Source organism: Rhinopithecus roxellana, chromosome 2 (genome assembly GCF_007565055.1).
Source record: "Rhinopithecus roxellana isolate Shanxi Qingling chromosome 2, ASM756505v1, whole genome shotgun sequence".
Taxonomy (NCBI): Eukaryota; Metazoa; Chordata; class Mammalia; order Primates; family Cercopithecidae; genus Rhinopithecus; species Rhinopithecus roxellana.
Window position 1 is genome coordinate 184,788,486 of NC_044550.1, and position 72,089 is coordinate 184,860,574.

Here is a 72,089-nt window from a genome sequence, read left to right on the forward strand (position 1 = left end):
GACGTTGATGTATGATTCAGTGGATTGAGAGAGGAAGACCCATCCTCAATGTGGGTGGTCAATATCCAAACAGTTGGGAGCCCAACTGGGACAAAGCAGGTGGAAGAAGGATACTCAGCTCGCCTTTGCTTCATCTCTTTCTTCTTCCCTGGGAAGCCTTCTTCTCCTCCCGCAGACTCCAGGGTCTTCGGCTTTTGGACTCTGAGACTTGCACCAGTGGCATCCTGAGTGCTGTAAGGCCTTCAGTCTCAGACTGGGAGTTGCAATGATGGCTTTCCTCAGCTGAAGCATTTGGACTTGGACTGAGCTACATTACTGCCTTCTCTGGTTCTCCAGCTTGCAGACAGTCTGTCGTGGGACTTCACCTTTGTGATTGCATGAGCCAATTTTTCTCCCATAAATTCCCTTTCATATACATATTCTATTGATTCTGGTCCTCTAGAGGACCCTAATATATATACATATGTGTATATATTTATTTATACAGCAATTATACTATATATAGTATTATATATAGTTTTTTTAAATAAGCAAATATACATACACTTGTTCATTTTGTCCACACTCATATACAAAATGTAGTGTACTTTATATATTATTCTGCATCTTGCTTTTTTTTAAAAAAAATTTATTATATATCTTGATCTCTCCATGTGAGAACACAGGCTTTCCTTATTCATTTTCATAGCTTGTATCACATTTTGCCATGTAGAATTACCATGTTTTATTCAACCAGATCCTTATATCTGGACACATAGATTTTTCTCATTCTTTTGCCATTATTAAATGCCACAATGGATATGTTTATATATATGTATCTTTTTGTACTTGTGCAGGTATATCTGTAGGATAGATTTCTAGAAATAGTATTATTCAGTAATAAATATAACTGAGATCTTAAAAGATATTATCAGATTTTGCTCTCTAGGTTCCATTTTTAATTTCCACAGGTGAAGTATAAGAGGGCCTGTTTCCCACAGCCTCACCCACAAAAGATGTCTTTTGTTAAATTTATGCCCATATATTACTTGAGAAACAGCATCTTAGTGTAGGTTTATTTATTCTATTATTGTAAATTAAGTTTAGCAGCTTTTCATATACTTGGGACTGTATTATTATTATTATTATTTGTTTCTGTGAGTAGTCTGCTCACATCATTGTCATTTTTTACACTGGCCTGTTTTTCTTCTCCATTCACAGGACCTTTTTGTGTTTTATTGAGAAATTAACATTTTGTCTGTGATATAAACAAAAAAGTGCTTTTTTCCTAGTTTGTTATTTGCTCTTTATTTCACTAACATTTTTATCCATATGAAAGATAGAATTTGGTACAAAGTAATCAATGTTTCCTTCTTGGACTTTAGGCTTTAGGGTTACATTTACAAAGGACTTCCTTATTCTAGGGATATAAAGAAATTCATTTGTGTTTCTTCCTAGTACTTAAGTTTGGAAAATTTATAGTTTTAATCAATTTGGTGTTTATCTTTCCCCAAAAGGCTCTCAATTTTTGTCCAAGAAAATTTATTAAAATGCCCCATATTACCTCTCATCTTATTATTGTATTAGGGTTCTCTAGAGGGACAGAACTAATAGGATAGGTGTATATGTGAAGGGGAGTTTATTAAGGAGTATTGACTCATACGATCAAAAGGTGAAGTCCCACAACAGGCTATATGCAAGCTGAGGAGCAAGGAAGCCACTTCAAGTCCCCAAACCTCAAAACTAGGGTAGCTCATAATGCAGCCTTCAGTCTGTGACTGAAGGCCTGAGAGCCCCTGACAAATCACTGGTTTAAGTCCAAGAGCTCAAAAACTGAAGAACTTGGAGTGTGATGTTCGAGTGCAGGAAGCATCCAGCATGGCAGAAAGATGAAGGCTAGAAAACGCAGCAAGTTACCACTCAGTAAATAACCACCACAAGTATGTACTGAAATTCTGTATACATCTGGATTTATTTATGCACTTTTATGGGTTCCATCCTGTTATTTTTTGGTAGTTGTTGTAATACATGGGAATATTTTACTTTAATAGTCACATATTAATATCTTTACATGGTACGCTGACTTTCCTCTTCCTTAAGGCTGTTTTATTGGTTTCCTACCATGAGAAATGAAATTAACCTGTTGCATCTTCTTCATTTTACTATCTCTTTCTCCACCATCCAGTGTTAGTCCACAATGTCATATTTCTTAATGTTTATTTTGTTTGCTTACATATACTTAAGTTTTTACTACTTGATTTGTCAGCTTTAAGTGGTGTCTTGTCTCTCAGCTTTTATCAATAAGGCAGTCAGTGAATTTATTCTACTTTCTATTATTTTTCCCGTTCTCTTTGGAAATTAAGCAGTTTACTGGGGAGTAATGCATATGAAAATAGGGGGATGAGGGAGAAGCAGCAGGGAAAGCTTTCATATTATGATGCAGATCAGGTTACTCCTGAGAGGAAAGAGAGGAAGAAAGCAAGATTAGGAGGGAAAGCCTCTGGTTCACGATGTAGATATGATAAAGCCTTGGCGCAAAGGGAAGATCTAAAGCAAAGACTGCCTGTTGCAGGAGTTCTATTTTGGACAGAAATGGCCAGATTCCAGTACTCCTGCAGTGATCAGTCATGGGCTGGTCTATACAGAGCTATCAAAATGAGCCTAGATGGACAGAGTAAAGTGAGGGAGATGGGGTCTTTAATTGTCAGACAAGAAGCATAGGGCAAACACATAATTTGGATTGGAAACACATATTAAGAAGTAAGATTGAGTTAATTTAAGTAAATTAATCACTTTGTTTGAAAAAGAAAATTAATGTTTAGAGATAGAGTGTCCTCTCCAAGTCACTTGGCTGATTAGTGGCAGAGTTAACAAAAATGTAAATCTTCATTTATGTCTCTTTTCACCAGTCTCAGAGTCTAAGAAAGGCAAGAAACTTCCAGATACACACAATGAATATAAATTGCCATTTGAAATCTTTATTAGTTAGCAAAAAAATCTAACATAATCATCAGAGTTTTAAGTAGCAGTGACAAGATAAAAATGCTTCCACATCCCAAATGAACATCTCCGTATACCAAGTAGCTAATTTTTATTCTTTTACAACTAAAGTCAGGGTTTTTATTTTCAGAGACAATTCTGCAAACTTGACATTAAAGTAATAGTTTGGCATGGTTTAAAATACATTCAAATGTACACTAAATGTTTTAGAAAATATTCCATTGTTGAATACATTTCACATGGAATTTATGTGAATTAATTGAATTGATAGTGAAATATTATGAGCACCATGTGAACATACAAAAATGTATTCTTGTTGTTCACAGAGGCTAGAATCAAGTACATTGGATCGAAATTAACTTAGACACAATGCAATAAATGTCAACTTTGCAGTTTAAACAATTACATACACTAAGAAAAACAGTGCCAGTCTTGGTTCATGCTTGGCTGCCAGACTTTATTGTCATTCACTTCTAATCCTCACTTCAAATCAAATTTCCCCTTTCTTGGCTCACACTTTGTGAAAATTTTATTTAAAATTAAAGATAATTATCTAAAGGGTTTTGTCATTAATCAACAATATGACGATAGGTCTATCGATAGATTTAGATTAAAGTTTCCGTCTACAGATATTTAGATGTTTTTGTTCATCTGGAGAGATCCAATTTTACCCCCTTATGTTTATAGGATTAGATGGTTCAGGTGGGATTTTGATGGGGGTACAAGGTAGTGATTTTGTAGTTTCCAACATTTAGGAAAAAGTAAATGATTGATGGCCCATATAATATTCTCTCTTTATCTAAAGACTTTCTCTGCCCTCAGCGGGCTATCTCTGTAGGTTCCAAAAAGTGATTTTTGAACCTTGGACCTGCACCTGGCTTGTGGGATAGAGGCATTTTGTCTTGTTAATAGGTCTTGTGGTGGTGAATAATTAGATTGAAAGATTAGTCATAGTGCTTTAAATCTGAATAATATAATTTCATGTTGGGATTGGTGCTAAAAGTAAAGATGGTAGTTCTGCACTCATAAATCACATCTTATAAATGACAGAACACTTTACAACATATACTATTGCTCCACCATGTCTTCAATAACTCTGTTTAGTAGATTCTTTATATATAAAAGAAATCGAGAAATTTTATTTTGAGTGGGAGCTGAAGTTGGTTGTTTAGTAGTAGTAGTTTGAGTAGTGACTGAAATAGTGGTTTGGTGTGTGGGTCCAGCTGAAGTTTCAGAAGTGGCAGGTGCAAGAGTAGCTGGGGAAGAATTAGGTGTGGTGATTGGGGCAGCTGTGGTCTCCGGTGGAGCTGGTGTAGTTGCAGAAGGTGTGGGTAGGGCAGCTGTGGTCCCCAGTGGAGCTGAGGAAGGTGGTGGAGCTGGTGCAGTTGCAGAAGGTGTGGGTAGGGCAGCTGTGGTCCCCGGTGGAGGTGAGGAAGGTGGTGGAGCTGCTGCAGTTGCAGAAGGTGTGGGTAGGGCAGCTGTGGTCTCCGGTGGAGGTGAGGAAGGTGGTGGAGCTGCTGCAGTTGCAGAAGGTGTGGGTAGGGCAGCTGTGGTCCCCGGTGGAGGTGAGGAAGGTGGTGGAGCTGCTGCAGTTGCAGAAGGTGTGGGTAGGGCAGCTGTGGTCTCCGGTGGAGGTGAGGAAGGTGGTGGAGCTGCTGCAGTTGCAGAAGGTATGGGTAGGGCAGCTGTGGTCCCCGGTGGAGGTGAGGAAGGTGGTGGAGCTGCTGCAGTTGCAGAAGGTGTGGGTAGGGCAGCTGTGGTCCCCGGTGGAGCTGAGGAAGGTGGTGGAGCTGGTGTAGCTGCAGAAGGTGTGGGTAGGGCAGCTGTGGTCCCCAGTGGAGCTGAGGAAGGTGGTGGAGCTGGTGTAGTTGCAGAAGGTGTGGGTAGGGCAGCTGTGGTCTCCAGTGGAGCTGAGGAAGGTGGTAGAGCTGCTGTAGTTGCAGAAGGTGTGGGTGGGGCAGCTGTGGTCAGTGGAGCTGAGGAAGGTGGTGGAGCTGCTGTAGTTGCAGAAGGTGTGGGTGGGGGAGCTGTGGTGTTTTGTTGAGCTGGGGAATTCGGTGGTGTTAATGTAGCTACAGAAGAGCTTGTGTTAACATTTTCTCTTGAAGATGTGGTGGTGGCATTCTGAGGAAGAGAAGTCACATTTGGAAGGGTAGTGATTTTGGTGGAAGCAGATGGGGAAGTCACAGATGGAATTTGGGTTGTAGCCACTAAGGTAGGGTTGACCACACTGCTAGTATCTGGATGTTTAGATGGCTGGGGAGGATTTGGGAATTTGTGGGGGTTATGAACTGAAGGTGGAGGCCTAGGCCTACAGCGTTTGTATAGACATTTATGGGGCTTTATAATGTGTGGCTTCTGGTGAGTTGGCAGTCCAGGATGATGTGGTAATTCAAAGTGAGGTTTGGGTAAATGGTGATGATGCCTTCTGTGACGTAGTTCGTGAGCCCTTTCTCGACCTTCACTGAACTGCAGAAAAGAAAGAAAATGTAAGAAATGAAAAAAGTATCCATTTATTTATCAATCAGGTGATCACTGCTGACCATGAGATGAGCAGTATTTGTGGAGTGCTGGGATTAGAAACCAGAGTACATTATTGAGTCAAGTGATTATCTTCCTAATTTCACCTAATTTTCACTAAGTTTCAAGAAAGAATTGCTACTAGAGAGTTTTCTTTTGTCAAATGTCTACCCTCTAGATAGCTGGGATGAATATATTCCTGTGGGCTCTAGCTTGAATGCTTAGCTGGATACGAACTTTTGTGCTTCCAGTTTCTCTCTTCTTCCTCTGGTGGAAAATGGTCAAGTTACTGCCTGAGGTCCCAGCACAAAGGCTTCCTGCTTACTCAGCATGTTCACAAAACTTGAGTCAAAGACATTCAACTGAGATCCAAGAGCCCTTTCTGGATTACACCCCTTATATCTACCATCATCAAAACACGAAACAGTCAAACAACAACAAAGCCCCAACAAACAAAATATCCCACCCCAGCCTCATGTTCTCCATATTTCAGGAAACAGTTTTTAGCCTTTATAAATTGGAGAAACAACTTTGGTCATTATCTTTTAACTTTATTGTTTCAAAAATTAGAATTACAGAATTCATGATTCAGGGGGTTCATGAATCATCTGATTTTTAGAGAAAATGTGCAAGTTTATGTATTTTGTCTGGATAGAGCACCAATGATTTTCATGATTTCTGAAAGATGCTTACATCTGAAAAGAACACTGATCTAGTCCAACTGTACATCTGATACTTGATCTTTTATCAATACACCTGCTGAAAGGCTTTCCAGTCTATGCATCTAACCTTTTCTGATTAAGAACTCACTACAGTAATTCCTAAGGCAGCCTGATAGAGAGTTCTTGATACTGAATGTAGGTATGTTTTTTGGGATTTTTATTGTTAACTGAGTAGAATTTTCTTCATGAAGATTTCCATTCTTTGGTCCTAATTTTATGTTTTGGCAGATTTCCCGAAAATCCAGGAGTCCTTCAAAATTTGAAAATAACTTCTATGCCATGTGGGTCATCATTTTGCAAGATGAATATTTTTATTTCCTTTAGCCATTGCTGACATTATTTGAGTTAGAGTACCATCACTGTTTCAGTTTATTATCTGTAAACATACTTCATGCCTTTTATATCCCTCTTCCCTGTATTCAATCTCATACGACATTTTTTAGTGATCGGTTGTATTAAATTGGAGAAAAGAAATATTAATAGGATAAATGAGACCATCCCAAACAAGGATAGGTTACATTTTCTTCCTAATGATTTTCACAGAAGCCCTTTTTAGATCACCAAATGGGTATATCATTCCAGTCCCAAGTTATAAAGCTTTCTTTGGACACAAAGTTTAGTGCAGATGACGTGATAACTTCTGAGAGACTAGCCGAGTTGTTTAAGATAAGATAACTTCCTCAGACTAATACATCCAGCCTCAAAAGTAGCTTCTAGGTATTGGGCTTTCAGAGATGAGATGTTTCACGAGAAACAGGGGCCCTGGTGAGGCTCATGTGATTAAGGGAAGGAACCACATAACTATTTCAAAACAAAGAGGTCATAGAATTAGATTTTGGATCTGGAATTTAATCTAAATCATTTCATAAATGAATAAACTGAGATCCAGGCATATTAAGTAACTTGCCCAACGTCACTCGGTTATTCAATGGCAGACACAGGACAGATTCAAACCTCCACTGCTGGTCTGTTGCAGTGTGTTTCAAACATGTTCCTCTAAGATCTGGACATTCTCCACAACATCCATCAATACAAGAAAGGATTATTTGTTTAGAAAATTAAATTATCCAGGAAATTTTAATTCATAACTGGGAACAGCCATTAGTTAACATAATGGCGTCTGATACTCATAACTTTGATATTTTTCCATAGGTCTCTCTTAAAAGGGCATAGGTTTTCAGAATCGGTAACACTGACTCCAGGAATCTCTGAGGAGATCCTTTCCATTACAGGGGTACTTGTTTTCTCATAAAATAAACAGGTCATATTGTTCAAACAGATCTTTCCCTGGAGATTGAATATGCAATCCACATAATTAAGGACTTGTTCTGATTGAAGCAGGATTGAGAGCCTCACATTCCATGATCTCAGTCTTTCCCTTTCCAGATGGTCTCTGAGGATGTTGCAAAGAATGTCCAGATCTTACAGGAACATGTATGAAACACGCTGCAACAGACCAGCAGTGGAGGTTTGGCTCTGTCCTGTGTCTGCCACTGAGTAGCTGAGTGACTTTGGGCAAGTCACTTAATGTGCTTATTCATTTATAAAATGATTTGGATTAAATTAAATTCCAGATCCAAAGTCTAATTCTATTTGCTTTGAAATAGTTATGTGGTTCATTCCCTTAATCACCTGAGCCTCACGAAGGCCCCTGTTTCATTCACCTCTGTAAGTCCAATACCTAAAACTAGGCCTGGCCTATGGCAGGTACTCATTAGCTATTAATTGAATGAGTAAATGCATAAAAATGAAAACAATAGCTAATTTCTTATTGAATAAAATATTAACATTTAAAAGTGTTTATTCATATGTAAAATAGTTTCAGCTATTTTACTTTAGGTGACCAAAAATAGTACCTACAACATTTTTATATGAAGGCAAATTAATTAAAATCCTATTAATTTTAATGTTAGCATGGCCTGGAACATGTATCAAATGACCAGTTTGTTTGCTTTACTTAGTATGTTGATTAGTTATTATGATTGGCAGTTACAGGTGGTTATAACAGAACTCGTCGACTAGAGTTGGATTTAGAGAAGTCTGAGAAAGGAAGGAGTTGAAAATGTATGCCTCTAAAGTTTTGAGTTTAGATGATTGAAGTATGGAGGTCCTTATAATACATACAGATATGCCAGGGAGAGTGTATTAAAGATAGCAACCTTGCTTGCCTGTTCACATTCGCTATTTATTTTTATTAAAAAAGTCTTTATATAACACTTACTTTATATGAGGCCCTATTCTGAGTGGTTTACAAATACAAATTTATTTAATTTCTTAGCAATATCGTAAGGTGGGTATGGTTGTTGTCTTCATTATATGGATGGGAAACCTGAGTCTTAGACTAAGTAACTTTTAGGAGAATGTTTCTCCATTTGCAAACTGCACTTTTGAGAGGAGAGAAGAGGGAGAAGGCATGAGGAACAAGGAGAGAGTAGGCTGGAATCAAAGGAAGGAGAAGGAGAGACACATGACACTTGGAGCAAGAAAGGAGGGTATAAGAAAGCAGAAGACTCCTAAAATAACTAGAGGAATGCCAAATTTTCTGAGGAAGGAAGGGGAGGAGAAAATTAGTCAGAAAGGAAGAGAGCTAGGAGAGAGCAAGATCAAGATTACATTTTTTATTTTTTTATTTTGAGATGGAGTCTTCCTCCATCACCCAGTTGGAGTGCAGTGGCGTGATCTCAGCTCACTGCAACCTCAGTCTCCTGAGTTCAAGGAATTCTCCTGCCTCAGCCTCCCTAGAAGTTGTAATTACAGGTGTGCACTCCACGCCTGGCTAATTTTTGTATTTTCAGTAGAGATGGGGGTTTCACCATGTTGGCCAGGCTGGTCTCGAACTCCTGACCTCAGGTGATCTTCCCGCCTCGGCCTCCGAAACTGCTGGATTACACATGTGAGCCACAGCACCTGGCCCAAGATTACATTTAATTGAAATTAGAAAGCACATTACATTTCTGCATTTGCTACCAGCTTATTTTTATGACCATTTGAAAACCTGTGATCCTTTTTTAAAGAGAATGAAAGCATTATGTTAAATAATGCTATAGTTGACAGAGCTCTTCATCTGACTCCAGAATACATCCCTTCAAATCTTCCTTTGGGATATCTGGAAGACAGAAATCAGACTCTCCACTCCTTGAAATCACCCCACAAAAGCAGGTTGTTGCTAGAGCTCCAGGACTGACCTTTTCTGGCTCTGAGTTGATGCTGCTCTCTGGTATATTCCTGTATTTTCTTTTCTTTTCTTTTTTTGAAATGGAGTCTTACTCTGTTGCCGAGGCTGAAGTGCAGTGGCACAATCTTGGCTCACTGCAACCTCTGCCTCCCAGGTTCAAGTGATTCTCCTGTCTCAGCCTCCCGAATAGCTAGGATTATAGATGTGTGCCACCACGCCCAGCTAATTTTTGTAGTTTTAGTAGAGATGAGGTTTCACCATGTTGGCCAGGCTGGTCTCGAACTCCTGACCTCACATTCCTGTATTTTCTAAGAATCAGGTCAAGGTATTACTGTGCTACCTTCTCATATTCAAGTTCTTTGGAAACTGTTTCTCTCAGCAGGCACTTTTTTGAGATTTGGGTAGTTTGAAGAGTTTTCTTTATTCTAAGCACTTGGAAGAAAGGATTCTTTAGGTGTCTGGATTTGTGGGAGTTATGATGAAAGGCCACCTCAAAAGAACAACCTAGATTCATCATTTCACAATAACATAATTATTTGTGTTGAATGGAAAGTTATTTCTTTCAATATAGAGTTGTTGGTAGCCAGGGATTCCCTGTTAAAATTTTACTTATTAAAAAGTTAACATCGCCGTGCATATTCAGAACTTAAAGCCTTATCAACTAGTATGTAAATTGAGATTACAATAATCTTGTTATAATTTTTACATCTACACTATATTTTATAATTTATAAATTCTCATTTACCCTTCAGCAGCCCTGTGAAGCATATAGTGTTATTTTATACATAGGGAAATTAGGGTCCTATAAATAGATTCTAAATTGCTCAAGATTCATCTGGATGGTAAACATCAGAGATGAGTTTAAGTCCACATCTTCTGAGCCCAACTTAAGCACTCTTCTACAGTCACACAAATCAGCATTAGGGTCCAGGGAAAAAGCCTGATTGTTTTCTGAGGGATTTTATATGGTAAGTGAGAAATATGAGAATATCCAAGAGTAAATTCCATCCACTTCACCGGTTCTTCTGCCCTCTCTCTCTGCTCTACTTGCATAATATTCTGAGGCTATCCATCCTCATTCAATAAAAGTACATTCTATTTCTTGATTGTTGTTTGAAGTTTTGTCAAAATAAAATTGAATAAATACAGGTACATAGCATTAGAGAAAAATATGGTTATTATTACAGCATGTATCACCTAGTAATCACATTATATCATTATTAATTCTAATCTTCCTTTGCCAGTACAACTTAAATTTCTTAAAGATAGAAGGTCCACTTTGTAATCTTCTCTTGGTTTTGGAAGCCATCTTTTCCTATCCCCTCTTGTGGGTCCTCCGTCTTTTTTATCCATATCCAAACTACCTACATTTTCTCCCTAGGTGATCTTGTAAGGTCTCATGGCTTCAAGTATGTTTTAAATATAGACTTTACCCCGAGATTTCTTAACTCCAGACAACATATATCCACTGTTTTCTTGATATCTTGATGTAGAAGTCTATTAGCCATTTCAAATGGAACATGTCCCAAACTCGAACATTTTTGTCCATTTCTTTCCTTCTTTTTTTTTTTTTCTTTTGAGACAGAGTCTTGCTCTGTCACCCAGGCTGGAGTGCAGTGATGCAATCTCAGCTCACTGCAAACTCCACCTCCCAGGTTCGAGCAATTCTCCTGCCTCAGTCTCCCAAGTAGCTGGGATTACAGGTGCCCGCCACCATGCCCAGCTAATTTTTGTATTTTTAATAGAGATGGGGTTTTGCCATGTTGGCCAGGGTGGTCTTGAACTCCTGACTTTAGGTGATCCGCCTGCCTTGGACTCCCAAAGTGCTGGGACTACAGGCATGAGCCACCGCCCCTGGCCTGTTCATTTCTTTCTTTTACCACATATACAATCCAGTAGAAGGTATAGTAGACTCAATCACTAAAATATATCCTAAACCCACTCTCACCTTTTAATTGCTGACATTTAGTGCAAATCACCATCATCTTTTATCTGGACCACTGCCATAGCTTCCTGACTAGTCTCCTTATCTCAGTTTTTATTACCTGCTACCTGTCTTCTCCTGAGAATCCTGTCATGTAACTCCCCTGGGAGTGCTTTGATCATGCTGAGACTTCCTGACAGATTTGAATCCATATTCCACACCAAGACCTAAAGGCCTTACAAATCTGGGTTTTCATCTCTGTCAGTTCTCATCACACTCACTATAAAGTTTGTGCTCTGTAGATATTGGATAAATGAAACAAATTATTTCCTTATGCTCTGTCTGTCTACCTACCTACCTACCTACCTACCTCCCTACCTAGCTACCTAGTCTATCTACCTATCTATCTAGTCTATCTACCTATCTGTATATATTTTTCAGACAGGGTCTCATTTTGTTGCCCAGGCTATGACATAGTGGTGTGATTATGGCTTGCTGCAGCCTTGACCTCCCAGGTTTAAGATCCCACCTCAGCCTCTGAGTAGCTGGGATTACAAGTACGTACCACCATACCTGGCTAATTAATTATTATTATTATTTTTTGTTATTGTGGAAACACTGTCTCATTGTGTTACCCAGGCTAGTCTTCTGAGCTCAAGTGATCCTCCCTCCTAGTCTTCCCATAGTGCTAGGATTAGAGGTGTGAGCCACTGTACCGGTCAATTATCCATATTTATATGTTTCCCAGAAATAAAAGATGTCAAGCTTCTTGGAAATAGGGATTGCTTATTATGCTTTAAAAGTCTCAGGTAGGTACACTAAATGTTTGTTATTGATAGTTAAGGAAAAAACTTATTTGGGTGAATACTTACTGAGAAGCAAGCACTCAGTGCACAGATGCACACAAACAGCGGCAGAGTTTTCATTCTTTCTGATGTCTCCTGGGAAAAGCAGAAACGTGACTTACCATTAGTTATGATATTATGGGAGAGGAATGCATTTTGGTAAATGACTTATTTTTATTAGAAAGCACAGGCTAAAAGAGACCACTGGTTTCTGAAAATTATGTATACATTTTCATTCCATAGGGGTGACACAAAATTACTTCAGGCCTAAAATACATTCTTTTAGAGAGGAAGCAATGGAAGAGACTCAAGAATTATTCTAACTAGTTTGCAACATGAACATTTTCTATTGATATTAAAGACTGGCTAGGAAAGGCAGGATCTTAGGAAGTTTAGCAATAAGAGAAGGAAATAATTTTATTCTTATTTCTTTTCTAATTCAAGAAGCTTCCCTCTCTGGGGAACCATCATATAAATGACCTGATACTGCACAGTTTTGTAAAGATTCCTGATGTTAGAATGAAGATGCTCTTTGTCTCTGTGCTACGAGGCTGGCACTTGGAACAAACAACCAGGTCAAATGGACTCTTCCTCCAATTTCATTCTGCTGAAGATTTTGCCATTTGATAATCCTTTTCTTGTAACTTTTTTGTTTTTTTGAGACAGGGTCTCACTCTGTTGTCCAGGCTGGAGTGAAGTGGCGCGCTCATGGCTCACTGCAGCCTGCACCCCCCAGGCTCAAGTGATCCTCTCACTTTGGCCACCCTAGTAGCTGGGACTACAGTCATGCGCCACCACTCCTGGCTATTGTCATTATTATTATTTTTATTTTTTGTAGAGACAGGGTTTCACTGTGTTGCCCAGGCTGGTCTTGAACTCCTGGGCTCAAGCAATCCATCCTCACTGGCCTCCCAAAATTCTGGGATTGCAGGTGTGAGCCATCGTGTCTGGTCGATACCCTTTTTCTAAGTCCCAAAATGACAGGAATTATGCTTTATTCATTGTTATGTCATCATGCCTAGTACATAGTGCAGACTTAATACATATATTTTTTTGAATAACTACTTGCAAAAGAGAATTGTATTTTGGCTATAGGTTGTAGAAGGAAAGAATGAGAGAAGAGAAGAATGAGAGAGGAGAAGAATGTGGTCTTTTATTTTTCTCATTTTGGTTATATATGTGATGTATACATGTCAGCTTATTAACTTTAGAAAACAAAATAAAGGTTAAATCATATAGACAGATTACGTATTAGGGCAGGTAATTAGGGTGCATGTCAATGTGGCGGGCTGCGAGATTAGACACACTTTACAATACAATCCCGTGGTTTATAAAATGGATGTTAGAGTCAGTCAGAGACTTGATTTAAGCTCTGCCCACTTATTGCGTGACTCTGCCACTCACTGCATGACTTTGAGTGAGTTGCAATCTTACATCACAAGAATTTCCTGAGGATTGACTGGAATAATAAATATATATATATATATATATAAAACAAATAGTACTAAGAATAATGTCTTATCCTTAATAAAGTCTGAGTGGTATTATTATAGTACTAGCATACTAAGAAGAAAACAATCTGATCCAGCTGAAAAAAGAAATGGTTACTTATTATTCTTCAGGTTCCTAATATATTGTCCTGTTTTTTTTTTTTTTTTTTTTTTTTAAATTTCAAGACCAAAAACATTCCTACCGGTCATTTTGTGTTCTAATAACATATGAATTGAGTGTTATCACACAGTTTGGCAGTTCATAAGAAGAGAGGAGAATAACTGTATTAGAACAACTATTGCTATTACTTCATATATGTATATTACTTGAAAACTGTTTAGTTTATATTAGAATCTATCTAAAGTATCCACATACCTGGTGCAGTGTGAATATTTCTTCTTAGGGTGTTCAAGCCAGTTGCTTGCTTTTAGCCAATCCTTTGAGGATGGTAACTAGAAGCAAAAGAGGAGAAAGCACAAGAGAATTTTCAGGTTTTATAACTCTCCAGTTGAGCTTTTTGGAAATAGGAAATCTGTTAGATTTAAGATAAGGTCACTTGTGTCAAGGAATTTGCTTTTAAAGAAAAGAATAGTTGTGGTTTGCTGAGGTTGACAGTAGTTCTTTGTGCATCAATTTCTTCCTGATGAGCACAGTGACGATCAGAGGTTCTCAATGAGTAACTTATGTGCTTGATGAGTAGTGGAACAGTGATTGATGGCACTTATGGAGAAACGAACAACCATGGCCCGGGTCTTCCCAACAGGAAGAGATCGTCCACTTTTTCCTGTTGGGCTCTCAAAGTAAGCAGAGTAATTGCCTTCTGACAGTTAATGTGATGGGACACCATATTTCCTTGTCAATAAGACAAGTTAATAAAGGACAGAGGATTTAAAAAAAAATAATGTGGTGCCAAGTACTGGTGCAAGACAGTATTTAAAGCCAAAAAATAAACACTGAATTTTTTAGTACAAGCAATTAAAAACCATTTTTTGACATTTTGTCTTGAAAAATATTCAAACATGTAGAAAAGTGAGGAGGGTAGTACAACTATATAGTCATTCGCTGGTTTTCATAATTCTTAACATTTTGCTATATATCTTAGTTGTTTTGCTGAAGTATTTTAAGGTAAACTACAGAAATTGTAACAGCTACTCTCTATTTCAGCATTTCTCTCTAAAAAGCCTTTCTTTTATAACACAACACCATCAACCTATAACAATATTAATAATTCAAACACATAATCTAAAATTGAATTTATACTCAAATTTTCCCAGTTTTGGCAAAAATATTTTTAGTCATTTTGTTCCTAACAGGACTCAACTAAGGGCCGTGTGTTGCAGTTACTTCTTATGTCTCTAGTTTCTTTTAGCCCAGAAAATTTTCTCCCTTTTCCCCCGTAGTAGTGATATTTTGATATCCATACTAGTCATTTTATAAATATTTATTTTTAAAAAGAAACTTAAGAACTTAAGAAGGAACTGAAGAATCATTTTAATAGAGATTTTCAAAATTAGATATTTCTACTATGTAAAATCATTAATCTGGAATACAGTTTTGAAGGTGTGATTCCTCTTCTGGCTAGTCAGTTTGTTCTTTTGCACATATAGTCTCTGAGGGCTTACATTCTTTGGGTTTGATTCCTTGCTTCTCCACTTAGTATCCATGTAATTTTTGACAAGTTAGCTAACTTCTTTGAGTCTCAGTTTTTCTATCTGCTAATTAGGTGTGAAATCTACCTTACAAAGTTGTCAGACTGAAATTAGGTAAGTTAAAGGTTCTGACATGGAACTTTTGAATGGAAAGCCCTCAGCTATTATACTGCCATTAGTGGAAAGTTAGGGACAGTTTTTGAGATAGCAATGAGTTAGTAAATATGGGCTATAATATTAATTTCTTTTCGTCTTTCTTTGCTAGCAACTGGTGATATGCATTTACAATATACTTGTTATAGTTAAAATTGGCTGTAGAGTAGAATTTTTATTGATCTGAAACAAGATTTTCTGAGTACATGGCTTCAGTAGAAAAATTTTCGTATCACCTTGTTATTGCCCAATTAGTGGTAAGTTGGATTGACCTCAAAAATTGATAGAATTTCAAAAAATGAATTTAATTTCTTTAAATATTGAAAAATATAAGAATATCTGGACATATTATGACTGAATCCAGTGCACTTCTGGTTTTATTTTTCAATAAATGAGTAACATTTATGCATTTATTACTTTAATTTTTTAAAAAAATTATACTATAAGTTCTGGGGTACTTGTGCAGAATGTATAGGTTTGTTACATAGGTATACATGTGCCATGGTGGTTTGCTGCACCCATCAACCTGTCACCTGCATTAGGTATTTCTCCTAATGCTATCTCTCTCCTAGCCCCCACCCCCCAACAGGCTTGTGTGTGATGTTTCCCTCCCTGTGTCCATGTGTTCTCAGTGTTTAACTCCCATTTGTGAATGACAACATGCAGTGTTTGGTTTTCCATTCCTGTGTTAGTTTGCTGAGGATGATGGTTTCCAGCTTCATCCATGACCTTGCAAAGTACATGAACTCATCTTTTTTTTATGGCTCCATAGTATTCCATGGCATATATGTGCCACATTTTCTTTATCCAGTCTATCATTGATGGGGATTTGGGTTGGTTCCAAGTCTTTGCTATTGTGAATAGTACTGCAAGAAATATACATATGCAGTTTTTCTTTATAGTAGAATGATTTATAATCCTTTGTGTATATACCAAGTAATGGGATTGCTGGGTCATATGATATTTCTGGTTCTAGATCCTTAAGGAATCGCTACACTGTCTTCCACAATGGTTGAACTAATATACACTCTCAGCAACAGTGTAAAAGCATTTATATTTCTCCACATCCTCTCCAGCATCTGTTGTTTCCTGACTTTTCAATGATTGCCATTCTAAATGGCGTGAGATGGTATCTCATTGTGGTTTTGATTTGCATTTCTCTAATGACCAATGATGATGAACTTTTTTCATATGTTTGTTGGCTGCATAAAAGTCTTCTTTTGAGAAGTGTCTGTTCATATCCTTTGCCCACTTTTTGATGAAGTTGTTTGCTTTTTTCTTGTAAATGTGTTTAAGTTCCTTGTAGATTCTGGGTATTAGCCCTTTGTCAGATGGATAGATTGCAAAATTTTCTCCCATTCTGTAGGTTGCCTGTTCACTCTGATGGTCGTTTCTTTTGCTGTGGAGAAGCTCTTCAGTTTAATTAGATCCCATTTGTCAATTTTGGCTTTTGTTGCCATTGCCTTTGGTATTTTAGTCATGAAATCTTTGCCCATGCCTATTTCCTGAATGGTGTTGCCTAAGTTTTCTTCTAGGGTTTTTATGGTTTTAGGTCTTACATTTAAGTCTTTAATCCATCTTGAGTAAATTTTTGTATAAAGTGTAAGGAAGGGGTCCAGTTTCAGTTTTCTGCATATGGCTAGCCAGTTTTCCCAGGACCATTGATTAAATAGGGGATCCTTTCTCCATTTCTTGTTTTTTCAGGTTTGTCAAAGATCAGATGGTTGTAGATGTGTGGTGTTATTTCTGAGGCCTCTGTTCTGTTCCATTGGTCTAGATATCTGTTTTGGCACCAGTGCCATGCTGTTTTGGTTACTGTAGCCTTGTAGTATAGTTTGAAGTCAGATAGCATGATGCTCCAGTTTCATTCTCTTTGGTTAGGATTTTCTTGGCTATGCAGGCTCTTTTTTGGCTCCATATGACACATGAGTAGTTTTTTATAATTCTGTGAAGAAAGTCAATGGTAGCTTGGGTGGGGATAGCATTGAATCTATAAATTACTTTAGGCAGTATGACCATTTTCATGATATTGATTCTTCCTATCCGTGAGTATGGAGTGTTTTTCCATTTTTTTGTGTCCTCTCTTATTTCCTTGAGCAGTGGTTTGTAGTTCTCCTTGAAGAGGTCCTTCACATCCCTTTTAGGTTGTATTCTTAGGTATTTTATTCTCTTTGTAGTTATTGTGAATGGAAGTTCACTCATGATTTGTCTATTATTAGTGGATAGGAATGCTTGTGATTTTTGCACATTGATTTTGTATCTGAGAATTTGCTGAAGTTGCTTATCAGCTTAAGGAGATTTCAGGTTGAGACAATGGGGCTTTCTAAATATACAATCATATCATCTGCAAACAGAGACAGTTTGACTTCCTCTCTTCCTATTTGAATACCCTTTATTTCTTTCTCTTGCCTGATTGCCCTGGCCAGACCTTCCAATACTATGTTGAATAGGAGTGGTGAGAGAGGCCATCCTTGTCTTGTGCCAGTTTTCACAGAGAATGCTTCCAGCTTTTGCCCATTCAGTATGATATTGGCTGTGGGTTTGTCATTAGTAGCTCTTATTATTTGGAGATACATTCCCTCAATGCCTACTTTACTGAGAGTTTTTAGCATGAAGCGGTGTTGAATTTTATGGAAGGCCTTTTCTGTATCTATTGAGATAATCATGTGGTTTTTGTCACTGGTTCTGTTTATGTGATGGATTACGTTATTGATTTGCCTATGTTGAACCAGCCTTGCATCCCAGGGATGAAGCTGGCTTGATCTTGATGGATAAGCTTTTTGATGTGCTGTTGGATTTGGTTTGCCAGTATTTTATCGAGGATTTTTGCATCGATGTTCATTAGGGATATTGGTCTGAAATGTTCTTTTCTTGTTGTGTCTCTACCAGGTTTTGGTATCAGGATGATGCTGGCCTCATAAAATGAGTTAGGGAGGATTCCTTCTTTTTCCATTGTTTAGAATAGTTTCAGAAGGAATGGTACCAGCTCCTCTTTGTACCTCTGGTAGAATTCAGCTGTGACTCTGTCTGGTCCTGGCCTTTTTTGGTTGGTAGGCTATTAATTACTGCCTCAATTTCAGAACTTGTTATTGGTCTATTCAGGGATTCTATTTCTTTCTGGTTTAGTCTTGGGAGGGTGTATCTGTCCAATAATTTATCAATTTCTTCTAGATTTTCTAGTTTATTTGTGTAGAGGTGTTTATAGTATTCTCTGAGGGTAGTTTGTATTTCTGTGGGATCAATGGTAATATCCCCTTTACCATTTTTTATTGTATCTATTTGATTCTTCTCTCTTTTCTTCATTATTAGTCTGGCTAGTGGTCTATATATTTTGTTAATCTTTTCACAAAACTGGCTCCTGGATTCATTGATTTTTTGAAGGATTTTTCATGTCTCTATCTCCTTCAGTTCTGCTCTGATCTTAGTTATTTCTTGTCTTCTGCTAGTTTTTGAATTTGTTTGCTTTTGTTTCTTTAGTTCTTTTAATTGTGATGTTAGAATGTCAAGTTTAGATCTTTCCTGCTTTCTCTTGTGGGCATTTAGTGCTATAAATTTCCCTCTACACACTGCTTTAGCTGTGTCCCAGAGATTCTGGTACATTTTGTCTTTGTTCTCACTGGTTTCAAAGAACATTTTATTTCTGCCTTAATTTCATCATTTACCCAGTAGTCATTCAGGAGCAGGTTGTTCAGTTTCCATGTAGTTGTGCGGTTTTGAGTGAGTTTCTTAATCCTGAGTTGTAATTTGATTGCACTGTGGTCTGAGAGACTGTTATGATTTCTGTTCTTTTTCATTTGCTGTGGAGTGTTTTACTTCCAATTTTGTGGTCAGTTTTAGAATAAGTGTGATACGATGCAGAGAAGAATGTAAATTCTGTTGATTTGTGGTGGAGAGTTCTGTAGATGTCTATTAGGTCCACTTGGTCTAGAGCTTAATTCAAGTCCTGGATATTTTTGTTAATTTTCTGTGTTGTTGATCTAATATTGACAGTGTGGTGTTAAAGTCTCCCACTATTATTGTGTGGGAGTCTAAGTCTCTTTTTAGGTCTCTAAGAGCTTGTTTTATGAATCTGGATGCCCCTGTATTGGGTGCATATATATTTAGGATAGTTAACTCATCTTATTGCATTGATCCCCTTACCATTATGCAGTGCCCTTCTTTGTCTTTTTTGATGTTTATTCACTTACAGACTATTTTATGAGAGACTAGGATTGCAACCCCTGCTTTTTTTTTTTTTTCTTTCTATTTGCTTGGTAAATATTCCTCCATCTCTTTATTTTGAGCCTATGTGTGTCTTTGCACGTGAGATGGGTCTCCTGAATACAGCACACTGATGGGTCTTGACTCTTTATCCACTTTGTCAGTCTGTGTCTTTTAATTGCGATGTTTAGCCCATTTACATTTAAGGTTAATATTGTTATGTGTTAATATGATCTTGTCATTATGATGCTAGCTGGCTATTTTGCCCATTAGTTGATACAGTTTCTTCATAGTGTCAACGGTCTTTACAATTGGGTATGTTTTTGTAGTGGCTGGTACTGATTTTTCCTTTCCATATTTAGTGCTTACTTCGGGAGCTCTTGTAAGGCAGGCCTGGTGGTGACAAAATCTCTCAGCATTTGCTTGTCTGTAAAGAATTTTATTTCTCCTTCACTTATGAAGCTTAGTTTGACTGGATATGAAATTCTTTTCTTTACGAATGTTGAATATGGACCCCCTGCTATCTTCTGGCTTGCAGGGTTTCTGTAGAGAAGTCCTCTGTTAGTCTGATGTTAGTTTGGTAGGCTTCCCTTTGTGAGTAACCTGACCATTCTCTCTGGCTGCCCTTAACACTTTTTCCTTCACTTCAACCTTAGTGAAGCTGATGATTATTTGTCTTGGGGTTGCTCTTCTCAAGGAGTATCTTTGTGGTGTTTTCTGTGCTTCCTGAATTTGAATGTTGATCTGTCTTGCTAGATTGGGGACATGCTCCTGGATAATATCTTGCAGAGTCTTTTTCAACTTGGTTCCATTCTCCCCATCACTTTCGTGTACACCAGTCAAACATAGGTTTGGTCTTTTCACATAGTCCCATATTTCTTGGAGGCTTTGTTTGTTCCTTTTTATTCTTTTTTCTCTGATCATGTCTTCTTGCTTTATTTCATTGAGTTGATCTTCAATCTCTGATATCCTTTCTTTTGCTTGATCAGTTCGGCTACTGATACCTGTGTATGCTTCATGAAGTTCTTGTGCTGTGTTTTTCAGCTCCATCAGGTCATTTGTGGTCTTCTCTAACTAATTATTCTAGTTAGCAATTCTGCTAACCTTTTTTCAAGGTTCTTACCTTCCTTGCATTGGGTTAGAACATGCTCCTTTAGCTCAGAATTTATTGCCCACCTTCTGAAGCCTACTTCTGTCAATATGTGAAACTCATTCTCTGTCCAGTTTTGTTCTGTTGCTGGCAAGGAATTGTGATCCTTTGGAGGGGAAGAACTGTTCTGGGTTTTGGAATTTTCAGCCTTTTTTGCACTGGTTTTTCCTCATCTTTGCTGATTTATCTACCTTTGGTCTTTGATGTTGGTGCCCTTCAGATGGGGTTTTTGTGCGGACATCCTTTTTGTTGATGTTGATGCCTTTTCTTTCTGTTTGTTAGTTTTCCTTCTAACAGGCTCCTCTGCTGCAGGTCTGCTGGTGTTGGCTGGAGGTCCACTCCAGACCTTGTTTGCCTTAGTATTACCAGTGGAGGCTGCAGAACAGCAAAGATTTCTGCCTGTTGCTTCATCTGGAAGCTTTGTCCCAGAGGGCCAATTGCCAAATTCCAGCCAGAGCTCTCCTGTATGAGGTGTCTGCTGACCCCTGCTGGGAGCTCTCTCCTAGTCAGGAGGCATGGGGGTCAGGGACCCACTTGAGGCAGTCTGTCCCTTAGCAGAGCTCGAACACTGTGCTGGGAGATCCATTGCTCTCTTCAGAGCCATTAGACTCTGAAGAGTCTGATGACATCCCCTTTACCATTTTTTATTGTGTCTATTTGATTCATCAGACAGGAACGTTTAAGTCGGCTGAAACTGTGCTCACTGCCACCCCTTTCCCCAGGTGCTTTGTCCCAGGGAGATGGGAGCTAAATCTATAAGCCCCGATTGGGGCTTCTGCCTTTCTTTCAGAGACGCCATGCCTAGAGAGGAGGAATCTAGAGAGGCAGTCTGGCTACAGTGGCTTTGCTGAACTGTGGTGGGCTCAGTGCAGTTTGAAATTCTCAGAGGCTTTGTTTACACTGTGAGGGAAAAACAACCTACTCAAGCCTCAGTAATGGCATATGCCCCTCCCCCCACCAAGCTTGAGAGTCCCAGGTTAACTTCAGGCTGCTGTGCTGGCAGCGAGAATTTCGAGCCAGTGTATCTTAGTTTGCTGGGCTCTGTAGGGATGGGGTCCACTGAGCTAGACCATTTGGCTCCCTGACTTCAGCCCCCTTTTCAGGGGAGTGAATGGTTTTGTCTCACTGGCTTTCCAGGCACCACTGAGGTATGAAAAAAAACTTCTGCAGCTAGCTTGGTGTCTGCCCAAATGGTCTCCAGTTTTGTGCTTGAAACCTAGGCCCCTGGTGGTGTAGGCACCTGAGGGAATCTTCTTGTCTGCAGGTTGTGAAGATGGTGGGTAAACACGTGGGCCAGAATGCACCATTCCTCATGGCACAGTCCCTCATGGCTTCCCTTGAATAGGTGAGGGAGTTCCTGACCTCTTGCACTTCCCAGTGAGGTGACGCCCCACCCTACTTCGGCTTGCCCACTATGGTCTGCACCCACTATCTAACCAGTCCCAATGAGATGAGCCAGGTATCTCAGTTGGAAATGCAGAAATCACCCACCTTCTGCATTGATCTCACTGGGAGATGCAGAGTGGAGCTGCTCCTATTCGGCCGTTTTCGGATGACTATCTCATTCCATTATTTTTAACTTTATGAATGTAAAATGCTGCCTTTACTTGCATAGAACAGTCATCTCAGTTATGGAGTTTGAGAAGTCCAAGATCAAGATCTGGCCGACTTGGTGTCTGGTGAGGACACAGTCTAATTCACATAATGGTACCTTCTTGTGGTGTCCTTGCATAGTGGGAGGGCTATTTTAATGTTCTTATAGTGTTAAAGCCACTTGGAGTTTTAGAAACTGATGATGGTATATGTCAATTACACAAAAATTTAAAATTAACATGTTGAAATGACTGACATATGGACTACAAATCACCATTATGACATATTTTAAATTAACACTGAATATTGTGATATGGGATACAGCATCGTAAACTCATGATGTACTGTCTATTCAGTTCTGCTCCTCTGGAGCTGAAAAGCTACAAATGTTTTTCTGTTCCTCACTATACTTTCACTTCTACACCAAAATGCATTATATGTGCAAAAAAAGTGAAAACATAATAGAAGCTTCTTATTTGCTATAGCCACAACTAGAGCATGGTTAATTAATTGAAAAGTAGATTTAAAAAGAATTCATAGTAGAAGGTTTTTGCCTAACTGCTTTTTATCCTGACCTCCAGCCCCACTGGATTTTCCAGATTGTCTTATGCTTTCTAATTTCTCTGTAAGACATAATTAGAATATGGAAAACATCAGTTATTTTAACCAGTTAATCAAGATAGCTTCTGTTGTGTCAATATTATTTTAGGATTTTTTTTTTTTTTTTTTTTTTTTTTGGTTTGAAGTGCATCTTCTGGTATTCCTCAAGTTGTGAGTTGGCTTTCATTAGAGTTTTTAGAAGGTCTTTGCAGAGAGAGGGTCTATGGAATCTACTTCCTAATCTGGAGTTAAGAGCAAAAGAATTTGACCATAGGACCAACAGAATATTGACCTGCAAAAGTGATAGACAGCAGTGCTTCAGTTTTATTCATTCATTCATTCATTCATTCATTCATTCATTCATTCATTCATTTTTAGAGACAAAGTCTTGCTCTGTTGCCCGGGCTGGAGTGCAGTGGTGTGATCATAGCTCAGTGCAGTCTCAAACTCTTGGTCTGAAGCCATCCTCCTGCCTCAGTTCCTGCTGGGACTACAGGCATGTGTCACCATGCCTAGCTAATTTATTTATTTTTTTAGAGATAGGGTCTTGCTATATTGCCCAGGCTGGTCTTGAACTACTAACCTCAAGCAATTCTCCTGCCTCAGCTTCCCAACTATCTGGGATTATAGGCATGAGCCATTGCACCAGGCAAAGTGCTTCAGCTTTAACTAGTCTTGGCAGGGACTATATAATCTGATTTATGTCTATATATGCAAAAAAGATAATTATATGCATCTTCTTTCCTTCTTCATTTGCTACTATGAACTGTTTTATCTACATGATCAGTTCTAATATCTTAAATGTACCTAAGTCCTTTTCCTTTTTAAAGTACTTTCATACACTTCATAATTATAAATGATCTGGAACAATTACTAGAAGAAAATATAGTGTTTTGGCAATTTGTGGGAGCACTCATTTTGTCTAACATAACAGAATCATTGAACTAATAATGGATAAGGTGACATTGGAATTTTCTTAATAATGCTTTTAAAAAGTATGTTGATTAGGGGAAATTAGATAAACGATTTGTGCTTTACAGTAAAATAATTCATATATTATTTTTGATTTTTGCTACTTAAGTTAGCTTGTTAATCTTTCTCTCTCGCTCGCTCTCTCTTTTTTTCTTTTTTTGACAGGGTTTCACTGTGTCATCCAGGCTGGAGTGCACTGGCACAATCATGGTTCACTGCAGTGTTGATCTTTGGGCTCAAGTGGTCCTCCCGCCTCAGCTTCCTGAGTAGCTGGGACTACAGGTGTTTGCCACCATGACTGGCTAATTAAAAAAATTTTTTTGTACAGACGGGGTCCCCTTATGTTGCCCAGGCTGGTCTTGAGCTCCTGGGTCCAAGCGATAATCCTGCCATGGCCTCTCAAAGTGCTGGTGTTAGAGGCATGGGCCATCATGGTTGGCCCAGCTCGTCAACCTTTCTTTTTCATGCCTATATCTTTTTGTATTAGCTGTGTCCCTCTTGTTTTGGTTTTCTAAAGCTGGCCCTTTTTAGCTTGGACATTTTTTCTTTCTCCTTTTTTTTTTTTTTTTTTTGATTTTAAGATTTCACCTTTATTATATCCTTTTGGCTTGTGTTGAGCAAAACCTAATCCAATCTATAAATCTTAAAAGATAAGCAGAGAGCTCTGTGTCTTTCCCTTCAGTAAGGCTCTTCCTCATTGAGAGAAGTGATAATTATTTTTGTAATTACCATGTCTGCCTCTGAAGTTTTAGATCTACTTTAAAGATAGCATTTTGTATTGGAATAGGAGACAAAGACAGTATAAGAAGGCATTAGACTTAAAGGGCAGGGAAATAAACATGTTCTGCAAGAGATAGAAGGATCAATGGATACTCATAGCAAGAATAGGGAGGCAGATTATATCCGAAAGTTATTATTCCTTGATTCTACTGGAAAATCAGTAAAACACACAGGCTTTTGTAACAGTGAGTCCATGATATCATCTGCATACAGAAAGTGTGGCCTTTGTCATCGAAGAGCTCAGTCCCATCTTCACTGGGACCATTGCTTATTCATCCAGGATAAACTGATGAATTAAATTTGATTGTGATCTGACACAGGTTCAAGATGGCTGACGAGAGACACTGCACATTTGCACTCTCCAGAAAGAACAAAAATTACCAACAGAGTATCACACCTCAAATAGAACATCTAGGAGAGGCTACTAGAGTCCAACAGAGAAGCCAAGAGTAACATGTAAGGTTCAAATGGAGAAAGAAGCAAGTGGCCAGCTTGGCCAAGATAAGGTGGGAGCCCCAACGGGTTCAGTATTGAGGGCAAAGGTTAAGTTAGAGACCATCGGTAGTCCACATCCTCACTACACGGAAACAATGTGACCATGGGAGAGATCCTCTATCCACATGATAACCGAAACTAGCATGTGCAGTGATGTGGAGAGCCCAGGAGGGCATTGCACCAGATAGGGAATTTGCACTGGGTCCCTCACACCCTTAACACCTATGTGGCTGCAGCAGAGTGCCATTGTGAGAGAACAAAATCACAAGACTACATCCAGCCATGGGAACCACAGCCCCCATATCTCAATATCCCAGAAGCCTCCACTGACATACCCCAGTGTCTACCCTGAGGGCCATAGCAGCACAGTGCTGGCTGGACCGAGAGGCGCCGAAAGGTGCTCAGTACTCTATCCTACAGGGAGTACTACTCCCTGGTGACAAGATGGTGCAGCACATCAAAAAGGTAGCCCCTGGGACAAAGGAAACCAAAGTGTGTGCTTTTCAGAGCCTGAAAGCTCCCTTTCTGGGGCTGTGAGAAGTGACCTGACCTGTAAAAGTGGTACAAACTGCACTTGGGCTTACAAATGGAGAGTGAGATTCCGTCCACCACTCCATCTCAAAAAAAAAAAAAAAAGATGTTTTCATAACTTTCATGTATATTATTCACCTCACTCCTGAGGCCCCATCACCTTTCTTTTTGCTTTTGCTTCTAACTTAATGTTTGGCTACTTATCTAGCAAAACAAGGCTTCTCAAATTCTATTAGTTTATGGAACCATCCTTGATGATATTACCAGCACTGTAGATTTTTCTCTTTCACCATTCTGAGCTTTGGTAATTGGTTGGTACCTCACAATTTAGTCTTCTATCCTACTTTGTTATGTATCTGTCTTCCCCTTCTCTTTTCCTTTTTTCTCCCCTTACATCTAGACGTCTATAGTGTAATCTAAGTGTTGTAATATTGTCTTCTAAAGCCGTGAAGGATCTAGTGTGATATTTTCTGTTTTCATGACAGAGTCATAGTTACCAAAAATGGGCCCATAAATTTAATTTAGGAAGTCTTTGTGTTCTCTAGTCTATAAACTTTGGTGTCGTGATTATGGAAACTTGTTAGTTTATATTACAGATTTGTCTTGTTTTAGTAATGTTGACATTTATTAATCTAAGATTATTAGTCAATTAGCTAAAATACAAATAAAGAAAAGACAAGTCCTTCAATCTAATTGCTTGTTATAAGAAGTGATAAATTCTTTTATGTCAAGGTAACTGTGGGGCATTCATCTTTGATAACATCCAGGCTCCCTGGAGATTAGAGATGAACAAAGATGGAATTTTTGAATTCATTATACCTGTTAGTATGTACATTATAAGAAGGTTAAACAATTCCTACTTTGTGGTAAATGTCTCATTTGGAGTTTTCAGTCTTTCCAATCGGTTCTCTTTCTGTTATACTGTCTGCATATAAAGCATCCATAAATATTTGTAAAAAATGTGAACTTTTTTGTTTGAGGTAACTGTTAGTATTAAATGTAAATATGATGCTACTCAAATTCTCTATATCCTTATTTTTTGTCATCCGATTTGCTGAGAAAATGCATGTTAAATTTTCTCACCTGGATTTGGAATTATCAATTTCTTCTTGTGTTTATAATACTTCTGTTTTATATTACAAGGTTTATAAAGTTAAGTACGTACAGTTTTATGACTTTCATATTTTCTAGATAGACTATGACTTTTATCAGTCTAACTTTCCCTGCTTATTCTATTTAAATATTTTCCTTTGAATTCTGTTCTTTAATATCATCACACTACTTTTCTTTATGTGATATTTTTCTGAACAATTTTTCTCTTTTCTGTTAATAACTTTGTCTGTTTTTGTTATAACCATGTTGCTAGCAAATAGCATGCAGTTGTATTTTTAAAATAATCTGAGAATTTTTGTTTTAAAATGTGGAATCCAACCTATTTGCATTTTCTCTGTTTGCTGTTATGTTGCAATTTATTCTCTTTGACTTGTTTTCCATTTCATTTTCCAAGCTGTTTTGTTCCTCTTTCTTCTCATTGTCTTAGTTTAGGATGCTTACATTTTTTGTTACTTTTTTTCTTTGTGGGCTTGGAAATTTTATAACTTATTGGTATTCTTTTGTTACGAGTAGAAATTATCATTGCTATTAATTCTAATGTTAGAGATCAGAAATTATTCAATGCACATGTAATTAAAATTATGTAACATTTGATATGTACAAAAGAATATACAAAGCATAATAAGTGAACACCCGTGAACTTATCATACAATTTAAGAACTGCTAGAACATTACCAGTATCCTACCAATACCCTTGTATCTTCTGTGCACTACTCCTAGTCCATCATTTATCAGGCTAATGAGGTCTCCTGTTCCTAGTTGCTAAGAGGGTTTTTGTTTTTAATTATGAATGAGTAGAGATTTTATTAATGGTTTTTTTGTTTTTAGATCAATCGAGATGATCATGTGTATTTTTTTCCAGTCAATTAGTGTGGCCATGCATTTAAGGTTTTTAAATGTAAAACCATCTTTGCATTCCCAGAATAAACTTAATTTAGTGTGTGAATTTTAATATATTGTTGGATTTGTTTTATAAATATTTCTCTTAGAATTGTTTCATCTATATTCATCAGAGAGATTAATCGCTCCTTTTTTTTTCCTCATGCTAACTTTGGTTTTAGTATCAAAGCATAACAGCATTATAGATTGAACTGGAGACTATTTCATTAAAAATTTTAATTTTTGAAAGAGTTTTCAGAAGATTAGAATGATTTAACTTGGAAAAGATGATACAATTTTCATATAAACCATGTAGGGAAGATTTTTTCTTTGCGAGAGGATTTTAATGATTCATTTAATATTCACCATTCTAAATGGTTATAGAGTTATTAAAGCTTTCTATTTTTTTGAGTCAGATTTGGTATCTCTCTCTTACACACATGATTTCCTTCTTCCTCTTTAAATTTGTCTATTTCATTTGTCTTAAAAATTATTTTCAGAACCATAGTCGTCACATTATTTTATTTTTACCTTCTGCTATATATAATTATGTAATAGTTTTTATTGCTAATGTTTTTCATTTGTGTTCCTCTTCTCTTTTCACAGGTTTGTAAAGAAACAATATTTGAGTTCTTTTTTTCTTGACTTTATTTTGGTTTATATTTTATTAATTTTCTACTTTTGGCTCCTCTCTCCCTTTTCTTAGTTTTAATCTTTGTCATAATCATAAGTGTACATGATTGATTGATTGAGACAAGGTCTTGCTTTGTCACTCAGGCTGGAGTGCAGTGGCATAATCAGCTCACTGCAACCTTAACCTCCTGGCCTCAAGTGATTCTCCCACCTGTCTTTTGAGTAGCCGGAACTACAGTCATGCACCACCACACCTGGCTAATTTTAAAAAATTGTATGTAGCGATGGGTGTCTCACTATGTTGTACGGGCTTGTCTCAAACTTCTGGCCTCAAGCAGTCCTCCCTCCTTGGCTTCCCAAAGCATTGGGATGACAGGTATGAATCACCACATCTGGCCAAGTGTCCATAATTTAAAGTCAAATGGCTACATTGTTCTGTTATGAAGAACATGTGTCCCCTGCCCCACCCCCATTCCCTTATTTACCACTTTCCAGGGCAACCACGTTTACAGTCCCCTGTCTTCCATCTTATTATTTGGTGTTTACATTTATTTCTCCAAGTAGCATGATTGTGTGCTATTTCTTGATTCTTTTTCAATTTTGGGCATGGTCTATTGATTTTTCAATATGGAGGAGAAGACTTTGAAGATCTTTTTCTCCTTCATCTTCCATTGTTCACTTTTACCTTTTGTAACCCCAACTGCATAATATAGTAAAATTTAAGTGTTAGTTAATGCCAATAATCAATTCATGTTTACACTGCTTTGAGTGTGCAAACATTATTGACATATTTCACAACTTTTTGTCTTCCCTTGCTATGGTTTGGCTCTGTGTCCCCACCCAAATCTCATCTTGAATTGTAATCCCCATGTGTCAAAGGAGGTAGCTGGTAGAAGGTCTTTGGATCAAAGGAGTGGTTTCTCCCATGCTGTTCTCATGACAGAGAGTGAGTTCTCATGACAGTGAGTGAGTTCTCACAAGATCTGATGGTTTAAAAGTGTGTGACAGTCCCCACTTTGCTCTCTCTCTGTCTTCTGCCATCATATAAGATGTGCCTTGCTTCCCCTTTGCCTTCCGCCATGATTGTAAATTTCTTGAGTCCTGCTCCCAGTCATGCAGAACTGTGAGTCAATTAAGTCTATTTATAAATTACCCAGTCTCAGGTAGTTCTTTATAGCAGTGTGAAAATGGACTAATAAATCCCTGGAATTAATGCTTGTGTCCATTTTCAATTTCCTTCATTTTTGACATACTTATTATCAGTTCAATTACTCATTGACTATTTAAATATCTGAAGACACTTAGGTATTATATTAAATTAATCTTTCTGAATAAATGTTTTCAGAGTCTTCTGACTGGCTCCAGAAAATTGATACCAAGGAGCGGGGCATTGCTATAAAGATATTTGAAAATGTGGAAGTGATTTTGGAACTGGGTAACAGGCAGAGATTGGAAAATTCTGGAGGGCTGAGAAAAAAGACAAGAAGATGAGGAAAACTTTAGAACTTCCTAAAAACTTGTTAGAATAGTTGTGACCAAAATGTTGATAGTGATATGGACTGCAAAGTCCAGCCTGAGGAGATCTCACACGGAAATTAGAAACTTATTGAGAACTCTGCCTCCTTGAATACTGAATCATAAATTCCTTGGGGCAAGAGTACTATAGGGAGGTACAAGAAGAGGGTGGTGAAGCGTGACCGGGGTCTTCCGATTTCCCATGGTATGTAAAAAACATGGGCTTAGACTGGAAATATAAGGCACTGCTCCTTTGTTGTTAAAAGTATAAGGAGTTGGGAGGGGCATGGTGTGTGACATCTTTTTGTAAAGGTCGAGTTCCACATATACCTTTTGATTCCATATTCAAGATATTCATCCTGATTTTTCACAGTCATATTTCAGAGAGCCTGAGAATAAATAGTAGATACAAGTTTTATTGTAAGTACTATCTTTCTCCCAATTTAATCTTGTTACACCTTTCAATACTAGGTGCTGTAAAATGATGAGATTGATGTGCATAAGGCACTCAAATGCATATAAACTCACAAACCAGAGAGAATTGCAAACAGGGTGATAATATTGAAACATTTAAAGGATAGAGTGATTAGGAAATTAAGCGTAAATATTAAGTAAAAAAATAGAGTATTGATTTGAATACATTGTAGCTTGATATTTGGCATATAAGAACAGTTTTATATGAGATCAGAAACAATTTTTGACTTACAATACGATATAAACACATAGAAAGATTGAGCCTAATGAAGCTTTTTAAGAAATGGGTCAGGCCGGGCGCGGTGGTTCAAGCCTGTAATCCCAGCACTTTGGGAGGCCGAGTGGGGCGGATCACGAGGTCAGGAGATCGAGACCATCCTGGCTAACACGGTGAAACCCCGTCTCTACTAAAAAAATACAAAAAACTAGCTGGGCGAGGTGGCAGGTGCCTGTAGTCCCAGCTACTCAGGGGGCTGGGGCAGGAGAATGGCATAAACCTGGGAGGCGGAGCTTGCAGTGAGCTGAGATCTGGCCACCGCACTCCAGCCTGGGCGACAGAGCGAGACTCTGTCTCAAAAAAAAAAAAAAAAAAAAAAGAAATGGGTCACCAGCTCTGACAGACCCAGGGGCCGGCATGCTGCCTTTGTACTTTCTGCTGTTCTTTGAAAGCAGATGCAAAGGGAGGGGGCTCACTCTTAATAGTCATGGAAGACACTATATGCTTCACCAAGAATTAGTGTTTTCATAGAATAATTTAGAAAAGAAATTAGTATAAAGCATGATCACTGGAATTCTGGTAGAAGAAAAGTATCTCAAAAAGCATAAAAAACCTTGGAATGCTAAAAAAAAGTATAAAATATAAATGGAAATCAATACCACTGAAATTATCTGTCTCATTTTCCTTATCTATAAAAGGGTTTAATATTAGTACATAACCAAAAGTGGACCTAGTTTTGTGGCTAAGCATTATACAATTTAGGGGCCTCATAAGAAAAGAATATAAAATTATTTTTGCAAAATTTCAAATATATACGACCACATGAGTGCATTGTTAGAGTCTCTAACGAAATGTCATTAGTTGTCTTGAAACCTGCTTCTGTATTCACCCCACTGGGTTTCTGGGAAGAGTAAATCAGAAACTGAGGGGTGGACCAAGATGGCTGAATGAAAGCCTCTGCTGAGTGTCCCCCACAACAGGAACACCAAATTCGGCCACTATCTACATAGAAAAGCACCTTCCTAAGAACCAAAAATTAGGTAAGCAATCACAGTACCTGGTTTTAACTTCTTATCACTGAAAGAGGCACTGAAGACCGCAGGAAAGACAGTCTTGAACCTCTGACATGACCCCTCGCTTATCCGTCGCAGTGGTCATATGGCAGGAAGAGACAGTCTCAGTGCTTGCAGGAGGGAGGAGGGAGTGTGCAGTGCCTGTGGGACTGTTCACTGGACTCAGTGCTGCCCTGGGTCACAGCAGAAAACAAAACTGAGCTTAAGTCAACTGATACCTGCCCACAGAGGGAGCATGAGACCAGCTCTAGTTAGTGGGGAATCTCCCATTCCAGCAGTTGAAAATTGAGTTTTGGCAAGCCTTGCCATGGCAGGCTAAAGTACTCTGTGGTTCTAAATAAACTTGAAAGGCAGCCTACGCCACAGGGGCTGCAATTTCTAGGCAAGTCCTAGTGCTGTATTGAGCTGAGACCCAGTGGACATGGGGGGCATATAACTTATTGAGACACCAGCCAGGGTGGCTAAGGGAGAGCTTGTGCCACCCTTCCCCTAGCCACAGGCAGCACAGCTGGAAGCAATGAGAGAGTCCTTTATTCTGCTTGAGAAGAGGACAGGGAAGAGTAAAGAGGATTTTGTCTTGTATTTTGAATACCAGCTCAGCCACAGTAGGAAAGGGCATCAGGCAAAGTAGTGAGGCCCCCATTCTAGGATCTACCTCCTGGACAACATTTCTAGACACAAGCTGGGTCAGAAGAGAACCTGCTCTCTTGAATGAAAGGAAGAAGTCCTGGCAGGATTCATCACCTGTTAACTAAAGAGTCCTTGGGCCCTGAATAACCAGCAACAATACCAAGATAGTATGCCATATTGCTGCTGGTTATTTCTGCTGTGGGCTTTGGGTGAGACTCTGAGATGTACTGGCTTCAAATGAGACCCAGCTCATTCCCAGCTATGGCGGCTATGGTGAGAGACTCCTTCTACTTGAGAAAAGCAGAGAGAAAACTAAAGGGAACTTTGTCTTGCACCTTACATACCAACTTGGTCATAGTGAGGTAGAGTACTAAGTGGGCTCTTGGGGTCCCCAGTTCCAGGCCTTAGAATTTGGACAGCATTTTGAGATATCCCCTGGGCCAGAAGGGAGCCCACTGTCCTGAAGGGTGAGTCCCAGGCCTGGCAGCGTTCAGCACAAGCTGACTGAAGAGCCCTTAAGGGAACATCAGCAGCAGTCAGGGAGTACTCTTCATGGGCCTGTGGTGGCAGTGGCCATAGGATAAAACTCCTCTACCTTTGAAAAGAGCAGAAAAGACTGTAAAGGACTGCATTTTGTGGTCTGAGTGTCATCTTAGCTGTACTACAATAGAACAGCAGGTATACTTCTAAGGATTTTGACTCTAGTCCCTGGCTTCTGGACTACAGCTCTGGACCCACCTGGGACCTGAGGGAACTGGCTGCCCTGAAAGGAAGAATACAGACCTGACTGGCTTTGCTACCTGCTGATATAAGAGCCCCAGGTTATTGAGCGAACATAGGAACAAAGAGGTAGAGCAGGCATAGAGCAAGACCCAGTACTGTGCATACAACGGAGCTCTAATACATATGGCAGCAGCATTTTCAGTGGAAACGTTGCAGGCCAGGAGAGAGTGGCGTGACATATGTAAAGTGCTGAAGGAAAAAACTTTTACCCTAGGATAGTATATCTGGTGAAAATATCCTTCAGACATGAAAGGGAAATAGAGACTTTCCCAGACAAACAAAAGCTGAGGGATTTCAACGCCAGACCTATCTTACAAGAAATGCTAAAGAGAATTCTTTGATTTGAAAGAAAAAGACATTAATGAGGAATAAGAAATCATCTGAAGGCACAAAACTCACTGATAATAGAAAATACACAGGAGAACATAGAGTATTGTAATACTGTAATTGTGATGTGTACACTGCTCATGTCTTAAATGGAAAGATGAAAAGATGAACCAATCAAATATAATAACTACAACAACTTTTTAAGACACAGGAAGCACCCTAAGACATTAATAGAGAGACAAAAAGTTAAAAGTGGGAATATGAAATTAAAGCATAGAGGGCTTTTTTTTTGTTTTTGTTTTTTGTTCTTTTTTAGTTTTCTTTTTGCTTGTTTGTTTGTTTATGGAATCAGGGTTGTCATCAGTTTAAACTAATGGGTTATATGATATTATTTGTAAGCCTTAAGGTAACCTGAAATCTAAAAGCATATAATGGATACACAAAAAATAAGGAGCAAGAAATTAAAACATACCACCAGTGAAAGTCACCTTCACTAAAAGGAAGACAGAAAGGAAATAAAGCAGAGAAAAACACAAAACAACCAGAAAACAACAAAATGGCAAGAGTAAGTCTTTACTTATCAGTAATAACATTGAGTGTAAATGAACTCAACTCTCCAATCAAAAGACATAGAATTGCTGAATGGATGAGCAAATAAGACCCAGTGATCTGATGCCTACAAGAAACACACTTCATCCATAAAGGTGCACGTAGACTGAAAACAAAAGAAAGAAAAAAGATATTCCATGTCAATGGAAAGAGCAGGCATAGCAATATTTGTATCAGAAAAAATAGATTTCCAGACAAAAACTTTGAGAAGAGACAAATAAGATCAGCATATAAGGATAAATGTCAATTCAGCAAGAGGATATGGCAATTATAAATATACATGTACCCAACACTCGAGTGCCCAGATAAATAAAGCAAATATTACTAGAACTAAAGAGAGAGATGGACTCCAATACAATGATAGCTGGAGATTTCAATACCTCATTTTCAGCATTGGCTAGATCTTCCAGATAGAAAATTAACAAAGAAACATCAGACATAATCTGCACTATAGAACAAATAGATCTAATAGATATTTACAGGACATTTAATTCAGTGACTGAAGAAAACACATTCTTCTCAGCACATGGATTGTTCTCAAAAATATACCACATGTTAGGTCACAAAACAGGTCTTAAAACATTCAAAAAATTGAAATAGTATCAGACATCTCCTCTGACTAAAATGGAATAGAACTAGAAATCAATAATAAGAGTAATTTTGGAAGCTACACAAACACATGGAAATGAAACCAAGAAGCAGAGCAAGATGGCGGAATAGAAAGCTCCATTGATCATAACTCCCTAACAAGGACACTGAGTTAACAACTATCTACACAGGAAAAACACCTTCATAAGAACTGAAAATCAGGCAAGCACTCATAGTACCTTGTTTATCTTTATATCACTGAAAGAGGCACTGACGAGTTAGAGAAAATAGTAATGAATTGTCTATGCCACCCCTGCCCCAGCTCCAGCAGCCACTATATGGTGTGGAGTGCATCTCTGGGCACAATGGAGGGAGAACACAGCAATTGTGAGACATGGAACTCAGTGCTATCCTGCTAGAGCAGAAAGAAAAACCAGACCAAACTCAGTTGACACTCACCCATGAAGGGAACATTTAAACCAGCCCTAGCCAGAGGAGAATCGCCAGTCCTAGTGGTCTGAACTTGAGTTCCTACAAATCTCACCACTGAGGGCTACAGCACTGTGTCTCCAAGTAAACTAGAAAGGCAGTCTAGGCCATAAGGCTGCAACTCTTAGGCAGTCCTACTGGTGAACCAGGCCCAGAGACAGTGTCCTAGGGGGCATGCAACATACTGAAACACCAGCTGGGTCAGCCAAGGGAGTGTTGGCATCACCCCTCCCCAACTCCAGGCTGCATATCTCATGGTTCAAAAAGAGACCCCTTCTTTCCATTTAAGGAGAGAAAGGGAAGGATGGGGAGGACTTTTTCTTGCATCTAGGCACCCAGCTCAGCCACAGCAGGATAGGGCATTGGTCAGAGTCATGAGGCCCTTGTTCCAGGCCCTAGTTCCCAGACAACATTTCTTGACACACTATGGGTCAGAAGGGAACCTGCTGCCTTGAAGGAAAGAACCCAGTCCTACCAGCATTTATCACCTGCTAACTGTGGAGTCCTTGGGGTCTGAATAACTGGTAGTGATACCCAAGTACTACACTGAGAGCCTTTGGTGAGCCTCTGAGACTTGCTGGCTTCAGGTGATACTCAGCACATTATCAGCTGTGGTGGCTATGAGGCAAAAACTCCTTCTGCCTGAGAAAAGCAGAGGGAAAAGCAAAGGAGGCTTCATCTTGCACCTTAGGTGCCAGTGCAGCCACAAAAGGTGGCTCTAGGCCAAGTGGGCCATAGGCATCCCCAATTTCAGGACTTGACTGTTGGATGGCATTTCTTCTAGAACTGCCCTGGGCCAAAGGGGAGCTCATTGTCCTGAGGGGTGAGTCCCAGGCCAGACAGCATGCATAACAAGCTGAAGTAAGAGACCTTGGAAACATTGGTGGTAGTCTGGCCGTACCCCTTGTGGCCTTGGGTGGCAGTGGCTATGGGGTGAGGATCCTCTGCCTTGGGAAAAGGGAGGGAAGAGGTGGAAGGACTGCATCTTGTGGTTTGAATGCCAGCTCTGCTGCAGTACAATAGAACAGTAGGTAGACTTATAAGGTTATCTACTCTAGACCCTGACTCCCAAACAGCACTTCTGGACCCATCTGGGAAATAGCAGACCTCACCATCCTGAAAGGAAAGACATAGGTCTGGCTGGCTTTGCCACCTGCTGATTATAGAGCCCCAGGGCCTTGAGTGAACAGACACGGTAGCCAGAGAGTGGTTAGAGCAGGCCTTGGGCAAGACCCAGAGCTGTGCTTGCTTCAGGTCTGACGCAGTACAGTCACAGTGGTCGTGGCCATAGGGGTGCTTGTGTCACTCCATCCCCAGCTTTGTGTGGCTCAGAACAGAGAGAAAGAGAGATTCTATGGTTGGGAGAATGTAAGGGAAGAGAACAAGAGTCTCTGCCTGGTAATCCAGAGATTCTATCAGATCTTGTCCAAGACCATCAAGGCAGTACCTCTACGAGTCCACAGGAACCAGAGCATTACTGACTTGGGGTGCCCCCTAAAGCATACGCAGCTTAGACCACAATACCCAAGTCCTTTCCAATAACTGGAAAGCGTTCGCAAGAAGGACAGGTACAAATAAGCCCAGACAGTGAAGATGATATGGTTTGGCTGTGTCCCTACCCAAATAGCATCTTGAATTGGAGCTTCCAAAATTCCCACATGTTGTGGGAGGGGCTCAGTGGGAGATAATTGAATCATGGGTCTTTTTTCCCCATACTGTTCTTGTGAAAAAGTCTCATGAGATCTAATGTTTTTTTAAGGGGAAACCCCTTTCAGTTGGTTCTCATTTTCCCTTGTCTGCTGCCAGGTAAGACATGCCTTTTGCTTTCTGTCACAATTGTGAGGCCTCCTCAGCCACATGGAACTGTGAGTCCATCAAACCTCTTTTTCTGTATCAATTACCCAGTCTCAAGTATGTCTTTTTCAGTAGCATGAAAACGGACTAATGCAGAAGACTACAATAAATACCTAACTCCTACTCAAACTATTTTAAACAGTGGAGGAGGTGAGTCAGCCGGGCGTGGTGGCTTATGCCTGTAATCCCAGCACTTTGGGAGGCCGAGGTGGGCAGATCATGAGGTCAGGAGATGGAGACCATCCTGGCTAACATGGTGAAACCCTGTCTCTACTAAAAAATACAAAAAAATTAGCTGGGCATGGTGGAGGGCACCTGTAGTCTCTGCTACTTGGGAGGTTGAGGCAGGAGAATGGCGTGAACCCAGGAGGCAGAGCTTGCAGTGAGCCGAGATCACGCCACTGCATTCCAGCCTGGCCGACAGAGTGATACTCCATCTAAAAAAGAAAAAAAAAAAAAGGTAGAGAAGAAGAGAACACGCCTAAGTTCATTCTATGAGGTCAGTATTACCCTGATACCAAAACCAGACAAAGACACACAAGAAAATACAACTACAGGCCAAGAACATCCATTGAGGAAATAACAGTCTCTTCAATAAATAGTGCTGGGAAAACTGTATATCCATTTGCAGAAGAATGAAATTAGACCCCTGTTCCTGGACATATACAAAAATCAAATCAAAATGGATTAAATACTTAAATCTAAGATCTCAAACCATGAAACTACTAAAAGAAAACACTAGGGAAACTCTCCAGGACGTTGGAGCGGGCAAAGATTTCTTGAGAAATACCTCACAGGCAAGGCATTCAAAGCAAAAATGAACAAATGGGATCACATAAAATTAAAAAGCTTCTGTACAGCAAGGAAAACAATCAACAAAGTGATGAGACAGCCCACAGAATGGGAGAAAATATTTGCAAGCTGCCCATCTGACAAGGCATTAATAACCTGAATATATAATGTGTTCAAACAACTCTGTAGGAAAAAATTTAATCTGATTAAGAAATGGGCCAAAAATTTGAAAACATATTTCTTAAAAGAAGACATACAAATGGCAGATAGGTATATAAAAAGGTGCTCAACATCACTGATCTTCAGAGAAATGCAAATCAAAACTACAATGAGATATTACCTTACTCTAGTTAAAATGGCTGTTATCCAAAAGCTAGGCAATAACAAATGATGGCAAGGACACTTATACACTGTTGGTAGGAATGTAAATTAGTACAAACATTGTGGAGAACAGTTTGGAGGTCCCTCAAATGACTAAAAATTGAGCTAGCATACGATCTAGCAATTCCACTGCTAGGTGTGTACCCAAAAGAAAGGTAATCAGTATATCAAAGAGGTATCTGCATTCCCATATATATTGCACATTATTCACAATAGCCAAAATTTGGAATCAACCTAAATGTCCAGCAACAGATGAATGGATGAACAAACTGTGGTACGTATACAAAATGGAGTACTACTCAGCTATGAAAAAGAATGAGAACCTGTCATTTGCAACAACATGGATGGAACTGGAGATCATGACATTAAGTGCAATAAGCCAATTACAGAAAGAAATAACATGGCAAGAAGTTCCCACTTATTTGTGGGAGCTAAAAATGAAAACCATTGAACTCATGGACACAGAGAGTAGAAGCATTGTTATCAGAGGCTGGGAAGGTAATGGGGAATTGGGGGCATGTGTAGATGGTTAGTGGGTATAAAACAAATAGAAAAATGAATAAGACCTAGTGTTTGCTAGTGCTACAGGGTGACTACAGTCAAAAATAATTTAATTGTACATTTAAAAATAACTGAAAGGGTATAATTGGATTGTTTGAAACACAAAGGATAAATGCTTGAGGGGATGGATGCCCCATTCTCCATGATGTGCTTATTATACACTGCATGCCTGTATCAAAGTATCTGATGTAGCCTGCACATATGTACACATGTACCCACAAAAATTTAAACAAAGAATAAATCAGTTAATGTAAAGAATTTTAAAATAGTGTCTGACATGTCTATGGTATATAAACTTGTGTTACTCTGTTACTATGATGTATTGTCAAGAGATAGTGTAATTAAAAGATTTTGCTCTGAATTAAGATACTTGATTGTATATAATCCTAACTTATTTGGATTGGAAGGAATAAAGCCATTGTGACTTTTTTTTTTCTGAATATGTAATATGATGTAAAGATACCTCCGTCCTGAAAATAATAGTTCTAAACACTTTGTAAAGATGAGCCAACATTTAATGAGCTCTCACCATAGGTCAAGTGCTGGGCCAGGCGCTTCTCAAAATATCTCACACAGTCTTCTCCATAGTTTTTTAAGACAGAATTGTTATCCCCATTTTGTGCATGAAAAAGCTGAGATGGAAAGTTTAAGTAACTTTTTGAAAGTAATAAAGGTTGTTAATAGCACAACCAGGATATGAACTCAGGACATCAAAGCCCTGCCTTTTGTACATAATCTCAAATGGTTTGTTTGGACTTGGTGATACTTTTGGGAAGGATTCCCCTCTTCCCTGCCTACCCACCCAATTCCTTCCACAATATCGTAAAGAAAACCTCATGTCGGGATGTCTTTCTCATTTGCACTTGTCTGCATTTCTTGTAAAATGTTATTTTTGGCAAAATATTTGCCTGAAGACGAAGATCTATGCAACAACATTAATATAAGAGATAATCAGTTCTTTTTTTCTCATTTGGCTTACTCTCAATTATAATACAGAAAAACTTGACACAATAGTTTTGATTTCTGAAAGAAACGTTATCTAAACCAACATTCTGTTCTACCTGTACATTAGTGAGGTCGTCAGTACATGTGATCAGCAGTAACTGTTACTTGGCATCAGAAGTTTAGGAAGGGATAAGAAGAGAGGCATGCTAAATGGTGTTATAGATTGAATTGTGTCCCCCAAAAGATGTGTTGAAGTCTTAAACTCCAGGACCTCAGAATGTGGTCTTGTTTGGAAATAGAGTCATTGCAGATGTAATCAAGTTAAGATGAGGTCACATTTGACCAACACAACTAGTGTCCTTATAAGAAGATGGTCATGTGAAGGAAGACACAGGAAAATGTCATTTGAAGATAGAGGCAGAGATTGGAAGTATACTGCCACAAGCCAAGAATGTCTGGGGCTACCAGAAGCTGGAAAAGGCTTGGAAGGAACTTTTCCCTACAGGTTTCACAGGAAGATGGCCCTGTAGACACCTTGATTTCAGACCCCTAGCCTATAAAACTGTGAGATAAATTTTTCTTGTTTTAAGCCATCCAGAATGTGCGTACATTATTACAAATGGAGACAAGGATTTCTTAGTAAGTAATATCCTCATGAGTCTTGAATGCGTTTCTGCTTCATATTCATATGTATCTATAATATTTTTAAAAAGCCCATGGCATTGCAGGCATAGTAACCCATGCACATAATATATTTAAGGACTTGAGAGCCTGGATCTGTATTCAAAAGCTTCTGTATGTGGATCCTAAGGACCTACCGGAGTGGGACCTTCCTCTTAGATGTCTTCGAGTCCCATCAGCTCCTATGCTTGGGCATGTTCAAGCCCAGGAGAAACAGAAAAACAAATGAGTGAGTGGCCATGAGACCATGCCTGTCTAATGGATTCATTTGAACATAGAGAGAGAAGGTCATGTCTGGGGTGAAGCATTTTGCTCAAAAAGAGAGCTGCTCCTGATGAAACCTAGCAGTTGTTCCTTTGTACATTCATTCTCCTTGAAAAACTGTGTTGAGACTCAGTGAGTCAGATTGCTGGAATATGCAAGTTAGGTTTGCATCCAGCTTTCATTCTCTCAACCAATACCTTTTGGCAATTGGTGGTGTCTATTATACCAACCTCTTTTTTGTTTCGATGGAAGCATTGTTGTCTTAACCAGACAAAGCTCAGACTGGGTTGGGATTTATGTGGAAGGGTTTCTCAGAATGACCCTATCTTCAAGTGTTTTCCAGTTAGAGGTGGTTTGGCCTAGTCTGGAGGACTAGGTGCTGTGCTGAGCACCTAGAGTGGTGCTGGAGAGGAGACATTATTAGATAGGGGAAAGATTTTGAAACATGATTTCTATTGAATAAGTGGTGGATAAAATAGTATCAAAGGAATTTATATTAATTATTTGTGCTGCTTACATAATCTTCTATGGCAGACTCATAATCAAATGTAGTGTCATAAAATGTGCTAGGAGCAATTGTTATAGCGTCATTAGTTTTGTTTAATATACTGGCTGGAGTGCCATTTGGTGGAGCTGTGGTTTCAAGGAAGGTAATATGACGTATGGAGAAGGCAGATGTGGCTGGGGGCAATAGATGAAGTTGTGCTATTGTGCCAGACACAGTGGTGATCATTGATACAATGGTAGCTGGTGTAATGGGAGGAGTATGGTGGAGGCTGCAGGTGTGGTATTGATGGCAGCAGGTATGGTAAAAGTAAAGAGAGCAGTTGAGGGAATAAAAGTTTGTTTGGTTTCAAGGGGAACAAAAGTGTGTGGGTTTTTTTTTTTTTTTTTTTTTTTTTTTAGAGCTTTTCTCTGTCACCCAGGCTGGAATGGAGTGGTGCAAGTTTCGCCTCCTGGGTTCAAGTGATTCTCCTGCCTCAGCCTCCCAAGTAGCTGGGACTACATGTGCCTGCCACCACACTCGGTTAATTTTTGTAGTTTTAGTAGAGACAGGATTTCACCATGTTGGCCAGGCTGGTCTCGAACTCCTGACCTCAGGTGATCTGCCCGCCTTAGCCTCCCAAAGTGCTGGGATTACAGGTGTGAGCCACTGCACCCAGCCCAAAAGTGTTCTTGATAGATTTTTGATGCTAATAGTAGTAGAATAAGTACTAGTGTATGATATGGTACTGACAGCTGATATAACTGCAACAGGGATTATATAGAGACACTTGAAACAGGTGTTGAAAATATGGTTGTTTTAGGTTGAAGATAATCAGCGGCTATAAGAAAAAGATGCATCATCAATTACAGTGGTGGCAGAAGTGACCATTTCAGTATTAGATGGGGATGTTGAGTCAAATTGGATGACTGCAAGTGCAGTGGTGGTAGTGGCAGATAGAGCTGAAACAGAGGACTGGGTAGTAGGGGAAAGTGTTGTGATAGTTGTAAGGAGTGGGCTAGTGGTGGTCACTCTCAGTGTGGTAGAAGCTGAAGTAGTGACTTGTGTTGTCTTGACAGCAGCAGTGACCACAGGTGTTGTGGCCTTTTCCACAGATTTGGTTCCTAAGGAAGAGGGGATGGGAATGGATATAGAAGCAAAATACCCAGTGGAAGCAGATGTGGAAGCTGATGGGTTTATAGCATCAAATGTCATATTTCCAAGTGTTTTCTTGGAGGCCATGGTGGTGTCAACAGGTGAGCTGGCAGGAATCTCATCTGTGGAAAGAATATCAGATAAGGTAGCTATAGCCTCAGATATGGACTTTGTGGAAGATTTAGTATTTGCAAATGTCACAATATTTGTGGCAGTGATTTCAGGCTTATGGATGGGAAATTTGGTGACAAATGAGGGTCAATTTGGCTGCTGTGAAACTGGAAGATGTTGATGTCCAGTGGATTTAGGCTTACAAGAAAGAACTGGATTATGTTGTGGAAAGTGAGTTTTGTTTTGCTTAAATGGTTTTAAACGAGGTTTGTATGATCCAGCTTTCTGTGGAAAAGCTTTTGGTTTAATAGGATTCCTGTGTGAAAGACAGTTTAGGTGTGATTTTGGTTTGCCGAGTTTTTTTTTTTGACCAGTCTCTGCTTCTGATATTGTTGTTTTGTGTGTTAATTATTTTCATCTATAAGTTTTTGCTTGAGTTTTTGAGTGGGTAGGTTGTTTTATTTTAGTCATAGTTGTACTATATCTTCTTGGTCAGTTTGCAGTGGAAGATAGATTTTTGTTTGTCTGGGTCTTTTTCCCAGATTTGCACTAATATTAAGTTTTGACTGTTTGATGTATTCTGTGGTTTTGACTTGCTTCGAAGCTGACCATTTTGTTTGCCAGTTGAAAATGAGAGAGGTTTAGGTTAATGTGGGTTTTGTTGCTTGTTGATACTGGATTGAGACTGAGATTTCCTTGGTAGTATTCTAACAGCTTTGTGTGGATAATATTTGATAGTGTGAGATCTTTTGTTAGGGGGTTGAGTTACTGTGATTTGGTTGTTGGTGGTCACTTTGTTGTGTTGAAGATTTTAGCCCAGGATTTGATTGGCCGTTTTTTTTTTTTAAGGTAAATTCTTTTTGTGTTAGGTTGTTCTTTTACATATTTATTTCCCTGTTGCCTAGATCTTTTTGTCTGAGATCCTGATTTTTTTGGTCAAATTAACGAGTTTGGCTTAATTTTGATTTGAGAATTCCTTCAATTAATGGAAAGAGATTTAAATTGATCTAATTTAGGGTGAATATAAACACCTAAGAGTGTTTTAGATTTTTTGGTGAACTTTAGTGAAGATTTTCCTGGGTGAGGTTTAGCAGATCTGGAACTTGTTTTAAGAAGTAAGTTCACATGCATTTGGGGTTGAAAGAAGACTACCTTGTTGGACAGGGAAAATTTGACTAGGATTCATCTCAGATCTCCTGGAAGCAATAGAATAATGAGTTTGAGAGACCATGGATCTTCGTTGACTAGACGGATTTGACTGAAGTCTAATCTGACCAGTTTTAACTGAAGAAGGTACTTGCTGATGTGAAACTGGTCCTTGAGAAGAAAGATTTTGTAATAGTCTAGTTTTTGGATTATTTCTCTTGTGTCCCACTTAACTGCAAAAACAAAAATGAAAACATTAAGCACATATAAGAAGGCAAGTACTGCCTTCTTTCATTAGCATTATCATCCCTATGTGATAAGATATTTATATAATAATAAAGTTCTTAAACAAGAATGTTGACCACATTTAAAGACAACATATGTAATATTAAAAAGATGACTGGACTGAAAGCTTATTTGGAGGTAGGGGTATAATCTGTCTGCTTCTATACTCAATTTTCAGAACCTATAGATACACATAATACCATACAATAAAAATTTATTGAATCAAGTTTAATAGCCGATATACTTAATACTTGGCTTTATTCCAATCTTTGTAGTTTACTCTTTGGAAGTCCTTAAAATGCTTTAAATTAGTTATATACATAAATAAATTTTTCCTGCTTCCCAACCTCCATCAGCTCTCCTCATCCCACCTGCCCTGGGCACACTGTTTATGTTTCCAAATGTTTAGCATTCCTCATGTTTTTCAAAATATAATTTGAGGGAATATGTCTTTTTCCTACAATGGTTGTGCTGTTAATTTTCCTTCTTCTCATCCCTTCTCTTTCCCTTCCTTTTTCCTCTATTTTGTTTTTGTTCTTCCTATTTTTCTGTCTCCCTCCATTTTTAAATTATATTTCATTTACATCCATTACATTCATATACATCCATTTCAATTGATGTATAATAGATGTACATATTTTCAGGGCACATGTGATAATCTAACACATTAATATAATTTGTAAAGATCAATTTAGTGTAATTGGGATATCCATTACCTTAAATGTGTCTTGTCTTTATGCTAAAAATATTCAAATTATTTTCTTCTGTCTATTTTGAAACATACACTAGATTATTATAAACTACAGTCACCTTACTGATCTATCAAACATTAGGTTTTATTTCTTCTTCTCCTTTCATTTTTGTTTTCTTACTTTATCATTTATGTACTGGTGCTTTGTCCTGGGCAGAGTGTTAGATGCTGGGGAATTCAAAGATGTACAGGACAGATATGATGCATGTGCTCATGGGGTTTAAGTCTAGCATTAATAATGAAAAATATTATTCTATATTCCTCCATTGGAACATGAAATTCATATGACATTTTAAAGATGCTGAGAAATTTTGCAGCTAAATCAAAACAAAAAAATTAATGTTTCTAGTTCTATTTCTAAACGTATTTGACTCCAGGAACTTTTAAAAATTAAGTTTTGATGTAGTATAATATATAAATATAATAGTATATGGAACATGCATCAGAAAAATGAGAGGAAACAACATAACCCTATGTTGAATATTATTTTAAATTATACTTACTTCTTTCCATATATGTGCATCTCTAGGTCTTTCATGTTCGAGAAGACGTATATGGTAACCTCTTTTTATATATGTTAAGACTAAGAAATGAATAATAACCAAAGCTGATAGTATCTTGGAGTTAAAAAATGATTTTCTGATTTATCAAAACAGAATTTCTGGTCATAGTTTTGTTGTGAAAATAAGCTCTATTAACTTAAATATCATGTTAAAACTTTTCAAATAAGTGAAATTTAACTGTTAAATATTTAAAGATATTAAACATAATTTTTAAATTCTGAATTATCAATTAGTATGTTGAATTAACAAAAATGCATTTCATTCATATAGTGCTTTTAAATTTTCACTTCTAAACAGTGTTATTTGATTGAAATAATACATATAAAATTACTGAAATTAAGATAATAAGCCATTGTGCAATAGAGCCATGGTGATTATTGATGAAAAGTGTGAACATAATATACTTTAAGATAAATATATTATTATAAATGTACAAACCTATTAATGTGCACTTTTATTTAGAAATATGATATTCAGTCTTACTAGATATGATGAACTAAATGATGTGGCCTCCATTACTACATAACCTCTCTACTTTCATTTTGGTCCCCTATAGTCTATTTCCAAACAGGAGACAGAGTGCTTTTAAAAACAAAAGTCAGGCACCAAATCCCCTCCTTAAACTTCCCAGTGGGTTCCCATAGACTTCTGAATGAGATCCAAACTTCTTGCCACCACTTAGAAGGTGCTACAGGAACCGGCTCCTACCGTATTCTCCCTCGCAATCATTCACTTCCAGATTCTGACCTGCTAAGCTTCTTCCCTCCTTGGTGGACCTTTGTCTAGAATTCTCTGATCCAATATCATCACTTGGCTCGCTGTTGTTTTTTCTCTTTTTATTCGGCTTAAATGATGCCTCTTTGAAAAGGCTTTTCGAAACACCCAATCTAAACTAACATTTTTAATGTCTATCATTTCATCCTATTTTATTTCATAGTTTATTTTCACTGTCTAAAACAATTTCTTTATTTTGTTTCTTGTGATTTGCCTCCCTTCTTTATGAAAGTAGGCTCAGTGAAAGCAGTAACTCTCTTTCTTTTCTGTGCTGTATTTCCAGTTATTTGAATAGTGCCTGCCACATAATATGACTTTGATAAATGTATGTTGAATGCATGAATCAATTGTTTACCTTGTATTAATGTCCCTTGAATATAACCTGGAGTTGGTTTATTAATTCTTATTGGAAAAAAATCATTTAGATTCTTATATAGAGAGTGCAGACTTTTAGAGTATCATTTTGATCTTAGAAACTTCATTTCTGGCCAGGTGTGGTGGCTCATGCCTGTAATTCTAGCACTTTGGGAGGCAGAGGCAAGTGGATCACCTGAGGTCAGGAGTTCAAGAACAGCCTGGGCAACATGGTGAAACCTTGTCTCTACTAAAAAATACAAAAATTAGTCAACCGTGGTGGCATGTGCCTGTAGTCCCAGCTACACAGGGGGCTGAGGCTGGAGACTTGCCTGAACCTGGGAGGCAGAGATTGCAGTGAGCCCAGATCCTGCCACTGCACTCCAGTCTGGGAGACAGAGTGAGACTCTAAACCAAACCAAACCAAACTAAACCAAACCAAACCAAACCAAACAAACAAACAAACTTCATTTCCTGAAGTGTTAACTTTTCTGTTTCAGGGCTGATATTTTCCAGGAGTTATCAAACAAATATCAACAGTCTTTAAGAATTTGAGCTTTCTTTATGATAGTTATTATTTTTGTGTTGTAAAAAGGTGAAAGAGAAAAACAAATGCAGTTTATTATATTGCAATGTCTGGACTTTTGGTTGGGGATGATGCTGGTCAGTACTCTGTGGTTATGTATTCAGAAATGGTAACAAATGGCACCTGACCAGAAATGAGGTTTCTAAGATCAAGATAATACTCTTTCCGGTACAGGAGCCATTACTTACAGCTTGAGTAGCTCACAGATAGAAGGGATAGTGCTCTTCTACATTCCACATGATTTTAAAAAATAACCAGGCCTGGACAGGCATTATTAGTTATGTTTTTTTAACAATTATTTTTAGTATCCAAAGCTAGCTCTTTATATATGGACATCTATTCAAGATCTGCTCAAACTCTATTTTCTTCATGAATCTTTTCAGGACTTAGTGAGGGGAAAGAATAGATCTTAAAAAGCAGCTCCTGGAGTCGCTTTCAAGATGGCCAAATAGGAACAGCTCTGGTCTACAGGTCCCAGTGAGATCAATGCAGAAGATGGGTGATTTCTGCATTTCCAACTGAGGTACCTGACTCATCTCATTGGGACTGGTTGGACAGTGGGTGCAGCCCACAGAGGGTGAGGCAAAGCAGGGCGGGGCATCACCTCACCCAGGAAACACAAGGGATTGGGGTATTTCCCTTTCCTAGTCAAGGGAAGCCGTTAGTGACTGTACCTGGAAAATGGTACACCTCTGCCCAAATACTGCACTTTTCCCATGGTCTTCACAACTGGCAGACCAGGAGATTCCCTCCTGTGACTGGCTTGGTGGGTCTCACGCCCATGGAGACTTGCTCGCTGATAGCACAGTGGTCTGAGATTGACCTGGGACACTGAGCTTGGTAGGGGCAGAGGCATCTGCCATTGCTGAGGCTTGAGTAAGTGGTTCTATGTACAGTGTAAACAAAGTGGCAGGAAAGCTCGAACAGGGTGGAGCCCACCGCAGCTCAGCAAGGCCTACTTCCTCTCTAGATTCCACCTCTGGAGGCAGGGCATATCTGAACAAAAGGCAGCAGACAGCTTCTGCAGACTTAAATGTCCCTGCCTGACAGCTCTGATGAGAGCAGTGGTTCTCCCAGCACTGTTTTCAAGCTCCAATAACAGACAGACTGCCTCCTCAAGGGGGTCCCTGACCCCCAAGTAGCCTGAGTGGGTGACACCTCCCAGTAGGGGCCAACAGACACCTCATACAGGCAGGTGTCCCTCTGGGATGAAGCTTCCAGAGAAAGGATCAGGCAACAGTATTTGCTGTTCTGCAGCCTCTGCTGGTGATACCCAGGCAAACTGGGTCTGGAGTGTACCTCCAGCAAACTCTAACAGACCTGCAGCTGAGGGGCCTGTCTGTTAGAAGGAAAACTAACAAACAGAAAGGAACAGCATCAACATCAACAATAAGGACATCCACACCAAAACCCCATCAAACATCTTTGATGTCACCAACATCAAAGACCAAAGGTATATGAAACCACAAAGATGGGGAAAAACCAGAGCAGAAACGCTGCAAATTCCAAAAACCAGAATGCCTCTTCTCCTCCAAAGGAACACAACTCCTCTCTAGCAAGGGAACAAAACTGGATGGAGAATGAGTTTGATGAGTTGACAGAAGTAGGCTTCAGAAGTTCGGTAATAACAAACTTCTCCAAGCTAAGGAGCATGTTCTAACCAATTGTAAGGAAGCTAAAAACCTTGAAAAAAGGTTAGACAAATGGCTAACTAGAATAATCAGTGTAGAGAAGAGCTTAAATGACCTGATGGAGTTGAAAACCACAGCATGAAAACTTTGTGAAGCATACACAAGCTTCAATAGCTGATTCGATCAAGTGGAAGAAAGGATATCAGTGATTGAAGATCAAATTAATGAAATAAAGCAAGAAAACAAGGTTAGAGAAAAAAGAGTGCAAAACGAACAAAGCCTCCAAGAAATAAGGGACTATATGAAAAGACCAAATCTATGTTTGATTGGTGTACCTGAAAATGACAGGGAGAATGCAACCACGTTGGAAAACACTCTTCAGGATATTATCCAGGAGAACTTCCCCAACCTAGCAAGGCAGGCCAACATTCAAATTCAGGAAATACAGAGAACACCACAAAGATACTCCTTGAAAAGACCAACCCCAAGACATGTAATTGTCAGATTCACCAAGGTTGAAATAAAGGAAAAAATGTTAAGGGCATCCAGACAGAAAGTTCGGGTTACCCACAAAGGGAAGCCCATCAGACTAACAGCGATCTCTTGGCAGAAGCCCTACAGGCCAGAAGAGAGTGGGGGCCAATATTCAACATTCTTAAAGAAAAGAATTTTCAATCCAGAATTTCACATCCAACCAAACTAAGCTTCATAAGTGAAGGAGAAATAAAATCCTTTACAGACAAGCAAATGCTGAGAGATTTTGTCATCACCAGGCCTGCCTTACAAGAGCTCTTGAAGCAAGCACTAAACATGGAAAGGAACAACCAGTACCAGCCACTGCAAAGACATGCCAAAGTGTAAAAAGCATTGATGCTATGAAGAAACTGCATCAATTAATGGGTGAAATAACCAGCTAGCATCATAGTGACAGGATCAAATTAACACATAACAATATTAACCTTAAATGTAAATGGGGTAAATGCCCCAACTAAGAGCACAGACTGACGAATTGGATAAAGAGTCAAGAACCATTGGTATGCTATATTCAGGAGACCCATCTCACATGCAGAGACCTACATAGGCTCAAAATAAAGGGATGGAGGAAGATCTACCAAGCAAATGGAAAGAAAAAAAAAAAAAAAAAAAGCAGGGGTTGCAATACTAGTCTCTGATAAAACAGATGTTAAACCAACAAAGATCAAAAGAGACAAAGGCCATTACATAATGGTAAAGGAATCAATTCAACAAGAAGAGCTAGCTCTCCTAAATATATATGCACCCAATACAGGAGCACCCAGATTCATAAAGCAAGTTATTAGAGACCTACAAAGAGACCTAGACTCCCACACAATAATAGTGGGAGACTTTAACACCACACTGTCAATATTAGACAGATCAACGAGACATAAAATTAACAAGGATATCTAGGACTTGAACTCAGCTCTGGACCAAGCAGACCTAATAGACATCTACAGAACTCTTCACCCCAAATCAATAGAATATATATTCTTCTCAGCTCCACATCACATTTATTCTAAAATTGACCACATAATTGGAATTAAAACACTCCACAGCAAATGAAAAAGAACAGAAATCATAACAAAGAGTCTCTCAGACCACACTGCAATCAAATTAGAACTCAGGATTAAGAAACTCACTCAAAACCACACAACTACATGGAAACTGAACAACCTGCTCCTGAAAGACTACTGGTTAAATAATGAAATTAAGGTGGAAATAAAGATGTTATTTAAAACCAATGAGAACAAAGACACAATGTACCAGAATCTCTGAGACACATTTACAGTGGTGTGTAGAGGGAAATTTACAACACTAAATGCCCACAAGAGAAAGCAGGAAAGATCTAAAATCGACAACCTAACATCACAATTAAAAGAACTAAAGAAACAAAAGCAAACAAATTCAAAAGCTAGCAGAAGACAAGAAATAACTAAGATCAGAGCAGAACTGAAGGAGATAGAGACATAAAAAAACCCTTCAAAAAATCTATAAATCCAGGAGCTGTTTTTTTTTTTTTTGAAAAGATCAACAAAATAGATAGACCACTAGCAAGACTAATAAAGAAGAAAAGATTGAAGAATCAGATAGACACAATAAAAAATGATAAAGGGAATATCACCACCAATCCCACAGAAATACAAATTACTATCAGAGAATACTATAAACACCTCTACACAAATAAACTAGAAAATCTAGGAGAAATGGATAAATTCCTGGATACATACACCCTCCCAAGATTAAATCAGGAAGAAGTTGAGTTTCTGAATACACCAATATCAAGTTCTGAAATTGAGGCAGTAATTAATAGCCTACCAACAAAAGAAAGTCCAGGACCAGACGGATTCACAGCCAAATTCTACCAGAAGCACAAAGAGGAGCTGGTACCATTCCTTCTGAAACTATTCCAATCAATAGAAAAAGAGGGAATCCTTCCTAACTCATTTTATAAGGCCAGCATCATCCTGTTACCAAAGCCTGGCAGAGACACACACACACAAAAAGAGAATTTTAGACCAATATCACTGATGAACATCTATACAAAAATCCTCAATAAAATACTGGCAAACCGAATCCAGCAGCATATCAAAGAGCTTATCCACCATGATCAAGTCATCTTCATCCCTGGGATGCAAGGCTTGTTCAACATATGGGAATCAATAAATGTAATCCATCACATAAACAGAGACAACAGCAAAAACCATATGATTATCTCAATAGATGCAGGAAAGGCCTTGGACAAAAGTCAACACCACTTCATGCTAAAAACTCTCAATAAACTGGATAGTCATGGAACATATCTCAAAATAATAAGAACCATTTATGACAAACCCAGAGTCAATATCATACCGAATGGGCAAAAGCTGGAAGCATTCCCTTGGAAAACTGGCACAAGAAAAGGATGCTGTCTCTCAGCACTCCTATTCAACATAGTATTGGAAGTTCTGGCCAGGGTAGTCAGGCAAGTGAAAGAAATAAAGAGTATTCAGTTGGGAAAAGAGTAAGTCAAATTGTCTCTGTTTGCAGATGACATGATTGTATATTTAGAAAACCCCATCGTCTCAGTCTGAAATCTCCTTAAGCTGATGAGCAACTTCAGCAAAGTCTCAGGATACAAAATCAATGTACAAAAATCACAAGCATTCCCATACACCAAGAAGAGACAACCAGTGAGCCAAATTATGAGTGAACTCCCATTCACAGTTGCTACAAAGAGAATAAAATACCTAGGAATCCAACATACAAGGGATGTGAAGGACCTCTTCAAGGAGAACTACAAGCCACTGCTGAGCAAAATAAAAGAGGATACACACAAATGGAAGAACATTTCATGCTCATGGATAGGAAGAATCAATATCCTAAAAATGGCCATACTGCCCAAGGTCATTTATAGATTCAATGCTGTCCCCATCTAGCTACCACTGACTTTCTTCACAGAACTGGAAAAACTACTTTAAAGTTCATATGGAACCAAAAAAGAGCCTGCATTGCCAAGACAATCCTAAGCAAAAAGAACAAAGCTGGAGGCATCATGCTACCTGACTTCAAACTATACTACAAGGTTACAGTAACCAAAACAGCAACCAAAACAGCATGGTACTGGTACCAAAACATATCTAGACCAATGGAACAGTATAGAGGCCTCAGAAATAACACCACACATCTACAACCATCTGATCTTTGACAAATCTGACAAAAATAAGCAGTGGGGAAAGGATTCCCTATTTAATAAATGGTGCTGAGAAAACTGGCTAGCCATATGTAGAAAGCTGAAACTGGACCCCTTCTTTACACCTTATACAAAAATTAACTCAAGATGGATTAAAGACTTAAATGTAAGACATAACACCATAAAAACCCTAGAAGAAAACCTAGGCAATACCATTCAGGACATAGGCATGGGCAAAGACTTCATGACTAAAACACTAAAAGCAACGGCAACAAAAGTCAAAATAGACAAATGGGATCTAATTAAACTAAAGAGTTTCTGCAGAGCAAAAGAAACTATCATCAGAGTGATCAGGCAACCTACAGAATGGGAGAAAATTTTTGTAATCTATCCATCTAGCAAAGGGTTAATAGCCAGAATCTACAAGGAGCTTAAACAAATTTCCAAGAAAAAAACAAACAACCCCATCAAAAAGTGGGCAAAGGATATGAACAGACAATTCTCAAAAGAAGATGTTTATGCAGCCAGCAGACATATGAAAAAATGCTCATCATCACTGGTCATCAGAGAAATGCAAATCAGAACCACAATGAGATACCATCTCATGCCAGTTGGAACGGCGATCATTAAAATGTCAGGGAGCAACAGATGCTGGAGTGGATGTGGAGAAATAGGAATGCTTTTACACTGTTGGTGGGTGTGTAAATTAGTTCAACCATTGGGAAGACAGTGTGGTAATTCTTCAATGACCTAGAGCTAGACATACCATTTGGCCCAGCTATCCCATTACTGGTTATATACTCAAAGGATTATAAATCATGCTGCTATAAAGACACATGCACATGTATATTTATTGTGGTGCTATTCACAATAGCAAAGACTTGGAACCAACCCAAATGTCCATCAATAATAGACTGGATAAAGTAAATGTGGCACATATGCACCATGGAATACTATGCAGCCATATAAAAGGATGAGTTCATGTCCTTTGCAGGGACATGGATAAAGCTGGAAACCATCATTTTCAGCTAAATATCACAAGGACAGAAAACCAAACACTGGATGTTCTCACTCATAAGTGGGAGTTGGACAATGAGAACACATGGGCACAGGAAGGGGAACATCACACACCAGGGCCTGTTGTGGGGTGGGAGGCTGGGGGAGGGATTGCATTAGGAGAAATACGTAATGTAAATGATGAGTTGATGGGTGCAGCAAACCACCATGGCACATATATACCTATGTAACAAACCTGCACGTTGTGCACAAGTACCCTAAAACTTAAAGTATAATATTAAAAAAAGCAGCTCCCATAAATTCTATCTTTATTTTCTATTCTGAGACACTCATACCAACAGACATTAAATTATATGTAATAGAGATAGACATTCAAAATAAGTTATATATTTTATGGCCTTTTATACTATTTTTAAGTGCCATACACATAAACATAGGGTGTCAACAGTAGAAAAAGGTAAAATACAATGTTAAGAAAATTCAACACCCAAGTATTAAGTCTGAGAATATGAAAGGTGAAATCAGAAGTGCCATGGTATGTTCTCTTTTTCAGTTGCAAAAGGGTCTATCTATCCATCTCCAAACTAATTATTTTTTTACTTATAATTAAATATAAAGGTGAATCAACTGACTCATGAGTACTTATTGAGAAAGAAGTCATAAAAGCCAATAGACTCAGGGTCAGGTAGGACATTCTCATTGCCTCTAGCTGTTGTTTGAAAGTAAGCACAAGAAATGTCCATTTCAGTTGTCGTAAAAGATCCTCTTTATTTGTTCCAGAATAATGACAGTTTTGAAGAACAGTTTAACAAAGTAATCACTGAGAGACATAGTTGTTAGAATTGTAGACAAATGTGCTATGTATTGAACTATATAAAGTATAATAGAATATTTTAATTATTTTTTAATGTTAGGAAATATAATTATGCTACTATATACATATTTTATAGTAGAATGAATACTACAGCATTTTTGGTAAACTGACTGTTAATAATTAAAAATTTCCTTTGGGTATATACCCAGTAATGGGATTGCTGGGTCAAATGGTAGTTCTGCTTCTGGGTCTTTAAGGAATTGCCACGCTGTCTTTCACAATGGGTGAATGAATTTACACTCCCACCAATGGCGTATAAGCACTCTTTTTTCTCCACAACCTTACCAGCATCTATTATTTTTTGACTTTTTAATAATACCCATTGTGACTGGTGTCTCATTGTGGTTTTGATTTGCATTTCTCTAATGATCAGTGACGTTGAGCTTTTTTTTTCATATGTTTGTTGGCTGCATGTATGTCTTCTTTTGAAACGTGTCTGTTCGTGTCCTTTGCAGTGACATAGATGGAGCTGGAGGCCATTATCCTTAGAAAACTAATGCAGAAATGGAAAACCAAATATTACATGTTCTCACTTATAAGTGGGAGCTAAGTGATGAGAACACATGGACACATAGAGGAGAATAACTTTCATTGGGGCCTTTTGGAGGGTGGTGGATGGGAGAAGGGAGCAGATCAGGAAAAATAACTAAGGGGTACTAGGCTTAATACCTGGGTGATGAAATAATATGTACAAAAAACCCCTTATGACACAACTTTACCTATGTAATAAACCTGCACTTGTAGCCCTGAACTTTTAAAAATAAAAGTTAAAAAAGGCCGGGCATGGTGGCTCATGCCTATAATCCCAGCATTTTGGGAGGCCAAGGCAGGGGGATCACCTGAGGCTGTGATTTTGAGACTAGCTTGCCCAACATGGTGAAACCTCATCTCTACTAAAAATAGAAAAATTAGCTGGGTGTGGAGGTGCTCACCTGTAATCCATGCTACTTGGGAGGCTGAGGTAGGAGAATTGCTTAACCCGGGAGTCTGAGGTTGCAGTGAGCCAAGATGGCACCACTGCACTCCAGCCTGGGAGACAGAATGAGACTCCATCTCAAAAAGAAAAGAAAAAAAAAAAAAAAAAAAAAGTAAAAAAACCCTCCTTAAAAAATAAATAAATAAAAGTCTTGGTTTTGAATTTCAAAAAATATTTCCACAATATGCTATGAATAGTAAGGGAAAACATGTAGCTAAATCTTATTAGATTTAATAAATATCTATTATCATGTTCAAGTGCAACCATATAGGGTAGTTAAGAATCAAATATAAATGTTATGTGTGGATTTTCTGAGGGCTGATTGGTCTACATTTCTAATAGATAGTTGGTATAATTAAAAGATTGCCTATTGAATTCAGAATCTTAGAAACATAGATTGGTATCATTGGAAAGAGTTTAGGAGATGATCTTATTTCTCTACTCAGGATAAGGGCAACTCTAGCTGCCCTAGCAGTTTTACGAAAAGAGTATCAGACTTTTATTCCCATGTGCATGTACTTTCTATAAATCCTTTATTTAATCATTATGAATTACAGATGAGCTGGTATTATCTTCACAATTAATCAAGGAAAAGGTTTAATTGCCTTGTCCAAAGCCACAAATCTACAAAGTGAATAAATTAGTATTTGAATCAGGACTTTTCAACTCTACGTTCTGTGGCTTAATTCAGACATAGTGGTAAGTCAGGAAATGAAGCATTACAGTCTTATTTTTTTTTGTATTTATAGGTAAATACAATACAAAGAAGAAAGTCTATTGTAAAAACATTTTTCTCATATGTTCTTGGTTTCACTGCATCTAAGACCTTATCTAGGGCAAGGCTTTTTTTCCTCTGGGAGATCAAAGATTTTCCCGATCTTTTCTTCCTTCTTACATTTGGAGTTTTTCTTAGCCAAAAATGTAAGTAAACTAGATATAACCATTACATACTGAAAAGTAGCAACACAGCTCCCCATACAGTGAATTATATTACGACTAATGTCAGGTAGACAGGAAATATCACTAATGTTAAAAAATTATTTGCCAGTAGGAGAGAAAATCAAGACATGGTAAATTAGGTAGAATGTGGATTTCACTAGTATTAGTCCTATGAAATCTCATGCATTTTTTTTTTGTCTTACAGTTAAATTACACTGAAGATTAGAAAAATAAAATGGTATCACTAATCATATTTTAATCTAAAAGAACATTTAGAAATGCTGTTCTACCAGTGAATTTTTACAGTAACCACTAGAAATGCAATGTTTAAGAAAATAACCTTGATTCTCTATTCAAAAGTCTTAATATGTGAATTCTCAGGTACCTACCTTTGAAGGAATCCTCCCTCCAGGTCTGGTCAAACTACCTGTTGGTTGAATTCTTGTCAGTTACTCTGTCTAGGCATTTTGGTAGCCAAGAAGCAACTTAAAATCTAAGCTGGCAAATAAGAAAGATTAGTGAGAGAAAGTTTCTTATAGCCTTCCTACTAGATTCTTTTAGGAATGGGAATTGAGTAAAGGTCATTTGTGGATGGAGGCTTTTATACTAAGAACGGTTGGTTGTTTGTTCAGTTGACAGTTGTCCTTTGTACCTTGATTACTTCCTGAGAAACAATGAGTTGTGTCTTAATGTGCATATTTTCCTCTTGTTAAGTATGTGCTCTGAATAGAAGTATCTGTGTCAATTATCTTTGGGGCCATAGTAGACTCTCTTGCTAATCAATAGAAGTCAGACTAGCTAAAAACATCTCTATGCATACAAATAAAAATCACATATTACTGAAAACATTTGAGACTATAAAATAATTAATAAAGGAAATTACAAAATATTTACAGTGAAATACCAAAAGCCAGTATTTATGGGATACAAAGGGAAATGCAACCTCTAGCTCTCAAATATTTACAAAAGAATGAGAAAGACTGAAAACAAATGAGCTAAACTTTTAGCATCTCTAAGAACTTGGCAAAAGCAACAAAATACATCAAGAAAAAAGAGAAAACAACATAAGGGCAGAAATAAATGAAATAGAGAAAACACAACAACAACAAAAACAGATGTCTTGTGAACAGAGCCAGAACCCCTTCAGACTTTTGTAGGCTCACTCAAATTTTTTGTTCCGTCTGATGGAAGTTGTTCTTGATGATATTACCATCAGTTTTTAAAATATCTTACTTTTCTTATATCTAATATTACTCGATCTGGGTAGTTTGCATTTCATCTCCAGATTTTTTTTTTTCCTTCTTTTTTTAACTTTTACTTTAGTTCAGGGGTACATGGGAAGGTTTGTTTTATAGGTAAACTCAAATCGTGAGAGTTTGTTGTAGAGATTATTTCATCACCCAGGGACTAAGCATTGTACCCAGTAGTCATTTTTTCGGCTTCTCTCCTTCGTCCCACCCTTCACCCTTAAGTAGGCCCCAGTGTCTGTTTTTCCTTTCTTTGTGTCCATGAATTCTCATCATTTAGCTCATGCTTATAAGTGAGAACATGTGGTATTTGGTTTTCTGTTTCTGCATTAGTTTGCCAAGGATAATGGCTTCAGGCTCCATTCATGTTCCTGCAAAATACATGACCTCATTCTTCTTTATGGCTGGATAGTATTCCATGGTGTATATGTACAGATTTTCTTTATTTTAAATTTTTATTTTTTTATTATTATTATTATACTTTAAGTTCTAGGGTACATGTGCATAACGTGCAGGTTTGTTACATATGTATACTTGTGCCATGTTGGTGTGCTGCACCCACCAACTCATCAGCACCCATCAACTCGTCATTTACATCAGGTATAACTCCCAATGCAATCCCTCCCCCCCTCCCCTCCCCATGATAGTTCCCAGTGTGTGATGTTCCTTCTCGAGTCCAAGTGATCTCATTGTTCAGTTTCCACCTATGAGTGAGAACATGCAGTGTTTGGTTTTCTGTTCTTGGAATAGTTTGCTGAGAATGATGGTTTCCATTTGCATCCATGTCCCGACAAAGGACACAAACTCATCCTTTTTTATGGCTGCATAGTATTCCATGGTATATATGTGCCACATTTTCTTAATCCAGTCTGTCACTGATGGACATTTGGGTTGTTCCGAGTCTTTGCTATTGTGAATAGTGCCGCAATAAACATACGTGTGCATGTGTCTTTATAGTAGCATGATTTATAATCCTTTGAGTATATACCCAGTAATGGGATGGCTGGGTCATATGGTACTTCTAGTTCTAGATCCTTGAGGAATCGCCATACTGTTTTTCATAATGGTTGAACTAGTTTAGAATCCCACCAACAGTGTAAAAGTGTTCCTATTTCTCCACATCCTCTCCAGCACCTGTTGTTTCCTGACTTTTTAATGATTGCCATTCTAACTGGTGTGAGATGGTATCTCATTGTGGTTTTGATTTGCATTTCTCTGATGGCCAGTGATGATGAGCATTTTTTCACGTGTCTGTTGGCTGTATGCATGTCTTCTTTTGAGAAATGTCTGTTCATATCCTTTGCCCACTTTTTGATGGGGTTGTTTGTTTTTTTCTTGTAAATTTGTTTGAGCTCTTTGTAGGTTCTGGATATTAGCCCTTTGTCAGATGAGTAGATTGCAACAATTTTCTCCCATTCTGTAGGTTGCCTGTTCACTCTGATGGTAGTTTCTTTTGCTGTGCAGAAGCTCTTTAGTTTAATTAGATCCCATTTGTCAATTTTGGCTTTTGTTGCCGTTGCTTTTGGTGTTTTAGACATGAAGTCTTTGCCCATGCCTATGTCCTGAATGGTATTGCCTAGGTTTTCTTCTAGGGTTTTTATGGTATTAGGTCTAACATTTAAGTCTCTAATCCATCTTGAATTAATTTTTGTATAAGGAATAAGGAAAGGATCCAGTTTCAGCTTTCTACTTATGGTTAACCAATTTTCCCAGTACCATTTATTAAATAGGGAATCCTTTCCCCATTTCTTGTTTTTCTCAGGTTTGTCAAAGATGAAATGGCTGTAGATGTGTGGTATTACTTCTGAGGACTCTGTTCTGTTCCATTGATCTATATCTCTGTTTTGGTACCAGTACCATGCTGTTTTGGTTCCTGTAGCCTTGTAGTATAGTTTGAAGTCAAGTAGCGTGATGCCTCCAGCTTTGTTCTTTTGACTTAGGATTGTCTTGGCAATACGGGCTCTTTTTTGGTTCCATATGAACTTTAAAGCAGTTTTTTCCAATTCTCTGAAGAAAGTCACTGGTAGCTTGATGGGGAAGGCATTGAATCTATAAATGACCTTGGGCAGTATGGCTATTTTCATGATTTTGATTCTTCCTATCCATGAGCATGAAATGTTCTTCCATTTGTTTGTGTCCTCTTTTATTTCACTGAGCAGTTGTTTGTAGTTCTCCTTGACGAGGTCCTTTACATCCCTTGTAAGTTGGATTCCTAGGTATTTTATTCTCTGGGAAGCAATTGTGAATGGAATTTCATTCATGATTTGGCTCTCTGTTTGTCTGTTACTGGTGTATAAGAATGCTTGTGATTTTTGCACATTAATTTTGTATCCTGAGACTTTGCTGAAGTTGCTTATCAGCTTAAGGAGATTTTGGGCTGAGGCAATGGGGTTTTCTAAATATGCAACCATGTCATCTGCAATCAGGGACAATTTGACTTCTTCTTTTCCTAACTGAATACCCTTGATTTCTTTCTCTTGCCTGATTGCCCTAGCCAGAACTTCCAACACTATGTTGAATAGGAGGGGTAAGAGAGGGCATACCTGTCTTGTGCCAGTTTTCAAAGGGAAGTTTTCCAGTTTTTGCCCATTCAGTATGATATTGGCTGTGGGTTTGTCATAAATAGCTCTTACTATTTTGAGATACGTTCCATCAATACCGAATTTATTCAGCGTTTTTAGCATGAAGGGCTGTTGAATTTTGTCAAAGGCCTTTTCTGCATCTATTGAGATAATCATGTGGTTTTTGTCTTTGGTTCTGTTTATATGCTGGATTACGTTTATTGATTTGTGTATGTTGAAAAAGCGTTGCATCCCAGGGATGAAGCCTACTTGATCATGGTGGATAAGCTTTTTGATGTGCTGATGGATCTGGTTTGCCAGTTTTTTATTGAGGATTTTTGCATCGATGCTCATCAGAGATATTGGTCTAAAATTCTCTTTATTTGTTGTGTCTCTGCCAGGCTTTGGTATCAGGATGATGTTGGCCTCATAAAATGAGTTAGGGAGGATTCTCTCTTTTTCTATTGATTGGAATAGTTTCAGAAGGAATGGTACCAGTTCCTCCTTGTACCTCTGGTAGAATTCAGCTGTGAATCCATCTGGTCCTGGACTTTTTTTGGTTGGTAGGCTATGAATTATTGCCTCAATTTCAGAGCCTGCTATTGGTCTATTCAGGGATTCAGCTTCTTCCTGGTTTAGTGTTGGGAAAGTGTAAGTGTCTAGGAAATTATCCATTTCTTCTAGATTTTCTAGTTTATTTGCGTAGAGGTGTTTATAGTATTCTCTGATGGTAGTTTGTGTTTCTATGGGGTCGGTGGTGATATCCCCTTTATCATTTTTTATTGCGTCTATTTGATTCTTCTCTCTTTTCTTCTTTATTAGTCTTGCTAGCAGTCTATCAATTTTGTTGATCTTTTCAAAAAACCAACTCCTGGATTCATTGATTTTTTGGAGGGTTTTTTGTGTCTCTATCTCCTTCAGTTCTGCTCTGATCTTAGTTATTTCTAGCCTTCTGCTAGCTTTTGAATGTGTTTGCTCTTGCTTCTCTAGTTCTTTTAATTGTGATGTTAGAGTGTCCATTTTAGATCTTTCCAGCTTTCTCTTGTGGGCATTTAGTGCTATAAATTCTTTCTACACACTGCTTTAAATGTGTCCCAGAGATTCTGATCTGTTGTATCTTTGTTCTCATTGGTTTCAAAGAACATCTTTATTTCTGCCTTCATTTTGTTATGTACCCAGTAGTCATTCAGGAGCAGGTTATTCAGTTTCCATGTAGTTGAGCGGTTTTGATTGAGTTTCTTAGTCCTGAGTCCTAGTTTGATTTCACTGTGGTCTGAGAGACAGTTTGTTATAATTTCTGTTCTTTTACATTTGCTGAGGAGTGCTTTACTTCCAACTATGTGGTCAATTTTGGAATAAGTGCGATGTGGTGCTGAGAAGAATGTATATTCTGTTGATTTGGGGTGGAGAGTTCTGTAGATGTCTATTAGGTCCACTTGGTGCAGAGATGAGTTCAATTCCTGGATATCTTTGATAACTTTCTGTCTCATTGATCTGTCTAATGTTGACAGTGGAGTGTTAAAATCTCCCATTATTATTGTATAGGAGTCTGAGTCTCTTTGTAAGTCTCTAAGGACTTGCTGTATGAATCTGGGTGCTTCTGTATTGGGTGCATATATATTTAGGATAGTTAGCTCATCCTGTTGAATTGATCCCTTTACCATTATGTAATGGCCTTCTTTGTCTCTTTTGATCTTTGATGGTTTAAAGTCTCTTTTATCAGAGACTAGTATTGCAACCCCTGCTTTTTTTGTTCTCCATTTGCTTAGTAGATCTTCCTCCATCCCTTTATTTTGAGCCTATGTATGTCTCTTCATGTGAGATGGGTCTCCTGAATACAGCAGACTGATGGTTCTTGACTCTTTATCCAGTTTTCCAGTCTGTGTCTTTTAATTGGAGCATTTAGTCCATTAACATTTAAGGTTATATTGTTATGTGTGAACTTGATCCTGCCATTATGATATTAACTGGTTATTTTGCTTGTTAGTTGATGCAATTTCTTCCTAGCCTCAATGGTCTTTACATTTTGGCATGTTTTTGCAATGGCTGGTACTGGTTGTTCCTTTCCATGTTTAGTGCTTCTTTCAGGGTCTCTTATAAGGCAGGCCTGGTGGTGACAAAATCTCTAAGCATTTGCTTATCTGTAAAGGATTTTATTTCTCCTTCACTTATGAAACTTAGTTTGGCTGGATATGAAATTCTGGGTTGAAAATTCTTTTCTTTAAGAATGTTGAATATTGGCCCCCACTCTCTTCTGGCTTGTAGAGTTTCTGCCGAGAGATCTCCTGTTAGTCTGATGGGCTTCCCTTTGTGGGTAACCCGACCTTTCTCTCTGGCTGCCCTTGAGAATTTTTCCTTCAATTCCACTTTGGTGAATCTGGCAATTATGTGTCTTGGAGTTGCTCTTCTCGAGGAGTATCTTTGTGGCGTTCTGTGTATTTCCTGAATTTGAATGTTGGCCTGCCCTACTAGGTAGGGGAAATTTTCCTGGATGATATACTGAAGAGTGTTTTCCAACGTGGTTCCATTTTCCCCCTCACTTTCAGGCACCCCAATCAGATGTAGATTTGGTCTTTTCACATAATCCCATACTTCTTGCAGGCTTTGTTTATTTCTTTTTCTTCTTTTTTCTTTAGATTTGTCTTCTTGCTTCACTTCATTCATTTGATCCTCAATCGCTGATACTCTTTCTTCCAGTTGATTGAGTTGGTTACTGAAGCTTGTGCATTTGTCACGTATTTTTCGTGTCATGATTTTCATCTCTGTCAGTTTGTTTATGGCCTTCTCTGCATTAATTATTCTAGTTATCAATTCTTCCACTCTTTTTTCAAGATTTTTAGTTTCTTTGCACTGGGTAAGTAATTCCTCCTTTAGCTCTGAGAAGTTTGATGGACTGAAGCCTTCTTCTCTCATCTCATCAAAGTCATTCTCCGTCCATCTTTGATCCGTTGCTGGCGATGAGCTGTGTTCCTTTGTGGGGGGAGATGCGCTCTTATTTTTTGAATTTCCAGCTTTTCTGCCCTGCTTTTTTCCCCGTCTTTGTGGTTTTATCTCTATTTGGTGTGGGTGTCCTTCCTGTTTGTTAGTTTTCCTTCTAACACTCAGGACCCTCAGCTGTAGGTCTGTTGGAGATTGCTTGGGGTCCACTCCAGACCCTGTTTGCCTGGCTATCAGCAGCAGAGGCTGCAGAGGATAGAATATTGCTGATCAGTGAGTGTACCTGTCTGATTCTTGCTTTGGAAGTTTCCTCTCAGGGGTGTACTTCACCGTGTGAGGTGTGGGGTGTTGGTCTGCCCCTAGTGGAGGATGTCTCCCAGTTAGGCTACTCAGGGGTCAGGGACCCACTTGAGCAGGGAGTCTGTCCGTTCTCAGATCTTAACCTCTGTGTTGGGAGATCCACTGCTCTCTTCAGAGCTATCAGGCAGAGTCGTTTGCTTCTGCAGAGTTTTCTACTGCTTTTTTTTTTTGTTGTTGTTGTTGTTTAGCTGTGCCCTGTCCCCAGAGGTGGAGTCTACAGAGACAGGCAGGCCTCCTTGAACTGCTGTGAGCTCCACCCAGTTAGAGCTTCCCAGCGGCTTTGTTTACCTACTTAAGCCTCAGCAATGGCGGGTGCCCCTCCCCCAGCCTCGCTGCTGTCTTGCTGTTAGATTGCAGACTGCTGTGCTAGCAATGAGGGAGGCTCTGTGGGCGTGGGACCCTCCTGTCCAGGTGTGGTATATAATCTCCTGGTGTGCCCATTTGCTAAGACCCTGGGTGAAGCGCAGTATTGGGGTGGGAGTTACCCGATTTTCCAGGTGTTGTGTGTCTCAGTTCCCCTGGCTAGGAAAAGGGATTCCCTTCCCCCTTGTGCTTCCCAGGTGAGGCAATGCCTCCCCCTGCTTCAGCTCTTGCTGGTCGGGCTGCAGCAGCTGACCAGCACCGATTGTCCGGCACTCCCTAGTGAGATGAACCCTGTACCTCAGTTGAAAATGTAGAAATCACCTGTCTTCTGTGTCGCTGGCGCTAGGAGCTGGAGACTGGAGCTGTTCCTATTTGGCCATCTTGCTCCGCCCCTCCCAGATTTTCTTTATCCAGTCTGTTATTGATGGGCATTTAGGTTGTTTCCGTGTTTTTACTATTGTGAATAGTGCTTCAGTGAACAGTCATGTGCATTTTTATGGTAGAATGATTTGTATTTCTCTGAGTATATACCAAGTGATGAGATTGCTGGGTCAACTGGTAGTCTGTTTTTAGCTCTTTGATGAATCACTACATTGCTTTACACAATGGTTCAACTAATTTACCCTCCCACCAACAGTGTTTAAGTGTTCTCTTTTTTCTGCAACCTTGCCAACATCTGTTATTTTTTGACTTTTTAGTAATAGCCATTCTGACTGGCATGACATGGTATCTCATTGTGGTTTTGATTTACATTTCTCTAATGATCAGTGATATTGAAGTTTTTTTCATATGCTTGTTGGCTGCACATGTGCCATCTATTGAAAAGTGTCTGTTCATGTCCTTTGCCCACATTTTAATGGGCTTTTTTTTCTTGTGAATTTGTTTAAGTTTCTTATAGATGCTGGATATTTGACCTTCATCTGATGCATACTTTGCAAATTTTTTCTCAGAGTCTGTAGGTTGTCTACTCTGTTGATGGTTTCTTTTGCTGTGCAGAAGCTTTTAAGTTTAATTAGATTCCATTCATCAATTTTTGCTCTTGTTGCAATTGCTTTTGGTGTCTTCATCATGAAATCTTTACCTGTTTCTATGTCCAGAATTGTATTGCCTAGGTGTCTTCCAGGATTTTTATATTTTGGGGTTTTATATTTAAGTGTTTAAACCATCTTGTGTTGATTTTTGTCTATGGAAAGGGTCCCATTTCAGTCTTTTGCATGTGGCTAGCCAGTTATCCAAGCATCATTTATCAAATAGGGAGTCCTTTCCCCATTTCTTGTTTTTGTCAGCTTTGTCAAAGAACAGATGGTCATAGGTGTGTGTTCTTATTTCTGGGCTCTCTATTTTGTTCCATTGATCCATGTGTCTGTTTTTATAACAGTACCATGCTATTTTGGTTACTGTAGCCCTGTAGTATAGTTTTGATGCAGGGCAGGCAAGCTCTAAAGTGGAGCTTAGGCTAGGAGGGTTCTTGGCTTTGCCCAAGAAAGAATTCAAGGGCAAGCCAGAGGTAGAATAAAACAGCTTAATTGAACAGGCAGTGTTATAGCTCTGGTGGTGGTACAGCTCCTTGACTGCTCCTGCAGAGCAGGGCTACTCCTTTAGGTAGACAGTAGGAGTTTAGGGCAATTTTGCAGTCATTTTTATACCCATTTTTAATTGCCTGTAGTTTAAGGGGTTGTTTATGCAGGGAAGGGGTAGTAACTTTTGGAACACTGAGTGCCATGGAAATGGACAGTAACTCCCAGGTGTTTCCATGGCAACAGTAAATTGACTTGGCTCACTAGTGGATGGGTCTGACTGAAAGCTTCTTTTGACCCTTTCCTGTTTTAGATAGTCTTCAATCTGGCCTGTGTCTGATCCCTGCCTCTGGGGTCAAGTCCCACCTCCTACTTCAGTATGAAATCGGATAATGTGATGCCCCAGCTTTGTTGTTTTTGCTCAGGATTGCCTTGGCTATTCCAGCTCTTTTTTGGTTCCATATAAATTTTAAAATAGTTCTTTCTAGTTCTGTGAAGAATGTCATTGGTAGTTTGATAGGAATTGCATTAAATCTGTAAGTTGCTTTGGGCAGTATGGCCATTTTAATGATATTGATTCTTCCTATACTTAAGTTTTTTTCCCACGAGTCCATAGCATCAGTATAGTGATGGCATTTCCTTGTAACACCAAATAAATATATGTTTAATTTATATACAACATAACACATTTCTTGGAAGAAATAATCATTATAAAGCTTTTAGTGTCAGTTTAGGTCTTTCGGTGATTATCTGTATGTCGCCTGTCAACACCATGATTGACATAAAGTGGTAAATGTTAGAATTACTGGCTCCATGATACAATCACCTCCCACTAGGTTCCTCCTCCAACACTGAGGATTACAATTCGAAATGAGATTTGGGTGGGGACATAAATCCAAACCATATCAGAGATGATCCAGATGTGGTAGAAGAAGCTCTTGTTCCAGAAACAGTAGTGGCAGCTGGTGTTGCAGAGGGTAGTGATGAATAAAACAGCAGTGGGTATATAGAGTTTGGAATGAGAAGTTGGCTTATTTGTGTGTAGGAATATTCAGTCATTGGTAATGTCAGAGTTTGTAAAAGCATTAGAAGAACTGATGAAATCAGTTGTGCTTATGTGGAGATTAGTGGTGTCAGGTTCATAATCAAGTGTAATATTATCAAAGGCACTGGGATAAAATGTTGTCACATTCTCTGTGGGGACTAGGGCATTTACTATAGAGGAAGTAGGCAAAATCAGTTTCAAGTATGGAAGAGTCAAAGAGTGTAGATGAGGCAGTTGAGATAGAGGAAGTAGGAATGTCTGTGGGATTAAGGTGGTCACAGTGGATATTGTGAGCTGGAGGCAGCAGGATGTAATGGAAGCTGATGAAATGCTCAGAGATGTGGTGGAAGCAGACCAAGTATTAGTGGTAGCAGTGATGGATGCAGCTGAATAGGTATTGGTGACTGCTAGTGTAGTGGTAGAAAGAGAAACAGTGGGTATAAGTGCAAGAGGTGATAAGTAAAACTGTGATGAAAGCCAGTGTAGTGATGGCAGCCAGAGTGGTGACAGAAGATGTGGTTCTTGCTAGGGGAGATTGTATTAGTCTATTCTCCCATCGCTATGAAGAACTACCGGAGACTGGGTAATTTATGAAGAAAGGAGGTTTAATTGGCTCACAGTTCTGCAGGCTGTACAGGAAATGTGGCTGGGGAGGCCTCAGGAAATTTACAATCATGATGGAAGGCGAAGGGGAAGCTCGCACATCCTACATGGGTACAGCAGGAGGAAGAGAGCGAAGGGGGAGGTGCTACACACTTTTAAACAGCCAGATCTTGTAAGAACTCACTATCATAAGAACAGCAAGGGGAAATCCACCCCCATGAACCAATCACCTCCCACTAGGTCCCTCCTCCAACACTGAGGATTACAACTGGACATGAGATTTGGGTGGGGATACAAATCCAAACCATATCAGAGATGATCCAGATGTGGACTGATGTTGCAGAGAGTAGCTGTGGCAACCTCTGGGAAAATGGAAGTAGAAGTGGTAGTAGGGTTGGAGCTGGTAGGGGCAGCTGTGCCTCTGTGCCTGAAAGGGCAGTGTAGGCCTCAGTGATGGTAAAGGGTAGCAGTGGGAGTGTCTGGTGGTATTGCCAGGTGGGGCAGAGAGAGCAACTGTGGTGGGGGCTGGTATTAGTAAGTGCAGGCGTGCAAGTATAGTTGTTGAGGGGAGTGGTAGCAGGAGAAATGTTGACAATTGACATGTCACTTGATGTTAGGGGAAAGACCCTAGATGTGGTCAGATAGACAGATTACTAACAGCATCAGATATAGAAATAGGAGTAGAAGGAGACTATGTAAGAGCAGGTGTAGTAGATACTGAAGCTTCAGATATGGTAGTGGCAGCAGTGACTACAGGTGTTGTAAAGACAATGATGAGGTAGTATCATCCATATATGGTTAGTAGGTTCATATGTATGTAAAGTGTTAAATGTTGACACTTCAGCTGTCTCATCTTTCGAGGTAAATGCAGTAGATGTGCTGATTGCAATCATATCTGTGGCAAAAGTCTTAAGTAAGGTTGTGGCATTAGAAGTAGTGCTTCTAGATTTCAGATCAATAGCTATGGTGACATCTGTGGAAGCAAGTGTGCTGATAGTTTCAGCAGTTTTGAAAGTACTTCTAACTTGACAGGTAGTAGATGTGGAAATTGATGTGATACTGGCAGTGGGGGTGGAGGCAGTTGTCATGGATTGGAAAGTGTTTGTGGGAAGTGAATTTATGTTGGTGGCATCTGATGATAAGTTGGTAGCAGACGTAGCCTTAGCAGTAATTGATTAGGTGGAGGTGATATATATATAGAGAGAGAAGGTTGAAGTATTATGAAGAGCATCCTCGTAGATACAGAAACTTTTGTGTCGGTGGTGAGTTTTGGTGGTGAGGATACATTTTATGCTTATAAGTAAAGTGATGAATTTCGTGATATCAGCTACTAGTTTGACAATGACAGTGAAACTGGTGGTGGCACTCTCATATTCTTGTTAGTGGGAGCTAATAGAAGTTGAGTAGTGACCATTTCAGTGGTATTCTCCATAGGAATAGAGGTGGAGGACGTTTAGTAGTAAGTGCCACTGTCTTGGTAGTAGGAGCTTTGTTGCCAGCGGCCATGGGTTTGGTAATGGTGGAGGCTACAGGTTTAGAAGTTGTTGGATTTGGTAGTAACTTTTCAGGTTGAAGGGTATGGGGCACTACTGGAGGATAATGATGAGGTGAGTGAGGTCTAGTTTTAACTGATGGCTTACAGGGATATTTACATGAGTGAGGATGGAGTTTTTTTACTGGCTTGACTTTGATGATATTTTTGTGTGCCCTGTCACTGAAACAGTTTACATGTACAAAAATAAGGTGAAACAGAATAGAATTTTTGTACATCAAGATGCCAAAGTGAAGGCACCTTAGGTTGAGGTTTTGGTTGACCAGGATAGGGATGTCGACGGTATAGTGGGAGATGTCTCTGATGATGTTTTGCCTGTTTGCTTTTCTGTTCAGTGATGCTTTTGGCTTCAGTTTTGAGCATCTAGGTTATTTGTGTTTAATCAAACTGACCTCATATTATCCTTCACTAGTTTGATGTTTTTTGACAATGTTTGTTTGACTGTACTTTTTCTTTATGATTGAACTTTTAAGAAGTTTTATTTGGCCAGAAGTTTTCTACGGACCTAGTACTCATGGCTTGACTTGGGTTGGTCCATTTCTTTTACCAATGGAAGTTGAATGTGGTTTAGATTATTTGCAGTTTTGTTGAATACTTTTTCTAGAAGTAGTTTTAGATTTCCTTGGCAACGTTTTACCAGTTTTGCTTGGATGGTATTTGCTCACACTAGATCTCTTGTATGTTACTTGAGTTCTTAGAATTTTGGTATTATCTACTCCTTGGCTGTGCTGGAGATTTTATTTAACCAAGAATTTTTTGATGAGGTTGATGATGCCCCCTCTTACATAGGGTAGGTCTCTGCTCACTCAGTGGCTGTTTAGGCTGTTTAGATTTCTTCTGTTCATGTGTCTTTGAGAACCTACCTTGTGTTGATTGAGTTGTGTTATAGTACTATTTTCTCTGGTTAGTTTAGTTTGCTTTTCTAAGGGAATTTTTATTTCACTGATCCACTGCTTCTTGATCATATTTTTGTGAAATTTTGATTATACAGGTATTTTCTGAAGGTCTTGTGTCGTAGTTTGGCATAGACCATTTCTCTTACTAGTTAAAGCTGAAGGCAGTAGGTGTTGTTTGGAGTTCTGTTAAACATTGGTTTTAGAGTGGGGCTTAGATTTTTTTTTTTTGGTGTCATTTTGGCTATTTGGACTGGATAAGGGGTAGATTTTTTCTTAGCTGTTGTGTTTCTATAAGTTTCGATTTGGTAGCTTGTTTATTGTGTAGGGGAATTTTTGTTAGAAAATTAGTTGTCCAGATCCGGCGTTGATAGATTGCCTATTTAATTCTCATTTGTCTATACATTTTAGACAGAGATTTTTGAAGGATACATTTTCTTGACTCAGTATTATTTAATTTTTTTTTCTTTGATTAGCTTGCTGTGAAATTTGTGATTTTATTTGGTTGGATTATTTACTTTCTGGTTGTAATTATATGAACTTTTGATTGGCCTGATGTTTTCTGTGGGCCCAATGCTTATAACTTAATTTTGTTGACCATTTCTTTTACCAGAAGAAGGAATTTGGGATCAAATTGGGTTTTAAAGAATATTGTTTCTGGGGTAAGAGTTATATCTCATTCCTAAATTTTTAGCAAGTTTAGTTGGCCAAGATTTGGAAGTATTATAACTTGATTTACAAAGACATGTGATATTGAGTTTTGTGAACACATTCTTGCATAGGGTAAATTTGATCAGATTTTGTCTTTTTTGGTTCTTTTTAAAGCAAGAGGTTTTAAACAGGTAGAGAACACTCTAGAATTTTTTTTTTTGTGTGTGTGGATGGACTTGGATTAAATGTAATTCTATGAGTTTGAATTGATGAAGGGGAATGCTGATTTGGGAGGTGCTACTCAGACAGAGAAAAGTACCTTTCCTCTGTGCTTGCTTTGTGACCTGCTAGCTTTTAGAAAGAAACAGGAAATTCATTTGACATGTAGGACCATTCTTTTTTTCTTTTCTAATTTTTCTTTTTAGTTCTGGTGTAAATGTGCAGGATGTGCAGGTTTGTTACCTAGGTAAACGTGTGCCATGGTGGTTTGCTGCACGTATCAACTCATCACCTAGATATTAAGCCCAGCATGCATTGGCTATTCTTCCTAATGCTCTCTCTCCCCACCCCACTCCCCTGACAGGTTCCAGTGTATGTTGTTCCCCTTTCGGTGTCCATGTATTCTCACTAATGTATAACCATTCTTATCTAATATTTCATTATGTGAGAAATGTTAATGAGCACGTTGTAATTCCTGAACTTATGTATAGAGAAATCATATAGCTAGAGGACCCTAGTGTCCTATTCTCTTAGAGATTAGTCCCCAGAAACAAACTAGCTGTGTCTGAACTTCAACTCTGCCATTTACTCTCTTTGTGGCTTCTGATAAGTTACTTAATTTATCTGTTTCCCTTCGGTGTCTCATTACTTCCACTTACAGAATTTTTTTAAGTGAGACTATCATTTTTGGATGTCTGGAAATTTGCTGTTTAAGGCAGGTTTTTGGGTAGGAGAGAGTTCAGCTGATTTATACCATTTTCTTATACTAATTATTTGAAACAAAGGCCAAGGTGGGTGGATCACGAGGTCAGGAGTTTGAGACCAGCCTGGCCAACGTGGGGAAACCCCGTCTCTACTAAATATACAAAAATTTGCTGGATGTGGTAGTGCACACCTGTAATGCAAGCTACTTGGGAGGCTGAGGAAGGAGAATTGGTTGAACCCGGGAGGCGGAGGTTGCAGTGAGCCAAGATCACACCACTGCACTCCAGCCTGGGCAACAGAGCAAGACTCCATCTTGGGAAAAAATAAAAAAAGGATGCCTACATGTTTGCGACAGTGAAATGAAGAGTACAGGAGTACCTCATTTTATCTTGCCCCACTTTTGTGTGCTTTTTTTTTTTTAGATTAAAGGTTTGTGGCAACCCTGTGTTGAGCAAGCCTGTAGATACCATTTTTCCAACAGCATATACTCATCTCATGTTTCTATGCCACATTTTGGTAATTCTCACAATATTTCAAACTTTTTCATTATTATTATATCTGTTATGGTGATCTGTAATCAATGCTCACTGATGTTACTATTGTAATTGCTTTTGAGTTAATTGCCACAAACTGCATTCATACTAGACAGCAATGTAATTGATAAGTGTTCTGTGTTTTCTGACTGTTCTACCCAGCAGCCTTTCACCCATCTTTCTCCCTACTCTTTGGCCACCCTATTCCCTAAGAAACAATAATTTAAAATTATACCAATTAATAACCCTACAATGGCCTCTAAGTGTTCACATAAAAGAAAGAGTTACACATCTCTCACTTTAAATCAAGAGCTAGAGGCCGGGTGTGGTGGCTCACGCCTGTAATCCCAGCACTTTGGGAGGCCAAGGTGGGTAGATCACAAGGTCAGGAGTTAGAGACCAGCCTGGCCAACATGATGAAACCCCATCTCTACTAAAAATATAAAAATTAGCTGGGCGTGGTGGTGGTCACCTGTAGTCCCAGCTACTCGGGAGGCTGAGGCAGGAGAATCACTTGAACCTGGAAGGCGGAGGTTTCAGTGAGTTGAGATCACATCACTGCACTCCAGCCTGGGAAACGGAGCAAGATAAGTCTAAAAAAAAAAAAAAAAAAAAAAATCAAGAACTAGAAATGATTAAACTTAGTGAAGGGATGTCGAAAGCTGAGATAGGATGAATGGTAGGCCCCTTGAGCCAAACATTCAAGTTGTAAATGAAAAGGAAGAGATTTTGAAGAAAATTGAAATTGCTACTCCAGTGAACACACAAATGATAAGAAAGTGAAACTACCTTATTACAGATATAGTGAAAGTTTAAGTGGTCTGGATAGATGATAAAATCAGACACATTTTCTTAAAGCCAAAGCCTAATCCAGAGCAAGGTCCTAACTCTTCAATTCTGTGAAGATGGAGAGAGGTGAAGAAGCTATAGAAGAAAAGGTGAAAACTAGCAGAGATTGGTTCATGAGGTTTAAGGAAAGAAG

General features: G+C 38.7%; 1 protein-coding gene across 1 annotated transcript; it reads right to left on the reverse strand.

The window, feature by feature from the left end:
• Positions 1-2,941: 2,941 nt before the first annotated feature.
• MUC7 (mucin 7, secreted) lies at positions 2,942-56,499 on the reverse strand. Its single transcript, XM_030925023.1, has 5 exons — positions 56,311-56,499; positions 14,032-14,108; positions 12,193-12,261; positions 4,620-5,448; positions 2,942-4,292 (listed from the first exon to the last, which is right to left on the reverse strand). Exons 3-5 carry the CDS (start codon positions 12,244-12,246, stop codon positions 4,048-4,050), a joined length of 1,128 nt encoding a protein of 375 aa, XP_030780883.1. The 5' UTR covers positions 12,247-12,261; positions 14,032-14,108; positions 56,311-56,499; the 3' UTR covers positions 2,942-4,047.
• Between the last annotated feature and the right edge of the window lie 15,590 nt (positions 56,500-72,089).

Coding starts and splice junctions, on each gene's coding strand:
- MUC7 (XM_030925023.1), bottom strand. CDS start 12,246: ATGAAAACTCTGCCGCTGTTTGTGTGCATCTGTGCACTGAGTGCTTGC. Junction 5,449..12,192: donor CACTGAGTGCTTGCTTCTCA/GTAAGTATTCAC, acceptor TCTTTTCTGCAG/TTCAGTGAAGGTCGAGAAAG. Junction 4,293..4,619: donor TGCAGCAGCTCCACCACCTT/CCTCACCTCCAC, acceptor CTTCTGCAACTA/CACCAGCTCCACCGGAGACC.